This window comes from Amborella trichopoda, chromosome 1 (assembly GCF_054954075.1).
Source record: "Amborella trichopoda isolate Santa Cruz 75 chromosome 1, AtrichopodaSantaCruz75HAP2 v2.0, whole genome shotgun sequence".
In the NCBI taxonomy this organism is placed as follows: Eukaryota; Viridiplantae; Streptophyta; class Magnoliopsida; order Amborellales; family Amborellaceae; genus Amborella; species Amborella trichopoda.
In genome coordinates this window covers 40,194,351-40,262,775 of record NC_142336.1, presented here as the reverse complement: position 1 = coordinate 40,262,775, position 68,425 = coordinate 40,194,351, and the positions used below count along the sequence as shown (strand labels likewise).

Below are 68,425 nucleotides of genomic sequence, written 5' to 3'. Positions count from 1 at the left end.
AAGCTTTGCTTTGGGTTACATCAGCTTTGCTTTGGGTCACATCAGCTTTGCTTTGGGTCACATCAGCTTTGCTTTGGATCACATCGGCTTTGCTTTGGGTCACATCAGCTCTGCTTTGGGTCATATCTTTGCTTTATGTCATATCATAAATATTATGGTATCCATATTGGGTTAATACAAGGTATGTTTTTGGGACATTCCATGTCCTGATGGGTCTGGTGTATCAAGTGGTATTTCTATTTCGGGAGTACTTGGTGTGCTGGCAGTTTCTGCCTCTTCTTCAAATATTTTCAGTAGTTGTTTTTCTAGTTCTTCTTTGGTGGCTCTGGGATTTTACTTTTTCATTATGGAAATATATTCTGCTAGACTATTTGGGTTGGAGTATGAATGAGAGCCATATGCTAATGGGATTCTTTTGAGCTGTATATTGTTCTGTTCAATATTATGGTGGACAAAGACGTCCCACCATTTTATGGCAATTTGTTTGCCTAAACATGGCATATATTCAAAATTATTTGTATTATTTGGGGATATCACAAAATTCCATTTAACGATCCATGGTACTTGATACATAGCAATAAAATATAAGTGGTAATTTATAATGGGATCACTCCCATTGAAGTCAATAAAACGGTTTTGAGAGAGTTGCAGAGGTTCAGGAAGTATTTGGGTTAAAGATCCCCATGTTGCAAACCAGTTACGAAACCAATTTGAATGGAGTGTTGTTTATAAGCATTTTAAACTGTAAGAACCAAGTGTGAGAATTATATGGGTTTTGAAGTGTCATTATCTTATGCCAATTCTAACCAAGATCTACCATAATTCTAACCTATCACAATTCTAACCTAAAAGAGACTAGATTTAATAAAGATTCTATACTATCAGTCTTAGATAACCAAAATAGAGACTTAATACTATGATAATAATGAGAGATACAGGGGTAATATCAATAGTAATCCATGTATTATAAGTAGTTTGATATATCTTTATGCTACATACAACACGTATTATCATAACAACTGTAAACTGTTACAAACTTGAATCAAACTGAAGCAAACTTGTTACAGACCGAAGTAAACTTGAAAAAAACAAACTGTTAAAGATTCTCACAAACTGTTACAGACTCTCACTTAACTAAGCAAACTTTGAAAATAACAAATTATTACAAACTCTCACTTAACTAAGCAAACTTGCTACAGACTTAAATTGATCAGCTATAAAAATCAAAGCGACTTATAAAACAAAACTTACAGAGTGCAGATACAGTAACTGCATAATAGTTTCCACTCGTCTAGGTAATAATCTGGTAAGGCTTTGACGTTACAATCACACATAGATAGTTTAAAAGAGAAGAAAAATGGGAAGAGATGAGAAGCGAGGCTGTTTTCTGAGAGGAGAGGTTATATCAAATGTTTCTCTTCCTCCCCTATTTATAGAGAAGTAAGAGATGTAGGTGGGTGCCACGTGGTTGGTCCTGGTTGTAGAGAATCATTCATCCTTATCTTCGGTAATGTTGCTTTAGTTGTAAAAGACCGGTTGATGAGATGGTTGGAGCATCTTTTGAGTAATTGTGGAGACAGGTGGAATTTTTTCTAATGACAGGTGGCTTTGTCGGTGGCTCGAGCATCTTTATTTGGGTCATATCTGAGTCACATCTATTTTGCTTTTGCTTTGGGTCACATTAGCTTTGCTTTAGGCCACATAAGCTTTGCTTTGGGTCACATCAACTTTGCTTTAAGTCACATCAACTTTGCTTTGGGTCACATCAGCTTTGCTTTTGGTCACATCGGCTTTGCTTTGGGTCACCTCAGCTCTGCTTTGGGTCACATCTTTGCTTTATGTCATATCATAAATATTATGGTATCTATATATGGTTAATACAAGGTATGTTTTTGGGACATTCCATATCCTGATGGGTCTGGTGTATCAAGTGGTATTTCTATTTCGGGAGTACTTGGTGTGCTGGCAGTTTCTGCTTCTTCTTCAAATATTTTCAGTAGTTGTTTTTCTAGTTCTTCTTTGGTGGCTCTGGGATTTTACTTTTTCATTATGGTAATATATTCTGCTAGACTATTTGGGTTGGAATATGAATGAGAGCCATATGCTAATGGGATTCTTTTGAGCTGTATATTGTCTTGTTCAATATTATGGTAGACAAAGACGTCCCACCATTTTATGGCAATTTGTTTTCTTAAACATGGCATATATTCAAAATTATTTGTATTATTTGGAATATCACAAAATTCCATTTAACGATCCATGGTACTTGATACATAGCAATAAAATATAAGTGGTGATCTATATTGGAATCACTCCCATTGAAGTCAATAAAACGGTTTTGAGAGAGTTGCAGAGGTTCAGGAAGTATTTGGGTTAAAGATCCCCATGTTGCAAACCAGTTACGAAACCAATTTGGAAATGGAGTGTTTATAGGCATTTTAAACTGTAAGAACCAAGTGTGAGAATTATATGGGTTTTGAAGTGTCAGTATCTTATGCCAAGCATCTATGTAATCAGCATGTCTGTAGTATTTATTTGGGAAATCTAGGGAATATATTCTCTTGGCTTTGGAAGGTTCAGATCCCAAATCTTCAAAAGATAATACTTTCCTTATTTGTAATTTTGAATATGCTACTATTTTTGAATTCTTTTGATTATAATGTACCTAGGAAGTAGACTCTGTTTGTAGTAGAATCATTTCGTACCATTCTCTTATTTTGGTACCTACAGATGGAAAAAGATTATTGCATAAGTAATACTTAGCAACATTATTTGGGTTGTCATTCACATGTCTGGATTCTATGATTGCATCAGCAACAAAATAGGTTTCAAGATATGGAGTTTTGCTGGATAAAGTTGGTTTCTTTGGTGTAGAGGTTTGGAAAACTGGAGTTGGAGGAGAAGCTGAAGGTTGGCTTGAATAAGTTGGATAATTGATATTTGGGAAGTAGGAAATAGGACTATTATTGGGTGATAAAGCATGTTCTATTCTTATTGGTGACTGGGTAATATTTACTGGAATGATATTCAGTGAGGTTTCCATAGGGGCTTTTCCCCTTTGCTCAGGAGTAGAAGTATTATTATTTTTATTCATATTTGCATAAAACAAAGTTAGTGGAAAAGCTGGTGGATTAAAATGATCAGTGTTGCCCTTCCTGCAAAAATTCACGAGTAAGAAAATCAGGAAGATGGTTAGTAGTACCTTTTAAGTGTTCGATAGAAAAATCAAAGGATGATAATATTGCCTGCCATCGAGCAAAGATTTGCTTAGAGACAAGGTTTTGCACATCCTTAGTAAGAATATCTGTAGCGGCTTTACAATCTGTTCTAAAAAGAAAATGTGTATTTAGTATATCACTTTGAAATTTAGTAACACTATGAACTATGGAAAGTATTTCTTTTTTCACGGTAGAATAATTTTGTTGAGTAGAATTCCAAGCTTTCGAAGTATAGCGGACTAGTTGTTCATTAGAGTTTATTCGTTGTTTTAAAATACCTCTTAATCCTAATTCAGAAGCATCACATTCTATTATTTTGAAAGCATTAGGATTAGCTAGATTTAAACAAGGTAATTCTTTAGCTTTAATTTTTATTTTCTTTATAGCTTGAGTATGTTCCTCTGTCCATTTAGGAGGATTCTTTTTAAGCCGTTCGTATAATGGTCTAGCATCTATAGCCAAATTTTCATAAAATTCTACTATATAATTTAAACATCCTAAAAATCTTTGTAATTCGGTTTTGTCTAAAATAATATCAGGAAATTTATCAGCAAATTGAATAGATCTTTTGATTGGTATAATTGTACCATAATGAATATGATGGCCTAAAAATCTTATTTTTGTTTGGAAAAGATTTATCTTTTTAGTAGATACTATTAATCCTGCATATTTGATTGCTTGTACAAAATGTATGAATATGTTTAAAATGTTGTTTTATAGTATCTGAGAAGACTAAAACATCATTAATATATACTATCATAAATTTATAATATAGGTTAAATACTTCATTCATTATTTTTTGAAATTCTAATGCAGCATTTTTTAATCCGAATGGCATTACATTTCATTCATACTGTCCAAATGGAACATTGAATGCATTTTTATATTTATCTTCTTCTTTTATTTGTATTTGCCAATCTTTATTTAAAGGTTTATAATTTATTACTAATCTTGGTACGCCTCTTTCTTTTTCCGCATTTTTATTGACATAAAAAGCAGCACAGCTCCAAGGAGATGCACTTATTCTTATTAGGTTTTTGCTTTGTAATTCATCAATTTTTTTTTTACAAAATTCTAATAAGGTAGTATTCATTTGTACTGGTCTAGCCTTGGTAGGAGTTTTTGATTCATCAAACCCCTTTTCGTAAGGTAATCCTACTATATGTTTCTTTCTTGTCCAAAAAGCATTAGGAAGGTTACTACAAATTTCTGTTTCTATTTGAGTCCGAAGATTATTGATTTTTGTTATTATTTCAGGGTTTTCTAAGTCTTCTTCTATTTGTTTATATTTTATTTCTATTTTAAGGGAACATAGAAACTTTTATTTATTATCCATTTTGTCTTTGACTCTATTGATTTCTTTAAGTTTTGGTTTTCTAAAAATTCAAACTTAATTGTTTGTCCTACTCTAGATGTTTTTATTCCTGTATTATTAATTGTTATGGGATATAGTAAGGTTAGGAATGGAATTTCAAGTATGACTGCCTGACTTAAGTTTTTTACCATAATAAAAGGTGTTGGAAAACAATATCCATTATTACATACCATGGCATTTGATAATTTGTATTTAATAAATAATCTACTACCATCAGCAGTATTAAGTATTTGAGTAGTTTTATCAAAATATTTTGATGGAACTAAACCTTTATTAATACAACTTAAATCTGTACTTGAATCTACTAAAGCTAATGTTTGAAAATTATATTCTTCTTCGATGACAATTTTTACTAATATAAACCATTTTTGAGAAATAATTTTATTTACTAAGTTTACCGATATATTTTCTTCAACTTCTTTGGTTCTGAAGGTTTCTGGTTCTTTATCAATAGGATCTGCTAATTGATCGAATTCGATTTCGTCTGTATCAGTTATAGTTCCTGATATGTCATGCTACAATTCTAATATTTCGTCTGTATCAGTTATGGCTAGGAGAGCCGTTGAGGTCAAAAAGACGTAAGAGATAGCTAGGAACACTCATCTATCAAATAAAGTATTACCCCAAGCTAGTAAAATTCTAAGGATAAAAAATAAAGAAGAGATAGTAATAGATAGTATTGAAAACCAAATACAGAACTAGAATATACCTAAAGTCCCTATAAGTGATATATATAAGAAAGGATCTTTTAACTTCAAAGTAGGTTATGCTATAAAAACCGTAGAACAAACTTTATCAGTAACAAGTACCCAGGAAGATTTTCAATTATTAAGTAATAAAATAATACAATCTCATAATGATAAAAGTTACAATTACCTTCATATAGGTTTAATACAAGTAGCTATTAAACCATTAACCAGGTTAGGACTTAATTGGAATCTATCAAATAAAGCATTACCCCAAACTAGTAATATTCTAAGGATAAAAAATAAAGAAGAGATAGTAATAGATAGTATTGAAAACCAAATACAGAACTGGAATATACCTAAAGTCCCTATAAGTGATATATATAAGAAATGATCGTTTAACTTCAAAGTAGGTTATGCTATAAAAACCGTAGAACAAACTTTATCAGTAACAAGTACCCAGGAAGATTTTCAATTATTAAGTTATAAAATAATACAATCTCATAATGATAAAAGTTACAATTACCTTCATATAGGTTTAATACAAGTAGCTATTAAACCATTAACCAGGTTAGGACTTAATAATTCAATATTAGTATGTTTAAGAGATACTAGACATAATAAGTTTAATGATTCCTTATTAGGCATGATAGAATCTAGTTTATGTAATGGTCCAGTATACTTTAATTGCTTCCCAAATTATTCTATATCATTAAAAGATCCAAATATCCTTAAGGTATTAACCCTAAACCTGAAAACCCAAGGGTTCGATATGATCCCAGGATCTCAGAATTTAGCCATAGTATATAGAATATATTACAAAGTTATGACCACATTATACCCTAATGTTTTACAACATGATACAAGAGGAAAAACAATACTTTTCCAAACCAATATTGAAAAATCTAATACTATTATACCAAAAACCATAGAATGGTCAGAAATTACTCTACCAGAATCATGGTCAATCTACAATGAAAATCATCAGTACCAAGCCCCAAGAATAAATAGTATTCCAGAAAGAATATTAGAAAATCCTAATGGTAAAATAGAAATCCAATTTACCAACAATAGAAGAAATAACAGTAAAGATGATTCTGAAATAAAGTCATCTACAAAACCTATAATAGAATTACCAAGAAGTTCTACCTCTTCTATAAATCCAAACTTAAAAAGTCTATATAGAACAAGAGAAAATATTATCATCCCACAATATAGGTCCATACAAAAATCTGAACAAAAAATAACTGACTCAGAAATGGATTTTCAAGTCTTAACTCTTACAGAAGAAAAAAGACTTAGCAAACAATTTATAGAACATGATTACTTATCTGAAGAAAATAAGGAAATAAGAACTTGGTATAAAAAACATTTTCAACCTAGATTAGTAGAATTATTTCATATAAAATACAATAAGGCATGAAAAAGAGAACGATATAACAAAGGATTTTTTGTCTTGTTAAAAGAAATATGTAGAGAAAGAAAAATACATATTCCTAATTTTGAAATAAATACAATACAAAGTCAATATGCTTCGTATGAAACAACCGACGGAAATACAATGACAAGTATTCACAATCCTGAAAAAAGCATTATTATAAAAGGATCAAAACCAGAATTAAAATTAGAAACAAAGGCTACAATATATAAAATGACCACAGGAGAAATAATACATAAAGCTGAATTAATTCCACATGTAATAGAACAAAATAACTATACAAATTTATATATGCAATCTTTAGGAAGACAAGCATCCAGAATTGAAAATATGTTAAGACCTGTACCTATAAAAGAAACCACAAATGTTTTATTTAAACCACCTCCATCACTTGATAAAGAAAAATTTAATTTTGGAGAAGATAATAAAACCCTAATGGATCAATTAATATCAAAATTATCTAAATTAGATATTAAAGAGAAAACTTTAAAAATTCAGGACAAAGAAAAAGAGAAAATTTCTACAGCAATCCCTGAATCATCTACATTAACCTTACAAGAAGAGGCACCCATAATTGCTAACACAATAGAAAATATGGAAGAAGCCTTTACGAAAAATAGTCATGAACAAGATAATAATAATATTCAAAGAATAGTATATGAAAAATCATGGAAACCTTTAACAGCTAGGCCCTATCATCATGGACCTACCCCTGTTGATATACAATTCGAAGAAGATTTGGTAGCCCAGAATATTTCCTATTCAGGAAGATCAATAGTAAATTGGAACATAGATGGATTATCTGAGCAACAAATATTAGACACTATGAAACATATGACCATGTATGCCTCTGCGTGCAAAATGGTAGGCAACCATGATCAAGAGGTCGCCAAAGCCATTGTTTGTGGTTTCACAGGATGGCTTCGAGGTTGGTGGGTTTTCCACTTACCTGAAAATACAAAACAACAAATTTTGAATAATACTCGCCAATGGACTGTTAAAAATGAAAATAATCAAGATGTTTTATATTCCGAAAGTGATGCTGTTAATACTCTCATTTACACCATCACACTTCATTTTGTGGGGAGTACAGCCTTACTTGAAGCCCGATCTAAAGATTTGTTATCTAATTTAAGATGTCCAACCCTATCCCATTATAAATGGTACAAAGATGTTTTCTTTTCTAGACTATTAAGCAGAAAAGATAGCCAGCAGGATCATTGGAAAGAAAAATTTATTGCTGGATTACCATATTTATTTGCAGAAAAGGTAAAAACTGTATTAAAAAATAAAAATGGAGGAATAATACCATATTCTGTTTATACATTAGGAGAATTATCTGCAAAAGTATGTGCAGAAGGATTAGCCTTATGTACCGACATGAAATTAAAGAAACAATTAGATAAACAAAAAATGACTGGTAAAAAAGAATTAGGAGACTTCTGTGAACAATTCGGATATCATATAGAAAAATCTAGAGATAAATTTCATAAAAAGAAAAGATATAAGACAGAAAGAAAAGAAAAGAAATCTTATAAAAAACACAAGGAAGATAAATTCATAAAAAGATTCTCTCCAAAATACAAATACCATAAGGGTAAAAGGAAATTACCTGTATGTTAAAAGTTGGCCATTATAAAAGCCAATGTAAAATAAAAAAGAAAATAGATACTATAATCTTAGAAGAATCCATTAGAAATAAACTATATGATATAATACAAATATATGATGATGATTCTTTTGAATCTTCTACTGATACTACAATGGTAGGACAAATAGAGGATGACGATTATTTCATGTCCTCAACAGAACAATCTGGATCTGAACAGAATATAGAAGAATGTTCCTGTAATATGCTATCCAAAGAAGATACCTTAATATTAGACCTTATAGAAAAAATAAATGATCCAGAGGAAAAGAGAGAAATAATTACCAAATTTATCACATTAACAAAGGAAAAAAATAAACCAATTCCATTACTCAAACCACCAGAGGATTACAATTTTGCTGAAATACTCAAACGAATTAATAAAAAAGATATACTCCAAAGAGAACCCACAATATCTGAATTAAAAAAAGAAGTAAATGAAATAAAAACAGAAACAGGAAATGAAATAAAAACAGAAATAAGACAATTAAAAACTAGAATCAAAATATTAGAATTACAGCATGACATATCAGGAACTATAACTGATACAGACGAAATCGAATTCGATCAATTAGCAGATCCTATTGATAAAGAACCAGAAACCTTCAGAACCAAAGAAGTTGAAGAAAATATATCGGTAAACTTAGTAAATAAAATTATTTCTAAAAAATGGTTTATATTAGTAAAAATTGTCATCGAAGAAGAATATAATTTTCAAACATTAGCTTTAGTAAATTCAGGTGCAGATTTAAATTGTATTAATGAAGGTTTAGTTCCATCAAAATATTTTGATAAAACTACTCAAATACTTAATACTGCTGATGGTAGTAGATTATTTATTAAATACAAATTATCAAATGCCATGGTATGTAATAATGGACACAGTTTTCCAACACCTTTTATTATGGTAAAAAACTTAAGTCAGGCAGTCATACTTGGAATTCCATTCCTAACCTTACTATATCCCATAACAATTAATAATACAGGAATAGAAACATCTAGAGTAGGACAAACAATTAAGTTTGAATTTTTAGAAAAACCAAAACTTAAAGAAATCAATAGAGTCAAAGACAAAATGGATAATAAAGAAAAGTTTCTATGTTCCCTTAAAATAGAAATAAAATATAAACAAATAAAAGAAGACCTAGAAAACCCTGAAATAATAACAAAAATCAATAATGAAATAATAACAAAAATCAATAATCTTCGGACTCAAATAGAAACAGAAATTTGTAGTAACCTTCCTAATGCTTTTTGGACAAGAAAAAAACATATAGTAGGATTACCTAACGAAAAAGGGTTTGATGAATCAAAAATTCCTACCAAGGCTAAACCAGTACAAATGAATACAACCTTCTTAGAATTTTGTAAAAAAGAAATTGATGAATTACAAAGCAAAAATCTAATAAGAATAAGTGCATCTCCTTGGAGCTGTGCTGCTTTTTATGTCAATAAAAATGCGGAAAAAGAAAGAGGCGTACCACGATTAGTAATAAATTATAAACCTTTAAATAAAGTTTTACAATGGATTAGGTATCCAATACCAAATAAAAAAGACTTACTAGATAGACTTGCTACTGCTACAATCTTTTCTAAATTTGATTTAAAATCTGGTTATTGGCAAATACAAATAAAAAAAGAAGATAAATATAAAACTGCATTCAATGTTCCATTTGGACAATATGAATGGAACGTAATGCCATTCGGATTAAAAAATGCTCCATCAGAATTTCAAAAAATAACGAATGAAGTATTTAACCCATATTATAAATTCAGGATAGTATATATTGATGATGTTTTAGTCTTCTCAGATACTATAAAATACATTTTAAACATATTCATACATTTGTACAAGCAATCAAACATGCAGGATTAGTAGTATCTGCTAAAAAGATAAATCTTTTCCAAACAAAAATAAGATTTTTAGGCCATCATATTCATTATGGTACAATTATACCAATCGAAAGATCTATTCAATTTGCTGATAAATTTCCTGATATTATTTTAGACAAAACCGAATTACAAAGATTTTTAGGATGTTTAACTTATATAGTAGACTTTTATGAAAATTTGGCTATAGATGCTAAACCATTATACGAACGGCTTAAAAAGAATCATCTTAAATGGACAGAGGAACATACTCAAGCTATAAAGAAAATAAAAATTAAAGTTAAAGAATTACCTTGTTTAAATCTAGCTAATCCTAATGCTTTTAAAATAATAGAATGTGATGCTTCTGAATTAGGGTTAGGAGGTATTTTAAAACAACGAATAAACTCTAATGAACAACTAGTCCGCTATACTTCGAAAGCTTGGAATTCTACTCAACAAAATTATTCTACCGTGAAAAAAGAAATACTTTCCGTAGTTCATTGTGTTACTAAATTTCAAAGTGATATACTTCATACACATTTTCTTATTAGAACAGATTACAAAGCCGCAATTGATATTCTTACTAAGGATGTGCAAAACCTTATCTCTAAGCAAATCTTTTCTCGATGGCGGGCAATATTATCATCCTTTGATTTTTCTATCGAACACTTAAAAGGTACTACTAACCATCTTCCTGATTTTCTTACTCGTGAATTTTTGCAGGGAGGGCAACACTGATCATTTTGATCCACCAGCTTTATCTTTTCCACTGACTTTGTTTTATGCAAATATGAATAAAAGTAATAATACTTCTACTCCTGAGCAAAGGGGAAAGCCCCTATGGAAACCTCACTGGATATCATTCCAGTAAATATTACCCAGTCACCAATAAGAATAGAACCTGCTTTATCACCCAATAATAGTCTTATTTCCTATTCCCCAAATATCAATTATCCAACTTATTCAAGCCAACCTTCAGCTTCTCCTCCAACTCCAGTTTTCCAAACCTCTACACCAAAGAAACTAACTCTATCCAGCAAAACTCCATATCTTGAAACCTATTTTGTTGCTGATGCAATCATAGAATCCAGACATGTGAATGACAACCCAAATAGTGTTGTTAAATATTACTTATGCAATAATCTTTGTCCATCAGTAGGTACCAAAACAAGAGAATGGTACGAAATGATTATGTTAGAAACAAAGTCTATATCTTTTGTACATTATAATCAAAATAATTAAAAAAATAGTAGCATATTCAAAATTACAAATAAGGAAAGTATTATCTTTTGAAGATTGGGGATCAGACCCTTCCAAAGTCAAGAGAATATATTCCCTAGATTTCCCAAATAAATACTACAGATATGCTGATTACATAGATGCTTGGCATAAGATACTAACACTTCAAAACCCATATAATTCTCACACTTGGTTCTTACAGTTTAAAATGCCTATAAATACTCCATTTCCAAATTGGTTTCGTAACTGGTTTGCAACATGGGGATCTCTAACCCAAATACTTCCTGAACCTCTGCAACTCTCTCAAAACCGGTTTATTGACTTCAATGGGAGTGATCCAAATATAGATTACCACTTATATTTTATTGCTATGTATCAAGTACCATGGATCGTTAAATGGAATTTTGTGATATCTCCAAATAATACAAATAATTTTGAATATATGCCATGTTTAGACAAACAAATTGCCATAAAATGGTGGGTCGTCTTTGTCTACCATAATATTGAACCAGACAATATACAGCTCAAAAGAATCCCATTAGCATATGGCTCTCATTCATACTCCAACCCAAATAGTCTAACCTACCACAATTCTAACCTAATAGAGACTATATTTAATAAAGATTCTATACTATCAGTCTTAGATAACCAAAATAGAGACTTAATACTATGATAATAATGAGAGATACAGGAGTAATATCAATAGTAATCCATGTATTATAAGTAGTTTGATATATCTTTATGCTACATACAACACGTATTATCATAACAACTGTAAACTGTTACAAACTTGAATCAAACTGAAGCAAACTTGTTACAGACCGAAGAAAACTTGAAAATAACAAACTGTTACAGATTCTCACAAACTGTTACAGACTCTCACTTAACTAAGCAAACTTTGAAAATAACAAATTATTACAAACTCTCACTTAACTAAGCAAACTTGTTACAGACTTAAATTCATCAGCTATAAAAATCAAAGTGACTTATAAAACAAAACTTACAGAGTGCAGATACAGTAACTGCATAATAGTTTCCACTCGTCTAGGTAATAATCTGGTAAGGTTTTGACGTTACAATCACACATAGATAGTTTAAAAGAGAAGAAAAATGGGAAGAGATGAGAAGCGAGGCTGTTTTCTGAGAGGAGAGGTTATATCAAATGTTTCTCTTCCTCCCCTATTTATAGAGAAGTAAGAGATGTAGGTGGGTGCCACGTGGTTGGTCCTGGTTGTAGAGGATCATTCATCCTTATCTTCGGGAATGTTGCTTTAGTTGTAAAAGACCGGTTGATGAGATGGTTGGAGCATCTTTTGAGTAATTGTGGAGACAGGTGGCTTTGTCGGTGGCTCGAGCATCTTTATTTGGGTCATATCTGGGTCACATCTATTTTGCTTTTGCTTTGGGTCACATCAGCTTTGCTTTAGGTCACATCAGCTTTGCTTTGGGTCACATCAGCTTTGCTTTAGGTCACATCCGCTTTGCTTTGGGTCACATCAGCTTTGCTTGGGGTCACATCGGCTTTGCTTTGGGTCACATCAGCTCTGCTTTGAGTCACATCTTTGCTTTATGTCATATCATAAATATTATGGTATCCATATTGGGTTAATACAAGGTATGTTTTTGGGACATTCCATGTCCTGATGGGTCTGGTGTATCAAGTGGTATTTCTATTTCGGAAGTACTTGGTGTGCTGGCAGTTTCTGCCTCTTCTTCAAATATTTTCAGTAGTTGTTTTTCTAATTCTTCTTTGGTGGCTCTGGGATTTTACTTTTTCATTATGGTAATATATTCTACTAGACTATTTGGGTTGGAGTATGAATGAGAGCCATATGCTAATGGGATTCTTTTGAGCTGTATATTGTCTGGTTCAATATTATGGTAGACAAAGACGTCCCACCATTTTATGGCAATTTGTTTGTCTAAACATGGCATATATTCAAAATTATTTGTATTATTTGGGGATATCACAAAATTCCATTTAACGATCCATGGTACTTGATACATAGCAATAAAATATAAATGGTAATCTATATCGGGATCACCCACATTGAAGTCAATAAAACGGTTTTGAGAGAGTTGCAGAGGTTTAAGAAGTATTTGGCTTAAAGATCCCCATGTTGCAAATCAGTTACGAAACCAATTTGGAAATGGAGTGTTTATAAGCATTTTAAACTGTAAGAACCAAGTGTGAGAATTATATGGGTTTTGAAGTGTCAGTATCTTATGCCAAGCATCTATGTAATCAACATGTCTGTAGTATTTATTTGGAAAATCTGGGGAATATATTCTCTTGGCTTTGGATGGGTCTGATCCTCAATCTTCAAAAGATAATACTTTCCTTATTTGTAATTTTGAATATACTACTATTTTTTAATTCTTTTGATTATAATGTACCAAGGAAATAGACTCTGTTTCTAGCAGAATCATTTCGTACCATTCTCTTGTTTTGGTACCTACAGCTGGACAAAGATTATTGCATAAGTAATACTTAGCAACACTATTTGGGTTGTCATTCACATGTCTGGATTCTATGATTGCATCAGCAACAAAATAGGTTTCAAGATATGGATTTTTGCTGGATAAAGTTGGTTTCTTTGGTGTAGAGGTTTGGAAAACTGGAGTTGGAGGAGAAGCTGAAGGTTGGCTTGAATAAGTTGGATAATTGATATTTGGGGAATAAGAAATAGGACTATTATTGGGTAATAAAGTAGGTTCTATTCTTATTGGTGACTGGGTAATATTTACTAGAATGATATCCAGTGAAGTTTCCATAGGGGCTTTTCCCCTTTGCTCAGGAGTAGAAGTATTATTATTTTTATTCATATTTGCATAAAACAAAGTTAGTGGAAAAGATAAAGCTGGTGGATCAAAATGATCAGTGTTGCCCTCCCTGCAAAAATTCACGAGTAAGAAAATCAGGAAGATGGTTAGTAGTACCTTTTAAGTGTTCGATAGAAAAATCAAAGGATGATAATATTGCCCACCATCGAGAAAAGATTTGCTTAGAGATAAGGTTTTGCACATCCTTAGTAAGAATATCAATTGCGGCTTTGTAATCTGTTCTAATAAGAAAATGTGTATGAAGTATATCACTTTGAAATTTAGTAACACAATGAACTACGGAAAGTATTTCTTTTTTCACGGTAGAATAATTTTGTTGAGTAGAATTCCAAGCTTTCGAAGTATAGCGGACTAGTTGTTCATTGGAGTTTATTCGTTGTTTTAAAATACCTCCTAACCCTAATTCAGAAGCATCACATTCTATTATTTTAAAAGCATTAGGATTAGCTAGATTTAAACAAGGTAATTCTTTAACTTTAATTTTTATTTTCTTTATAGCTTGAGTATGTTCCTCTGTCCATTTAAGATGATTCTTTTTAAGCCGTTCGTATAATGGTTTAGCATCTATAGCCAAATTTTCATAAAAGTCTACTATATAAGTTAAACATCCTAAAAATCTTTGTAATTCGGTTTTGTCTAAAATAATATCAGGAAATTTATCAGCAAATTGAATAGATCTTTCGATTGGTATAATTGTACCATAATGAATATGATGGCCTAAAAATCTTATTTTTGTTTGGAAAAGATTTATCTTTTTAGCAGATACTACTAATCCTGCATGTTTGATTGCTTGTACAAATGTATGAATATGTTTAAAATGTATTTTATAGTATCTGAGAAGACTAAAACATCATCAATATATACTATCCTGAATTTATAATATGGGTTAAATACTTCATTCGTTATTTTTTGAAATTCTGATGGAGCATTTTTTAATCCGAATGGCATTACGTTCCATTCATATTGTCCAAATGGAACATTGAATGCAGTTTTATATTTATCTTCTTTTTTTATTTGTATTTGCCAATAACCAGATTTTAAATCAAATTTAGAAAAGATTGTAGCAGTAGCAAGTCTATCTAGTAAGTTTTTTTTATTTGGTATTGGATACCTAATCCATTGTAAAACTTTATTTAAAGGTTTATAATTTATTACTAATCGTGGTACGCCTCTTTCTTTTTCCGCATTTTTATTGACATAAAAAGCAGCACAGCTCCAAGGAGATGCACTTATTCTTATTAGATTTTTGCTTTGTAATTCATCAATTTCTTTTTTACAAAATTCTAAGAAGGTTGTATTCATTTGTACTGGTCTAGCCTTGGTAGGAATTTTTGATTCATCAAACCCTTTTTCGTTAGGTAATCCTACTATATGTTTTTTTCTTGTCCAAAAAGCATTAGGAAGGTTACTACAAATTTCTGTTTCTATTTGAGTCTGAAGATTATTGATTTTTGTTATTATTTCAGGGTTTTCTAAGTCTTCTTCTATTTGTTTATATTTTATTTCTATTTTAAGGGAACATAGAAACTTTTCTTTATTATCTATTTTGTCTTTGACTCTATTGATTTCTTTAAGTTTTGGTTTTTCTAAAAATTCAAACTTAATTGTTTGTCCTACTCTAGATGTTTTTATTCCTGTATTATTAATTGTTATGGGATATAGTACAGTTAGGAATAGAATTCCAAGTATGACTGCCTGACTTATGTTTTTTACCATAATAAAAAGTGTTGGAAAACAATGTCCATTATTACATACCATGGCATTTGATAATTTGTATTTAATAAATAATCTACTACCATCAGCAGTATTAAGTATTTGAGTAGTTTTATCAAAATATTTTGATGGAACTAAACCTTCATTAATACAATTTAAATCTGCACTTGAATCAACTAAAGCTAATGTTTGAAAATTATATTCTTCTTCGATGACAATTTTTACTAATATAAACCATTTTTGAGAAATAATTTTATTTACTAAGTTTACCGATATATTTTCTTCAACTGCTTTGGTTCTGAAGGTTTCTGGTTCTTTATCACTATATATATATATATATATATGGTAAAGTCTTCCCAATGCCTATAGGCGAAAATAAACAATGATTTCGCCTACCCTCATCACCATCCAAAGTTTTCGTACGGCCACGATTGTCTGGTAGTTTTCCATTTTCCATTTTTTTTCCCACAAATCGAAAGTGGAGCGTGTGTACATTTTAGTGAGGCATACCTAATAAAAATATAAAAAAATAATTCATGAAAACAAAATTGACCAAAATACCCCCAAAAGCTTTCAGGGGCATTTTGGTCAATATTTTTCAAGTAAAATGATTTTTTGATATTTTTCTAGATTTACCTATTTTTTATAAATACACGCTCCAAATTTCAATTCTTTTCGATTTGTAGAAAAACAATGAAAAATGAAACACTACTGGACAATCGTGATCGTACACTGAACTTTAGACGGTGATGAGGGTAGGCGAAATAACTGTTCATTTTTTCCTATAAGAATTTTGTAGTATCTTCATATGTATATATATATATATATATATATATATATATATATATATATATATATATATATATATATATATATATATATATATATATATATATATATATATATATATATATATATATATATATATATATATATATATATATATTGTGCGCTTTGTATAGAGCCTAGGCTCTAAACAATCAAATTAGAGCCTAACCGTGTTTAGAAATATGGTTTCAATATTGGAAATCATTGTGATAGCCTTTAAATATATTTTTATATTTATTTATAAATTTTAAAGCTACAAAAATAGTGTAGATTGACTGATATATGAAAACTTGAAAAACTAGAAAATTGACGGTTCAAAAATGCATTACAAAATACATTATTTTCAAAACTTCAAATCCATTTTTTTCTCATGTCCATGAATCCTGATGTCAAGATGATCAATTTGAACATATTTGGGCATCAAAACAACCTCTTCGAGTGAAATTTTTGACGAAAGATCAAATTTAATTGTTTACTCCCATATATATATATATATATATATATATATATATATATATATATATATATATATATATATATATAGGGCAAGCTTTCTAGAAGTTTTATCCTCCCCCTTATCCAACCGTCCTTTTTTTTTTAGAGGGCTAAGATTGCCCCAATCACAATGTCACGTCTCTATAGTATTTTATTTTTAATTTTTTTCTATAAACTATTTTGACACCAACTTTTGGACGTCTATTCCTTTATTAAACTCGCACTAACGAAAACAATAAAAATAATATTTTCAATAAAATAAAATGACCAAAATACCCCTAAAATTTTCAAGGGGTATTTTTATCATTATTTTTTATTGGAAAAATATGTTTTATAAGTGCGCCCCATTGAGAAGATGGCACATACCAAATTTCATATTCAGAAAACTTGTATTAAAAAAATAAAATTAAAATACTTTGAGACGTCGGATCTAAGATCAAACGATGAGGGGCTCTCTTGATAAAAAATGAACAGCTAGATGGTTGGGGGAGGATAAAACTTCTATGTTGTAGGGGGACATAGAAATCTTTCCCATATATATATATATATATATATATATATATATATATATATTTGTAAAATACTCATACAAATATGAATACATCTCAAGGTAACAATCACGGTAAACAAAAAATGGACTTGGTACCCTGTCCCATATCTGGGCCTCTTATGCCCAATTCCTCTTTACCAATAACATTTATGTCACCCATGCGGTCAACAAATGTATTAGAATATTTCATCCAGACTCCTCCTCAAAGTCCAATACAAACTCCTAGTCCTGCATTTACTCCAGCTGCTTATCCAAATAGACAAACTCCCTCCGCTTTTAAGTTAGTTTATGTTGAAACCGCATTTCTGGCTGATATACCCATATGCGACAAGCATATAAACATTGACCCAAATAAATTAGCTCTCTTATATCTCACTAATCACTTGAACCCTACCAATGGCGCCAAAACTCGTGAATGGTACGAGGCTGTACTCATGGAAACTGGTTCAGTATCCATCGTACATTTCTATCGAGGTAATACTAAGCTATATGCATATTCTAAGCTACAAATTAAAAAATTATTAACTTATGAAGATTGGGGTAATAACCCTATGCAAGGCAAAAAGTTAGCCAATCCTGAATTCCAATACAAATATTATAAGTATGCTGAGTATATTGAGGCCTGGCATAAGGTCTTTGCATATCAAAATCCAAATAATACTTATTCTTGGTATGTCCAGTTTAAATTCCCTATCTTGGAACGGTTCCCTAGCTGGTTCCGACATTGGTTCCTGATATGGGGGTCACATACTCAAATATTACCAGATAAATTTCAAGCCTTTCAAGAAAAATTTGTCATTCATAATACATGCACTCCCCAAGATGCTTATCACCTATATTTTATGGCTATCTATCAAATCCCATGGATTCTAAAATGGGATTACACTATTTCTGAAAATAATACCAATAATTTTGAATATGTCCCTCGCCTTGGTAAAATCATCAAAATCAATGGTGGGATATTTATAGTACTAAACCCTCCTCTTTGACACTCAAACGCATACCTCCTCAATTCGATATACTGCAACCTCAAGAAAATAATACTATCAGTCTTCCCACTTTTTTGAGTATCTCAAAAAGATGAGACTGTCACATCCAAATGCTACATTAGAAGAACTGGAAGAACAACTTCTTCATAATTTCGCAGAACCAAATCCAGGACCAACCACTTCAGAATAAACTATACAGTCAGGCAACCCGCTTCTCGAAGATTTCAGTCAAAGACCCGATGAGTAACCCGGCCCGGTAGTTTTTGCAGTTGATATAACCCCTAAAAAGTTGATACGACTCCACTACAAACATCGATATGACCCAACAAGCATAAAGCCATCCACTATAAAGTTGATATGACCCTCCACAGTGAAGATGCTCTGTTTCCTCCGATGTGACTAATTTCGAGTCACATCAAGGCCATACCTTTGCAGACGTGGCCTCTCCTGATTCCCCGATTCCCGCACATACAACTGCCATCTCGCACAAAAGATTCGCCATCACCATCACCAATGTACGGCCACCTCCTGCGTCCTCCATGTGTCCGCTTTCACCATCCATGTGACTCCACTCAGTTTCCTTCTCCATTACGGCATCCCTTCTCAGCCACTCAGCTTCCTTCTTCATTACGGCATCCTTCTCAGCCACTCAGCTTCCTTCGCCATTACGACATCCTTCCTCAGCCATACAGTTTCCTTCGACACGAAGGCATCCAACTTCGTCATGTGCATATGAAAACCTCCTCCCTTCTCCCAGGAAAGACAGACTTCGCAAGGACTACAAAGAAAGCATCTGAAGCAAGCTCAGCATATGGACTCATAGCTTCATACTTTCTCTTTTGCCTCTCTATTCTACTTTGCTTTCTTCTATTTTCTGTAGACTGTAGGTTTATTCTCTTCAGCTGTCTGTACATCAAGTCGGTACCCTCTTACTACTTTAAATGTGTGATTGTAATATTTCCTCTCTACCTTCTTACTATCCCTCCGAGTGGAAACACTTTGCCAGTTTATGTATATGTAAACAGTAAGTTATGCTGTTTCTTTCTTAATCTATGATGCAGTTGAAATTTGTATTTACTTTTAAAATTCGCAATCTTACTCATATTTCGTGGATTGTTCTTGATATATCTTGAATTTCTGCTTTAATTCTCATATGTGCTTTTCTGTATTATGTTACACTTCTCCAAAAACTAATAGCTTATAATTCTGTTATCTTTGCCTATTTTGGATAAAATTCGTAGGATAAGATTGGGTAGATCTTGCGCTGAAATTGGTATCAGAGCCACACCCTTATTAAGAGTATTAATAGTTGTCACTAGTTACTATATCTAAAGAAACTTACTAAATTAATCCATTAGAGAAAGTTGGTCCGAGCATTGAGGTTAGAGACTCTCAGACACCCAGTCTAAAGACCGTTAAGGCCAGGAGAGCCGCTGAGGTCGAAGAAGACATAAGAGGTAGTCACAGAGGACTGTCCAGATAACACTCAACCGCAACCTAATAATGAAAAAATTTATTAAGAATCTATAAGATAAAGCAATTAGTTCAACTAGTAGTACTCTAAGAATTAAAAATAAAGAAGAAATTATCATAAATGATATAGAAGCCCAAATTCAAAATTGGAACATACCAAAGGTTCCAATATCTGATGTTTATAAAAAAGGTACTTTTGATCTTAAAATGGGATATGCTATCAAAACAGTAGAACATACTTTATCTGTTACAAGTAATCAAGAAGATTTCCAATTATTATCTAATAAAATATTACAAGTCCATAAAACAAAAAATTATAAATATCTCCATATAGGTTTAATACAAATTGCAGTTAAACCTTTAACTCGTTTATGACTTAATAATTCTATTCTGGTATGTCTACGTGACACTAGACATAATAGATTTTCAGACTCATTACTTGGAATGGTTGAATTTAGCCTATGTAGCGGACCGATATATTTTAATTGTTTTCCTAATTATTCTGTATCACTTACAGATCCAAATATCTTAAATGTTTTAAGTTTAAACTTGAAAACTCAAGGATTTGACATGATGTTAGGTTCCCAAAATATAGCCATTGTCTATCGCATTTATTACAAAGTAATGAATACGTTATGAACTAATGTACTTCAAGTAGACACCCGAGGACAAACTATATTTTTCCAAACCAATATAGAAAAATCCAATACCATCAGACCAAAAAAAATATCCTGGTCAAACATTATCTTACCAGAATCATGGTCTATTCATAATGAAAACCAACCATCCCAAACATCTATACAAAATATTCTAGATAAAATTATAGAACATACAGACGGAAATATTGATATCCAATTTACTAATAATAGAACTACTATTCCTACTGCCACAATAGGTTCTATATCTGTTCCTCAATTTTCTCCCAAAATTGAACCTTCAAGACAATCTGTTACCACATATACCCATAATCCACATTGAAGGACTCCTCCATTCACAAGTAGTACTCCTCGGAGACTACAAATTGATGGATTAAGAAGAACACCATATAATATTATTATTCCACAATATAAACAGGCTCAACAAGAACCTGAAGAATCTGATTTCCTTCAAGTCTTACAACTTGAAGAACAATTCAATAATCAATATATCGAAAATGAATATTTATCTATTGAAAATACAGATATAAGAGAATGGTATCTTGATACGTTTGAACCAAAATTAATATCTTTATTTCATAAAAAATATAACATATTCCGAAAACAAGGAAACAAAAGTACTTGTTTCTTCACATGGTTAAAAGACATTTTACACCAATACTCTATTCCTATACCAGAATTTCATCTTCAAACACTTGAATCTCAATATACTGTATTTAATACAACAGAGGGAAAACCAATTACTTCAATCCATAATCCTGAAAAAAGCCTCAAAATTAAGGGAGCATCATCAAAAACTCCCACAGAAATTGACAATGAGGACGAAGAATCAACCTCTCAAAACCAAATGGTCCTTTATGAAAGTGTAGCTACTCCTTATAAATTAAACAATGCAAATATGTCCCGTATTGAATTACTTCCCCATTTAATTGAACAAAACAATTATACAAACCTTTATCTTCAAACTCTTGGAAAACAAACGGTTAGAATCGAGAATTTGTTAACTCCCACACGACAAAATGAACCAAAGAAAATTCTCTTTAAACCTCCCCCTGAAATAAATAAAGACAAATTCTTTATAGGAGATGATAATAAAACTCTCATGGATCAGTTAATATCCAAATTATCTAAATTAGAACTCAAAGAACCCAAGAGAACAATTATTGAAACAAGCTCTGGAGCTAATTCGGAAGACAGAGGAAAAGCTAAAATTCCCGTCCATGATAATATGGCTCTTCAAAAAGAAGACCCTGAACCTCAAATTAAAAATACTCTGTCAAATATGCAAAAGGCATTCACAGAACATAGTATTTCTTCAGACAATATTTATCGAATCAATTATAGTAAAAACTGGCAGCCTATAAATGCTAGACCATATTACAAGAGACCAACCCCGGTTGACATACAATTAGAAGAAGATTTAGTTAGTCATACATCCACCTACACTGGTCGAACCATCAGTAATTGGAGTATTGATGGAATTTCAGATCACCAAATACTAGATACTATGCGACATATGACAATGTACGCATCAGCATGTAAGATGGCTGGAAGCCATGACCAGGAAATAGCAAAAGCCATCGTGTCTGGATTTACTGGTTGGCTTAGAGGATGGTTGGATTTCCACCTCAATGATCAAACAAACAACAGATTTTGACAAATACCCGAAATTGGACAGCAAAGAATGAACACAACCAAGATGTGTTATACACTGAAAGTGATGCTGTTAATACTCTAATATATACCATCGCCCTACATTTTATAGGCAATATTGCTATCTTAGCAGCAAGATCTGCAGATCTTTTATCAAACCTTAGATGTCCTACATTATCTCATTATAAATGGTATAAAGATGTTTTTTTTTCTCGTTTACTTATACGAAAAGATAGCTATTTAGATCATTGGAAAGAAAAATTCGTAGCCGGCTTACCCTATTTATTTGCCGAAAATGTGAAAGAACGCTTAAAAGGTAAGCATGGTGGTACAATCATCTATTCTCAATACACCTTAGGAGAATTATCGGCAGAAATCTGTGCTGAAGGATTAGCCTTATGCACAGACATGAAATTAAAGAAACAAATCGATAAACAAATGTAAGTGGTAAAAAAGAATTAGGAGATTTCTGTGAACAGTTTGGTTATCACATTGATAAAAATGAACCCCATGATATACATAAATTCCATAAACGCAAACATAAATTTAAATCTAAACAAAAGCAAGATAAACCTCCAAATGTTTCTAAAAAGAAAAAGGAATTTACAAAAAGATTTACTTCTAATAAATCATTCCAAAGAAAGGATAAAAAATTACCTGTCTGTTATAAATGTGGAAAAGTTGGCCATTACAAAAGCAAATGTAAAGTCAAAAAGAAAATTGCTGCTGTAATCTTAGATGAACAAATAAGAAATAAAATATATGATATTATCCAAATCTACGATTCTCTATCTATTTCAGATTCAGATACTACTTCATCTAGTAGTAATACATCTTTTCTTGGTAATATCCATGATGAAGACCTTTATTGGTCAAATACATCCAGTAGTTTCGAAAATGATGATGACATATGTAAATGTCATATTCCTACTTCTAATATTCATACTTTGACAAAAGAAGATAATCTCATATTAGATCTAATAGAGAAAATTTCTGACCCTGATGAAAAACGAGAAGTAATTACTCAGTTTATTAATCTTGCTAAAACAAAATCAAAACCTGTTCCATTAATCAAACCTCCAGATGAATATAATTTTTCTGATATAATGAAACGTATAAGTCAGCATGAAGCCTATCAAAAAGAACCAATAATTGCTGATCTTAAGCAAGAAGTAAATATTGTAAAAACAGAAGTTGCTCAATTAAAAAATCGGATACAAATTCTAAAACTCCAAAATGAAACCCCAGGAATAGATACTGATACCGATTCTATTGAATTTGATCACCTAATCAGAACATCTCATCCACAACATAGAGAAACATCAATAAGTAAATCTGTAAATGTTTCGAATAAAGTCATTTCACAAAAATGGTTTATCTTAGTAATGATAGTCATAAGTGATGAATATGAATTTCAATCTTTAGCATTAGTAGATTCAGGGGCAGATCTCAACTGCCTCAATGAAGGACTAGTTCCTACAAAATATTTTGATAAAACAACCCACATGTTGAATACTGCTGATGGAAGCAGATTGTTTATCAAATACAAACTGTCAAATGCAAAAATCTGCAATGAAGGCCACTGCTTCCCAACTACTTTCATAATGGTCAAAGGACTCAGTCAAGCTGTAATCCTTGGAGTACCTTTTCTCACTCTTTTATATCCAATGAAAATTACTCAATCAGGAATTGAAACAAGTGTTCATGACACTCATATTAAATTCGATTTTCTTGATAAACCAAAAATCAAAGAGATCAATACAGTTAAAAATCATATCAAACAAAAAGAGGATTTTCTAGGATCATTACAACTTGAAATCAAACATAAGGTTGTTACGGAAAAACTCCAAACTAAAGATATGATACAAAAAATACAACAACTTAGAAGTATTATTGAACAAGAAATATGTTATGAATTACCAACTGCTTTCTGGAATAGAAAACAACATATTGTCGGATTACCATATGAACCCGATTTTAATGAAACAAAAATCCCAACGAAAGCTCGTCCTATTCAAATGAATACTGAATTACTTCAAACATGTCATATGGAGATCAAAGATCTCCTTCAAAAGAAACTTATCCGTCCAAGCCTATCTCCACCACTACCTGAGCAAGATAGTATTCCTTACGGTTTACAGTTATTTTTGCAAAATACTCATACAAATATGAATACATCTCAAGGTAACAATCATGGTAAACAAAAAATGGACTTGGTACCCTGTTCCATATCTGGGCCTCTTATGCCCAGTTCTTCTTTACCAATAACACCTATGTCACCCATGCGGTCGACAAATATACCAGAATATTTCATCTAGACTCCTCCTCAAAGTTCAATACAAACTCCTAGTCCTGCATTTACTCCAGCTGCTTACCCAAATAGATAAACTCCCTCCGCTTTTAAGTCATTTTATGTTGAAACCGCATTTCTGACTGATATACCCATATGCGACAAGCATATAAACATTGACCCAAATAAATTAGCTCCCTTATATCTCACTAATCACTTAAACCCTACCAATGGCGCCAAAACTCGTAAATGGTACGAGGCTGTACTCATGGAAACTGGTTCAGTATCCATCGTACATTTCTATCGAGGTAATACTAAGCTATATGCATATTCTAAGCTACAAATTAAAAAATTATTATCTTATGAAGATTGGGGTAATAACCCTATGCAAGGCAAAAAGTTAGCCAATCCTGAATTCCAATACAAATATTATAAGTATGCTGAGTATATTGAGGCCTGGCATTAGGTCTTTGCATATCAAAATCCAAATAATACTCATTCTTGGTATGTCCAGTTTAAATTCTCTATCTTGAAACGGTTCCCTAGCTAGTTCCGACATTGGTTCCTAATATGGGGATCACATACTCAAATATTACCAGATGAATTTCAAGCCTTTCAAGAAAAATTTGTCATTACATGCACTCTCCAAGATGATTATCACCTATACTTTATGGCTATCTATCAAATCTCATGGATTCTAAAATGGGATTACACTCCTTTTGAAAATAATACCAATAATTTTGAATATGTCCCTCGCCTTGGTAAAACCATCAAAATCAAATGGTGAGATATTTACAGTACTAAACCCTCCTCTTTGACACTCAAACGCATACCTCCTCAATTCGATATACTGCAACCTCAAGAAAATAATATTGTCAGTCTTCCCACCTTTTCTGCGTATCTCAAAAAGATGAGACTGTCACATCCAAATGCTACATTAGTAGAACTGGAAGAACAACTTCTTCATATTTTCGCAGCACCAAATTCAGGACCAACCACTTCAGAAGAAACTATACCGTCAGGCAACCCGCTTCTCGAAGATTTCAGTCAAAGACCCGATGAGTAGCCCGGCCCGGTAGTTTCTGCAGTTGATATAACCCTTAAAAAGTTGATATGACTCCACTATAAACATCGATATGACCCAACAAGCATAAAGCCATCCACTATAAAAGTTGATATGACCCTCCACAGTGAAGATGCTCCGTTTCCTCCGATGTGACTAATTTCGAGTCACATCAAGGCCATACCTTTGCATACGTGGCCTCTCCTGATTCCCCGATGCCCGCACATACAACTGCCATCTCGCACAAAAGATTCGCCATCACCATCACCAATGTACGGCCACCTCCTGCGTCCTCCATGTGTCCGCTTTCACCATCCATGTGACTCCACTCAGTTTCCTTCTCCATTACGGCATCCCTTCTCAGCCACTCAGCTTCCTTCTTCATTACGGCATCCTTCTCAGCCACTCAGCTTCCTTCGCCATTACGACATCCTTCCTCAGCCACACAGTTTCCTTCGACACGAAGGTGTCCAACTTCGTCATGTGCCTATGAAAACGTCATCCCTTCTCCTAGGAAAGACAGACTTCGCAAGGACTACAAAGAAAGCAGCTGAAGCAAGCTCAGCATATGGACTCATAGTTTCATACTTTCTCCTTTGCCTCTCTCTTCTACTTTGCTTTCTTCTATTTTCTGTAGACAGTAAGTTTATTCTCTTCAGCCGTCTGTACATCAAGTCGGTACCCTCTTACTACTTTAAATGTGTGATTGTAATATTTCCTCTCTACCTTCTTACTATCCCTCCGAGTGGAAACACTTTGCCAGTTTATGTATATGTAAACAGTAAGTTATGCTGTTTCTTTCTTAATCTATGATGCAGTTGAAATTTGTATTTACTTTTAAAATTCGCAATCTTACTCATACTTCGTGGATTGTTCTTGATATATCTTGGAATTCTGCTTTAATTCTCATATGTGCTCCATGGAACTGCTCTGTTTTTTATGTCAATAAAAACGCTGAACAAGAACAAGGAGTCCCACGATTAGTCATCAACTATAAACCTCTCAATAAGGTCTTACAATGGATAAGATATCCTATTCCCAACAAAAAAGATTTATTGGACCGATTAGTACATGCTGTTATCTTTTCAAAATTTGATTTAAAATCAGGATTCTGGCAGATTCAGATAAAAGAAGAAGACAAATATAAAACTGCTTTTAATGTACCATTCGTATATATATATATATATATATATATATATATATATATATATATATATATGGGAAAAGATGGGATTAGCCCACTAGCTCATATGAACATATAAGCCTAACGATCATGATTGAATCTGGGCTGATCTGACGATCACAGATGTCTAGTAGTATTAGAATTTTAGATTTCTTTCTACAAATCCAAATCACTTGAAATTTTAGACGTGTGTTTATCAAAACTAGGTGAATCTTCGAAAAATATTTTACATGGAATAAATTGATCAAAATACCCTCGAAAAGCTTCGGGGGATATTTTTATCATTGTTTTTACGAATAATGTTTTTTATATTTTTATTAGGTGCGTCTTGATGAGAAGAACACACACATAAAATTTCAAGTGATTTGGATTTGTAGAAAAAATATTAAATTTCAAGCACTACCAGACATCCGTGATCGTCAGATCGGCCCAGATTCAATCTGGGCCATTGGGCTCATATGTTCATATGAGCTAGTGGGCTAGCCCCAGCTTTATATATATATATATATATATATATATATATATGATATTCTAAACTTCACAATCTTCAAATTACAAAGGTTCAAGATAGAGAGAGTTGTGAAGGATGGATTTATAAATTTTATTGTCTATTTTTTAAAAAAAGTTACTTTTGTAGAGTAAATTTGTAAATATTACTACATGACAAAGGGTATTTTTGACATCTCTATAAAGGGTGAAATTGAAATTTTAACTAAAAGACAAGGGCACTGTATAAATAAAGTGAACACTAACTTCCAAAATACCATGATACTTTTGTGAAAATTTCAAATTTTTCATTGCATAATAGTAAAGTTACCTATTTAAATAATTTTTCAATAAAAAAGCAATGATTGTTTTAATAAATAAACTCATTACAACCCCTTCTAAGTTAAAGCGTTGTATTTTGAGGGGTTGTTAACTCTAGATAAACCATATATATATATATATATATATATATATATATATATATATATATATATATATATATATATATATATATATATATATATATATATATATATATATATATATATATATATATATATATATATATATATATATATATATATGTGTGTGTGTGTGTGTGTGTGTGAAAAGCTGGGATTAGCCCACTAGCTCATATGAACATATGAACTCAATGACCCAGATTGAATCTGGGGCAATCTAACGATCAAGAATGTCCGGTAGTGTTAAATTTTATTCATTTTTCTATAAATCCAAATCACTTGAAATTTTAGGTCTGTGTTTATCAAAAATAAGTAAATCTTCAAAAAAATCAAAAAAATATTTTACATGAAATAAATTGACCAAAATACTCCGGAAAAGATTCGGGGGGTATTTTGATCATTTTATTTTTCATGAATAATTTTTTTTATATTTTTAGGTGTACCTTGATGAGAAGAACACGCACCTAAAATTACAAGTGATTTGGATATATAGAAAGTAAAATAAAATTCTAGCACTACTGAACATCTGTGATGGTCAGATCGGCTCCGATTCAATCTGGACCGTTGGGCTCATATGAGCTAGTGTGTATATATATAGAGGAAGAAATAGCACGTGAGCTTCATAAAGTCATTCCATTCTAATTGTAGCATTGTTTCATTTAGATTTGATTTCAACAAAGGGAAATAAATTTAGTTCTTGGCAACAAATATAGAAGTCTATTGACTTTTTCACCTGCAATACACATGAATTTCCAGTGAGATTCTCTCTTATTTAGTTTTCCCCATGTGTGAATCACATGAATTGTCCTCCCTTTAAATGCCCACAATCCCAACTATATAGACACCAACCCAATTTAGAGGCCCACCATCACCACAGATCAAGAGTTCAGATACATTTCTCTTTCATTAGCGACGAAAGGGAAGGTAGAAGAGATAAAAATGGCTTCCACTTTTGTTTCTGGTTTATGTTCCTTTCTTTGTTTTATGCTTTTAGTTTGTGCCATCAAAGGGGTGCCTTCCTGTAACAAGGTGATGGAAAACATTGGGCCTTGTGTTAATTACCTGGTTATTAAGAATGGCACTGGAACCCCTTCAACTGATTGCTGTACTGGAGTGAAGAATTTGAAGGGGATGGCTAACACTACTGAGAATAGGCGAGCCATTTGCAATTGCTTGGAGAATGAGGCTGCAAAAATTCCGCAGATCGACCCTCAGGCTGTCAAAATGCTGCCCGAAAAATGCAGAGTCACTCTGGGCTTTCCAATTAGTCTCAACACCACTTGTTCCTCGTAAGATCTCTCTGTCTCTATCTCTCAAGCGCACACACTCTCAAACCAATCTGAAGCTTTTTTCTTGCACTCAATTCCCTTTGGGAAATTAGGAGATTCCTCGATATCGGTTTCATGAATCATAAACATTTCTCCTATGTTCCTTTTAGTGTAGTTACAAAAATATCAAACCATTTCATCATTTTCTCTAGCCCAAGTCACTTCACTCGCAAAATAACCAATTATACAAAGAAAAAGACCAATTGCATGTGTTTTATATGTGGGTAGCGCCACCCAAATTGTTTACCATTTAAATTCCATAATTTTTTGGGTTTTTTATGCCATCTGACATTCTATCCTTTGATGAGCAGGATCCAGTGAGGTGGTCGTGATTTCATTGTACGCTTGGTCGCCATAATCTAATCTAAATAAATGTTGGAATGATCTCCTAAGTTGTAATAAATATATGTCCCTCGAAAGTGGTCATATAATAATAACAGCGACATAGCTTTATTGCTTTATCTGCAGTCACACTTGTATAACTATTTGACATTTGAAACTTAATATGATGTCATTTTGGAATAAGGCTCTGATGATAATGAAGAAATACGAGAACATGATCAACTCATATTCCTTATAATGTCTTTCCTTATACTTTTTTTTGTGGACTCGTTTGTTACCTCAATATTCAAGATTTTGGATATCGGAATAAAGGCCTTTCACATATTTGAGTTATATATTATCCTAGTATATATATTCTTTTGCGTTTATTTGATTGTCTATTACGAAGAGAGAGAATATTTTTCCATTACGAAGAGAGATATATTCATCAATATTCCATTGATTGTCCATACAAAATTTTAGAGAAACATAATTGGGAGGAGGTTAAAAGGCCCCCAAGGATTCATGAACCTTTCACTACGGCCTCTGCTTTCACATCAATATTGCCTCTCCTCGCCTGAAAAATCAACATTACGTCTCACCTTCCTAGAAAAAATTTTCCGGCAACCAATGCGCCGGATTTCCAAAGCAAAAAACGACCAAGAAATGAATCTCACAAAATTCAAGTCTCACTTGAAGAGACATGATTTAGTTGGATTCAGAAAAGGGTGAGGTTAGTATAGAGCCGACGCTCTAAACAATCAAAGTAAAGCGCACTTTAATAAAATAGCGTCATGAAATGTTATTTTAATTTTGAAAATCTTTATGATAGCCTTAAAATATATTTTCATCTTTAATAACAAACTTTAAATTTAAATAGCAGTGTAGATTTAGTAGATCTATAAAAACTTGAAAATCTTGAAAATTGATGGACCAAAAATGCGTTACAAGATGCATTATTTCCAAAACTTGAAATCTATTTTTTTCTCATGTCCATACATGTTAATGTCGAGATGATTAATTTGAGGATATTTGAGTATCAAAATAACCTCTTTTAGTGAAATTTTTGAGGTGGGCTCTAATTTGATTGTTTAGAGCCTCGACTCTAATATAAACTTCTTCCTTCACATCATATAAATTATGTAGATTCTAAAAGCATTCTTTTGTTCCATCAAACATGTCACAAACCTTTTTAATATCTTTTAAAATTAAGATTATTATAGATTTTGTAATATCATGAAATATTAGGATATCGGGGTTGTCAAACAAAACCTAAATTCACCCTTCAGGAATTAAACAATCATTGTTAAATATTGATAACATTTTTTTTATTTTTGGTACATACAGATTTCAATTCAAAACGATTTTTCTAGTGAGGAAAGTCTATGAGTTGAAAGAGGTCCCGTCCCTCATGCTCCCTTCTCTACACCCCTCCTCTCCTTGCCCCCTCCTTCGTCCAACCTCGATTCCTCTCTGCCTACCTTCATCCCTCTGCCCCATTATTCGTAAAATTGAATCCGAATGGTTAACTGGATATGAGTCTAGAAGCGGTTTAATTGGCTTAACTTATAAACCGATCGATTCAATTGTTCTATCAAGACAAATCCCGGGCGATCAAAAAAGTGTTGAAAAAATAAAAAATATACAAAAAAAAATTTTACTAAAATATGAAAAGCATATAAAGAATGATTAAAACAAAACACATTCAAATGAAGTTGAAAATTAATGAAAAATAGATTTTAACGAATCGATTTTTGAATTAAAGTGAGTGTTAATGACAAAATTAATTTTTAATCTTTACCTTAATATAAATAATATTAAAAAATACATTACAAACCAAATTCCTTATTTTTGGGAATTCATACACATTTTTTTAAATTTTTTTTTTTAAATATTAGTCAATCACCAATACCGCCCAAAACTGACTGGTTCCAATCTAACTGGACGGTTAGTGGTTAGATCTCCCAGTTTTTCTAATAATTCTCTGCCCTTCTCCCGCCTTCCCCTTCATGTCTTATCCTAGTTCCATTCGGCAATCTCCGCCGAATGAGAACTGAAGATCAACCCTGTTCTGGTGACAACACTGAACATAACACTAATTCAAGTCGAAGCACTTCTCCTCCTTCTCAAAACACCGTTAATTGTTCTTCTCTCTAATGCTCTCGTCTCTTCCACTAACCTATTTCTGTATTTTTCTTCTCTCTCCCCTCCAACTGTTTATATTGTAGTTCGAGAACCCAACTTGTGGGTTGCCGTCTTTGTCTTTATAACCATTTGATGTAATACATTCTACTATTTATATAAAGTTAACTATTTCCTCAAAAAAAAAAAAAAAAAATTTACTCCTTTTACACAATGGTGTAAATGGATGAGATACTTGGATAAAATCTTTTGCCTTAACGCAAATGTGTCATGTAAAACAAGGGTGCGGTTTGTATAAGGTTGAAACCTTAAACAATCAAATTAAGGTTGGTGGACCTCCAAAATTTTCTATAAATGTAATTTTGGTGTTAAAATTTTTTAGGATGGTTCGAGAATCTATTTCCATCTCTAATTACAAAAATTTAAACTTCTTCTTTTCAAGGTTGCAACCTTATATGAGCTTTTTCCGTAAAACAATGAATACAAGTAAAGAAAATAAATTTTCCAGTTCACAAAGTAATAAATTACTAGATCATGAACACCTTTGTCATTTTTAGCAAGAAAAACATAAAAAAAAATAAAAAAATAATGAAGGATAAAAATAGTGATTGTAATAGTGATAATAATATCAAAAGCATACATCATGATCACCGATTCAAACCTTGATAGTGATAATAGCAAGCTGTAAACAAAATTCTTATATAGTTGCCTGTTTACTAGCAATCTCAACTAAATCTGTCCATTTCTAACCATAACCATGGCACACGACCAATCCTTTTTTACTTTTATCCTATGATTATCAAACCTACAAAAGTATTCAATGATTTAATCACAACAACCATTTTCTATTGTATCAGTTCATTTCAAAACTCAGCCATGGCCTTTTCTACTCTTCATTTTATTCAGAATTTTATCCCACAATTATTGAACCCAAAAGAGCCTCATCAGAGGCTCTTCACAACTGCAGAATTACAGTCCACTTGCAGGAGCTCAGATGAAATGAGACAAGTAGCCAGCATGGATTACATGTCTCGTCTCAAACCATATGATCCCAAGTCAACCACTAATACCTCACTGTAATGTAAGTGAACGCTCGACTCCTCCAAACAATCAATGGTTAAACAATCCATTGCTGTCAATTGGTCATTAGACCAGACAAGGAACAAAGGTTAGCCAATACCAGATATATTTAGCACGATAAAACAATGATGTTCGAGAATGAAGTTTATGCCGTCATCTCTTTGTCACCTAAATTTTCCACATTTAGTTTCCATGCTCATTTCTAGGAACTCGCCTATGTAACCTGCTTCACCAATCCAATTATCTCAGACCAAGTTCAGGTCCATTTAATAAGGGCCTGAATTTAAAAAATTTTAAACTTCTCAAAAAGTTGAGGCCCATTCAATAAGGGTCACCTTTCAGCTCGTCTAGTGTGTCTGCCACTCAATTTTCCAAACTACTATGAACCTTGTTATACTATATTCCATATTACAATCATATTAAGTGATTTGGCTTGATATGTTTGTCGATCTAGCTTAGATAACTCAGCCGATTCAGTTTATATATATATATATATATATATATATATATATAGAAGAGACCATATAGGGAAAAGATGGGGAGCGCGATGTCGCGTATAGGCCTCTCGTACACAAACAGTCACGATATTGCCAATTGAATCTGATGGTCCGCGTTATGTTGTCTGAAATTTAAACCCTTTCCTCTCTCTCACTCAATCGTGAATGTCTCCCTCCCCCCCTCTCTCTCTCTCTCTCTCTCTCTCTCTCTCTCTCTCTCTCTCTCTCTCTCTCTCTCTCTCTCTCTCTCTCTCTCTCTCTCTCTCTCTCTCTCTCTCTCTCTCTCTCTCTCTCTCTCTCTGAGCACTCACTCTCTCTTTCTACTGCAGATCAACCCTCTCCATCTCTCTCTAAGCACTCCCTCTCTCTTTATTGTGGATCATCCCTTTCTCTTATATATATCGCGAATGTCTCCCTCCCTCTCTGTCTACTACGGAGGAGCAACCGGGCAACAAAGATGCCCGCATCTGACATAACCTCCATGGGTCTAGAGAAAGATGCACCCTGCAGCACAAGACACATTAGCTAAAGCAATTTCAATCTCACTCCTGCTGTTGTTATTGGGTCTTTGAGGATGATTTCCCCCATTTTGAATATAAAGCATATTGCAGTAAATGAAAATGTGGTCATACACATTTTTTTTTTTTTTTAGAGTTAATGAAATGCCATTGTTTCAGTGGATTTTGATTTGAAACGTATTTCCTCCAAACTTTTGATTTCTTCTCTGCATTCATTGTCTCAATGGATTTTGATTTTTGCATTATCATAAATACCTACATTGGAAACTGAATTGTGTATATGAAATGCCAACATTGGATTTTTTGTCACATTTGGGGGTTTTGGGTTTTCAGTCATTGAATGTATTACACAAAACCACAATCATAGAGATTACGTATAAATTAATATATCACATAATTTTTTGCCACATTTGGGGGTTTTTGGTTTTCAGTTATTGAATGTATTACACAAATAAAAATACTATGATCATAGGAATTATGTACAAATTAATAAGTATGCGAATTTTTTGCCACATTTGGAGGTTTTGGTTTTTCAATCATTAAATATGTTACACAGAGCAACAAAAGTAGGATCATAAAAATTCTGTACAAATTAATATATCACATAATTTTTTCTCACATTTGGGGGGGTTTTGGTTTTTCAGTGATTGAATGTGTTACACAGAAAAATAAAACTATGATCATAAAAATTCTATAGAAATTAATATATGACAAAAGTCTGGTAGCCTGGTATATATGTTATGTTTTGGTAATTCAATTATACAAAAGTTCGCCATTCAGGCACTTGGGTATTTGAATGCTTCTACTGATGTATGCATGCTTTACTATCCACATGCTATTGCAAGAAAATTGTGATATGTCAAATGTCAGTTGCCTTATTATCTATGTGCCATTGTAAGCACATTTTGATATGTTAAATGGTATACGCCTTTTTTGTATATTGAGATGTTGACCATGTGTATATAACTATGTTGAGTTATTTTAAGAGTTAAGTTCACATTAATAAGGTTTGTCACCCATGTTGGCTGCAATTGCTTCGAATGTGGTTGATCTTTATAATAGAAGCAATAAAATTTGAATAGTTAACAAATGGGCTATCTGGTCTACTAGGAGTGTTGTTATGTCTATATAAAGGTTTGAATACATATATTTATATAGTTTGCCTTTTTATGTAGGGTCAATTGAAAAACTTATATAAATCACACCGTTTCAAACTGTATTATCTCCCACTTTCGCAATTGTTGACAACATGGGTGACACCAATGAGCTCATGGAGCAGGTTCCTTATCTTGCAACTCCTCCTAGAAATTTCACAGAAATGCAAGATGGAGAACCTGACTCCTCAACCAAACGCTTAGAAATAAATATACCTTGTGTAGGAATGGAGTTTTCTTCATAGGAAGATACAATTGACTGCTATAAGGCTTATGCATTGGCCAAAGGTTTTGGTATCCGTAAAGGCACTACCCATAATAATAAAAGTGAAAGGATTCACAGGGAAATTATTTATTCTAAGGAAGGATTTTGCAAAGTGAAAGATCAGGTCAGTGGAAAGGAATTTCCTGAATCAAAGTGTGGATGTAAGGCTAAGCTGAGAGTCAGTAGAAAAGCAGACAAGTGGGTCGTGACTAGGTTTATTGGTGATCACAATCACGATCTAGTTAGTCCAAGGAAAGCTCGTCTAATTTGCAGCCACCGAACTTTGTCTAGTGCCACAATGTTGATGATAAATTCAATGAGTTCGGCAATGGTTAAGCTAAGACAATTTCATGACATATTCATAGAGCAAGCTGGAGGGATCGAGAATGTCCTACGTACACAAAATGATACCGAAAATGAAATTGCTAGTGCCAAAAGAAAACTAAGATGAGAAGATGGTAGTCTAATAATGCAATGGCTCTATAAAATGAAAGAATCAAATCCATCTTTTTTTTATAGATTGAAATTAGATGAAAATGATCACATTCTCAGCATCTTATCACATTCTCAGCATCTTATGGGTAGATGCGACATGTAAAGTTTCATATCAAAGCTTCTCTGATGTGGTTACATTTGACACCACAAACAAAACAAATACTTTTAGTATGTCCTTTGCACCTATACTTGGTATAAATCACCATTTCAATACAAACTTCTTTGGATTTGCACTCATATTTGATGAGAAGATAGAATCATATGTTTGGGTATTTCTCATTTCAGGCAAAACTTTTAAAAACTAAGATCTTGATAGCTGAAAGAAGACTATTCAAGTGCTATTGCTGAAACTGGTTACATATTGAAATCTGATGAGAGTAAATTGGTTACATACTATCTAGTCATATCAAATACTTTTCAACAAAAGTAATACAAATATAAACCCATTCGCTACACACAAGAAAACTAAAAATTGTTGCATACGCCCTAAAGTATCAATAATTTGTTGTTGAATGACCATCAGTTCAAGCTTGACCATAATATGCTCTTGCGATTCTTGTGAGTGATTGTTCTGGTGTATATCACGACGCCTCAAGTTTATAGTATAATTCATCCCTTCCATATATTCATCGTACAATTGGAAAAAAGTACAATTTATACACCGATAGTATATTCTTCCAGGGTTAGATCGGGAGCTTGATGTACTTAATTTGTATTGTAAGTTGCACCATGGACAAGTTCGCCATTGATATCCTCAGCACTTGGGGAAACTGATGACATGTTGTATAGTTCAAAGGTCTACACCTGCATCCCAATTTCATAAAAAGGAAACAAAGGAAATGAATTTCTCTTGTATAGCATAATCAACTACTGAAGTAACCAATATAAGAAAAAAACTCACACAAAGAGCTTTTCTTTCAAATATTAACCACAGATCACATGAAACACCGAGACCAAACCAGTGAATTATTGCAGGTTAAACAAATAAGTTTATTCAAATCAGATATGCTTGGAAGGAAAAAATAGGGGCGGGGGGAGGGAGGGGGGGGGGGACAACCTGGAATATTAAATGTATCTAAATGTAACCTTGAAAAACAAAAAAACACCACAACCTGTAGTATTAACAATGCAGCCAACTCAGATAGAAACTTTCACAGAGATTAAGTATCTCAAAAATCCCCCAACATTTTACAAAGGTCAAGGCTCGTACCATAAAAAACCCCCAAAGTAAGCACCATTCATATAAGGACAAAACCAGGTTGATACCATAAAAAAACCCCAAACTAAGCATCATTCATCTAAGAACAAAATCAGGCATATTAGTATGGAACTACTCGGAGTGTACTCGAAATACAACTCCTGCATGCATATTATTGACACCATGTTCTATGAGATTTTCCCATCTTTTTTAGTATAAATGTGTGACAACTTTTTTTTTTGGTATAAATGAACTCATATATTCGCCAAATAATTTGTCAAAAAAAAAAAATTTTATTTATAAACAAAATTATGAAAATTTGAAATACTCCAAATGAAATTTAACCATCCAACTGTGTGTTAGGGCTAGTACACAAAATAGGGAAACCTAGCTTTTGTAAAATTTCCAAAATAAAAAGGTCTTTCTCCAGTGATTATGTCTAAATATACTGGTAAAACATAACATAGTGATATAAATGAGAATTGAGTCAATCTGAAAATCACCACCAAATTCATTGAAGCATGGATTTTGAAAATTTGCAAGCAATAGATGATCACTTGAGATGTTCTATTCATCTAGTGAAATAACAAATATAGATTTGTGTAAACTAAACCATAAGCAAACCCTAAAAATAATTAATCTGGAAATCAAACAAGTATCAAAATCCACTGAGACAATCGATGCAAACAAGAAAGCAAAAGTTTCGGGGAAATACGTTTCAAATCAAAATCCACTGAAACAATGGCATTTCATTAAAAAAAAAATTGTATGACCACATTTTCATTGACTGCAATATGCTTCATATTCAAAATGGATGAAGGAGCTTAAAAAAACAAAAAACAAATTATAAAAGGATGAAGTAGCAAGTGTATCCATACTTGAAATGGCGTCAAAAGTGGTAATCAACCTCAAAGACCCAATAATAACATCAGGAAAGAGATTGAAAGAGGGCAAAAAATGGGAAAATCAACCTAAAAGACCCAATAATAATAGTAGGAGAGAGATTGAAATAGAGCGGAGAAGGGGGAAATCAACCTCAAAGACCCAATAATAATAATAGCATAGAGATTGAAAGAGGGCTGAGAAGGGGGAAATCAACCTCATAGACCTAATAATAACAACAGGAGGGTGGAAAAACTTTTAAGCTCTTGTTTCTTTCTCGCATCTTCGAGAAATTGAAATTGCCTTAGCTAATGCATCTTGTGTTGCATGGTGCATCTTCCTCCAGACTCATGGAGGTCATGTTAGATGTGGTTTCTGCAGCCCGGTTGCTCCTCCACAATAGAGAGAGAGAGGGAGGGAGACATTCGCAATATATATGAAAAAAAGAGATGAACAGTAGAGAGAGAGTGCTTAGCGAGAGATGGAAAGGGTTGATCTACGGTGGAGAGAGAGAGAGGGACTGCTTAGACAGAGAGAGAGGGAGAGAGACATTTGTGACTGAGTGAGAGAGAGGGAAGGGTTTAAATTTCAGACAACGAAACGCGAACCGTTAGATTCCATTGGCAATATCGTGACCATTTGCATACGAGAGGCTATACGCGACGTCGTGTTCCCCATATTTTCCCATATATATATATATATATATATATATATATATATATATATATATATATATATATATATATATATATATATGTGTGTGTGTGTGTGTATAAGGGTGCGGTTTGTATAGAGAAAGGAGGCTTTAAACGATCAAATTAGAGCCCACCTTTAAATAGTGTCGAAAAATATGGTTTTAATACTGGAAAGTTTTGTGATAGCCTTAAATTATATTTTCATATTTAGTTGTAAAATTTAAAGTTTAAAAAATAGTGTAGATTGAGCAGATATATGAAAACTTGAAAATATTTAAAATTGATGGTCCAAAAATGCGTTACAAGATGTACTACTTATACAACTTGAAATCCATTTTTTTCTCATGTCCATGCATCTTGATATGGAGATGATCAATTTCATGATATTTGGGCATCAAAACAACCTCTTCTAGTGAAAGTTTTGAGATAGGTTCTAATTTGATTGTTTAGAGCCTAAGCTCTATATCAAGGACATCCATAAGGATGTGGTTCATGAGAGGATACGGTTACTCAATAATGCAAATAATAGACACTCAACCTCATGCCACCCAAATGTAACATATGGAGGGTGAAGTGATTACTAAGGCCCAAAAGAGTTACAATTCAGGAGAAGAAACTGAAGCTCAAGGAATCAAGAAAGGTTGGGTCCCAACCTTTCGACGATTACGTTTAATCTTTACTAAAATCAAACAATGTGGTCCTTAAATATCTACTTCTTAATACGTCTTTAATTCTAGTTCTCATTGGAAATTGTAAATTTACACATGGTAGTCTTAATTTCTTGCACAATTCAAAAAAAGTTGGGAACAAAATCACCAAAAGATTGGGAGTTAGATCCCCATAAGGTTGGGATCAAGTATTCCTAAAATATCCGTAGGATGGAAGGTGCTCCTTATCATACGATCATATAGTGTTTCGCAATCCCCCCCTTGCGATCCCTAAATCGCTTCTGATCCCGCTCCCAGTTCTAATAACTATGTTTTGGTTCACTTGAAAGATTAACATGAAAAATCACCAAAAGGTCGGGAGCTAGATCCCCATAAGGTTGGATCAAGTATCCCTAAAATATCCATAGGATGGAAGGCGCTCCTTACCATATGATCATATAGTGTTTCTCAATCCCCCGATCCCTAAATCACTTCTGATCCTGCTCCCGGTTATGATAACTGTGTTTTGGTTCACTTGAAAGATTAACCTGGGCATCTCTATGTGCTCATAAAACACTCAACAGGATCAATTCCTTCTGTAAAAAATAATCACATCTGCCTATATTTGTACTCTATTGTTTTTTTCATTTTTTTTTTTTTTAGTTTTTCATAGATGCTTCAACATCGAATCAGCCCAACAACATTTAATAAATGGTCTGCTAAATGCTGCCCTAATTTGGGGATCAACACATTTAAGAATTAAATATTATTACAATAAAAATTGAAGCTTCTGCACAAAAAGCTAAATTCTCTTTGTTGTATAAACCCAATCGCATCAAGGGTTTTATGACTCATGAGTAAAGGTGCATAGTGGTAACGTTCATCTAGGGCGGCTGGGCTTGCCTCCCAGTGGTCATTAGATAGGCTAAAGTCACTGAGAACAAAAATATTGCCTTTTGGTTTTCACAAGTTATAATGATGCATAATAAAATGTCGACTTTTTACAAACTAAAGCACAAGAATGATGCATGCTACACATTAACACCATAGCAAATCACAACAAAAAAAAAATAAAAAAGGAAAAAAAAAGAAAAGAAAGCTCTAATCATTTCATTTTCATCACATCTTAAATTATACTCAACATGCAAAAAGTTCCATGTGTATCCTCTAAGGAAAAAATTTATATAAGGTTGCAACATTAAAATATAGAACTACAGATGCACCTCAAAAATCCATCAAAAAAAGTTGTTTTAATGTTGAAAAACCCTATGATTGATCATCTCGACGTTGAGATGTATGACTATAAAAACTAAAAATATTTTCAATCTCAAAAATAGTGCATCTTACAACATATTATCTATACCGTCCATTTTCAAGATTTTCATACGTTTATTGATCCACTTCATTTTAACCATTTTTAAAATTTTAAATTTTATAATTAGATATAAAAATAGATTTTGAGATAATCCTAATAACATTTTACATCAAAATTATATATTATGATAAAATTTGAAGTTGCACCTTAGTTGGATTGTTTAAGGTTGCAACCTAATAAAAACCACACCCATCATCTAAATCTAGAAGCTAAAGAAATCCTGTAAACGATGGAGTCATACATGTAAATGGAAAAAGAATCCGTTACATGTTTTCCTAAAGCAATCAATATAAACAAGTGGCATGAGCTATTGTTTCAGAAGAAGCTTCTAGAACCCTAGTCCACTACAAAAATTATGCAGAAAGCATAAAATTTAGATTGTAATTTTGTTAAAAAAAATACATTTTAGATCATATTTCACAAATAAGAAAAACTAAATCAACTGCACATTTCTGTCAAGTTTGCTCACAAAATGCCTCAGGGCATAAGGCCCCTGTTTCACATCAGGAGCTACATCTCAAATGAACCAGATATATAGCAATTCAAGGAGCTATAAAGTTTCCCATCCACTATCAAACGTAACAACCATGCATTGTTCTTACATGTGGCGAGTGTGGGCCACTGGACAAGCATTAAAGAGAGTTTGCGAAAGTTGTGCTATGGGTTACCAATAAAAATAAAATAAAATAAATGGGTTTGAAAAGTGAAATGGAAACTTTTAACAGTTTAACCGGTTAACTCATCCGGTTTCAAATAAAAATTCTAAAAAGGGTAGTGTTTTCATGTAACGGTTGTATCATAGTATAATGTAATAATATTCAAAAATTATGTTAAGGCTATTTATTTAATCCAAAATTTGAAATATACACAATTTTCATTCTAATGAATAATCACAAAAAAGAAAAATTTGAAAACGAAACTTAGAAAGTATTTTTAAGCCCAATTACCATAGGTCATCCATTTTGATAAAATGCTTAGATCTAGGCCTTAGAAGGAAATTTTTTTTTTTTTCAATTTGTTTTGATGGCTTTATTATCATTAGATGAACAATGTTAAAAAGCGAAAAAAATGATTTTGAGTTTATGAAGGCTAAGATCTTGAAATTCACCAAATGAATGGTCTAGATTCGTTGTTAGAAGGGACTTATTTTGACCATATCTAGGGTTCAAATTGAATTTTTTTTTTTGGAGGGGATTGATTATTGAGATGAAAAGAGTGTGTGAAAAAATTTGGGTCATACAAATACCACAAACATATTTTCTAGAAGTGTTGTTGCATTATACTATTATGCAACCGTTGCATGAAATCGCCTGTTAAACAAATATAGTAAATACAAAAATTAAAATCATTAAAAATTAATTAAACTGCTTCTCTGACAGAATGGTCGGTTTGTTAGAGAACCAGAACATACTAGTTTGTACTAGCTGATTTAAAGGGGGGACACAACTGGATCTGATATATTACAGGATCCAAAACGGTCAGGACGATTCCCAATTCGGATCGGACGATTTCGATTCGGATTTGGAACCCCAAATTTGAATCCTATCTGGATCCAAGTAAGGGTCCAAGATTTTGTTTTAAAATTCAAATCTAGATCCAAATACTAATTCGGGTTGGATTCGAAAATAGGTGGATCTAATCTGGATCCGACCCATTTTTTAAATATATATTATTTTATACAAACATACATATTATAATTTATATATTTATTGATTTATAATATATATATATATATATATATATATATATATATATATATATATATAATTATTTTAACTTCTGTAATTATATTTTTATTGTATGATATACAAAATTAGAATTGATCTCGATCCATATTCGGATATAATTTTCTATATAGTTTCAAATTCGGATCCATATTCGAATATTCTGGATCCAATCGGATATAGATCCGAATCCAAATTCAATGTATACTTTTTAAATTCGAATATGCATCTGGTTAGATCTAGACTGCATCCAAAAAATAATTGTCGGCCCTATTGGGCACAAAGATGCCGTGACCCAGTAGACGTCTTGGGTCACTTTCTAAAATGGGTTTGTATACAAGGAGACAATTTATCTTTGGTATAGGGAGGTCACAATTACTTACAACCATCCAATGTGAAATCTTATAGCTTGGGTGTGTAACAAAGTTTGAAAAAATTTCTTTTGAACGTTGAGCTTGGTCAATGAAATGAATACAGCCACCCAATTTCACATCCTATGGTCAAGATTAATTGTGACCATCTTGTACCAAAAGTAAACAGTCTCATTATATACTATCCCTTCTAAAATATGGGGAGATGTTCTAAGTTTGTTGTGAGAAGTAGCAACAAAATAGTTCGCCAAGGACCATCAAGGTTCATCGTGATTCATGGGCTCGCCAAAAATTGTAGCCATGTCTTCTTCTTCTTTTCTTTTTTTTATTTTTTTCTTTTGAGCAATGCCATGGGGAAGTAATACCCTATTCGTTTTTTCAAATAGATTAAGAGTTAGCTTTTTGAATGTGTTAGTGAAGTAGTGTTAGTGGTGGAAATGAAAACTACAACATAATGACTAAGGCGTGGGATGCTACTACCACGACCCCAGCCCCTTTCCCGAGCCGGTTGTCTTCTTCCTCATCACATGTGGCAACTCATGTTTCCTCAGGTGGCATTGCTGCCATGTGTCATGGTGAGGGTGACACTGCAACTTTGAAGCCTATTTTCATAACCCCATTTTTATAACTTTAAATGCTCGCCGCAAGAGATTATTTGGTGAGTAGGCTAACTCACACTATTCTTGTGTAGTCTCCCAATAAATTTTTTTTCAGAGGTGTATTTCGATCTAAATTTTAGAGTTCAATAATCCCAACCATGACAATAATCTACATTTGAATTCTTTTTTTTTTCAAAATTATAAAAGCTATCTTTTGAACTCCTTTCTTTACCATCCATTTTAAATTTTAGTGGATGGAGCATTTTTTTGCATCCATCTTAGAGATGGATGTTAGATAGACAAGGAACCGCACGGTAGGCTGACTCACCAAACCATGTCCTTCAAAGATTAATATATTGAAATCTACAACGAGTTTTATGGAATCGATTTCGAATCAAGTTTCGTGATTTATCTGCAATTGAAAAACAAAAGATGTAATTGTGATTTTAGAAGATATTTGAAAGTTGCATTTAAAACTCGTGTTAACATGATTATATCTTGGATTTCTCACAAGTTGAGGGCATCCCAACTTGTGCCCCCAAATACCACATAGATTTTTAACAAAAATAGTAAGATTGTATATTGTGAGACTATTTATGTTTTGTAAAGGTCACAATTATTTTTAGCCATTAGATATGAAAAATTTTGATTTGGACTTTGTGCCTAAACAATTACATGTTTTTAACCATCCAATATCAAATCGAACTGTCTAATGATTGTGACCTCCCTGTATCAAAAGTAAATGATCGCTCTCCCTTTCTCTAGTCTAGACCTAAGCTCTCTCGGCATAACCATATCAAAGAGTATTATAAAGTTATCAAAGAAAATCGACTTTGACCAAGTGGCGATCTTACCAAAACCATGTCTTAAAAGAATCCCAGAAATATCGATGCTACCGAGAGTGAACCTTGGACTCTACTCACTCAAACATGGGTTTAGCGACTTGATAAAAGTTACCAAGAACATTATTAAAGTATAAATATAAAAATAAGAAAAAATAATAGAAAAATCCCTTTATTTTCAATATTTAAATGTCATTCTATATATTTTACATTTTACACTTAAGTCCCACTTTTTTATACTGAATATTATAATGTAATTTTATAATTTTTCTATATATTTGTTAAACTAAAATTTTGTCCATCCATGCATCTCGCCATAATAAATTTGCAAAATATTTTAAAAAATGTAATTAAGTTAAATAAAAATAAAAACACCCGTACAAATTTCAAAGTTTAGGGGTATTTTGATTATTTTATTTATTGTAAAATATTTTTTGGTACTTTTTGTTACAAAATGTGAGATTGTGATATGTATCAACTCCCCAGTTTTGAGCTCAATCTGATGTATAAATGGGAAACTAAACTTAAATGTACCATACGCATAGAGACTTGAGCATAAAATATAAAATATACTGATAAAACGGAATTTTTTTTTTAATTTCTCTAAAATAAAGAATTGATATCTTAATTAATTTACCCAAAAGATAACCAGATCTTGATAAAGATAACCAGATCTTGATATTTCAAAAGCCCAAAACAATAAATAATTTGGTAACTAACACGAACGAGTCAACTTGTGATCCCCCAAGAGGGACACCAATTAATTGAGGTTTGATTATATAGAAGAAATCAATACTAGAGACATATACAAAATGGAATTTATGATTCACATCGAAAGATATTGTCTGATAATGTGGCGGACCCTGAGGGCATGGAACTTTCTACAAGACTTCTTGGGAAAAAAATGCTTAGATGATTCAAAACCAAGCTACATTACAAATTTCCATCATTTCTTAGTAGCAAGTTATTCACATTTGCAAAAGTAAACCAAGCATTGTTCCCTCTCTTATCATTGTTTAAACCTCAAGAACTAACTCTTGACCTGCCAATTCAATTATGTTCAGCCACTTGCCTTGTACCAAAGGTATATATATATATATATATATGGAAGAGACTACAAAACACTTATAGGAAAAAATGAACAATGATTTCGATTACCCTTATCTCCTTTCAAAGTTCATCACATGATCACGATTGTCATGTAGTATTTCATTTTTTTTTTTTTTCTACAAATCGGAATTACTTAAAATTTGGAACGTGTGTTCATAAAAAATTAGGCGAATCTACGAAAAATATCAAAAAAATATTTTACATGAAAATGTTGACCAAAATACCCCCGAAAATTTTAGAGGTTATTTTGGTTAATTTAGTTTCACGAATTATTATTATTTATATGTTTTTTAGGTGCACTTCACTAAGATGTACACATGCTCCAAATTTCAGGGCATTCCAATTTGTAGAAAAAAAATGAAAAATGAAACACTACATAGTCTTGATTGAGTACTGGGCTGAGTCCCAAGTGAAGCCTGAGTTCTAAAACATGGATTACGAATCAATTGCTGCTAGAGAAAAGGAGAATAATACAAGTTACTTAAAATGATACAAATGACTGCAACATTTGGGACTGACAGGAGCAGGCAGTGCAAAACTTTTTGGGAACCATAAAATATGACCTTGTTATTTCACAATATTACAAAGTAGATAGAATTCAGGGACTACCAACTTTCACACAGTACAAAGGGATCCTCACATATAGTAGTAGCAAGAGTCTCCCAACCATTTAGTTCTTCAGAGTCTCCAGTAAAGTCCATGAATAAACCAAGGAAGGTCATCAAATAGGTTAAAGGTGCATAGAATCCAAAGTCCCTAAGCTTGATGCTTGAAGTGAGCCTTAAAGTCTTAACACCCTCTATACAAGTCCTCTAGAGGAGCTTGAGATAATTCGAGCGCACAGATATATCCATGTTAGTCACCCAAACAAAGAAAATCAAGCTGTTATTCTCTACACTCTTGTCGCATTCTCCACGAACTATATAATCGACAACAACTATATCCTTCTGGAATCACTGGCCCAAAATGAAGTTGCATGTCTTTGTTTGGGTGACTCATGTGGATGTGTCCATGCACTTGAATTATCTCAAGTTCCTCTAGAGACACAATAAAGTCTATGTACAACCTATTTGAAATCATATTCTGGACTCTGGCCGTCGATTATTGAAGCAGCTAACAAGACAACATGGGTCAAGCTCTGATAGCATTCACTACAACATTGATAATGATGCAGAATCAAAACAAGAAGCTCCTTTGGAGAGGCTTATTTTCAGGGAATAATATTGTCGCCGAAAGTTTTGGAGAAAGAATGGTTGTCAATTCTGGTGATTAGACTAAAATTGGCAGCTGAGGCCAAATTTACAAGTTCAAGCCTTCTTCTAGGGTCAGAGTAGCGTTATATGCGATTTGTCACTTGTTAGCCAAACGATGTGACAACCCACTAGTTCCATGAAACAAGCCTATTCTTGAAACCATGCATATTAATGCATCCAAACAGTGTGGTAGTACTTCGACTAGGGCTTGCCTTCTATTCAAGGCTCTGTTATGGGCAGTTCTGGTACTACATATTCTAGAAGACATAACTTTTTGTATATTTATCCAATTCCTGCCAATGACTTGTTTCGAATGTCTGTAAGAGCTCTAGCAGATTTTGCTAGCCGGATTTGCCCAAAAAATTCCACTAAAGGTCTCAAATCCATATCTTTGAGTGCCAGTTTCAAGGGTAGTGATGTCTCTTTGTCAAGAGTTATTTGTCTTTGAGTCAAGTATCAAATTGTCATTTCTTTTCAGGGTTTCTTTCTTTCGTTTAAGGTTTAGATTTATGGTTAGAATAGACAGTCCAAATAAGATCTAGGTTAGTGTTTGGTTCCTAAACATATAGTTGTCGAAATATCTAAGAAGTGTTTTTGAGTTCCTAAACATTATAAATCTTGGTCCCTAAAACACATAGTTATCAAAATATGTAAGAAGTGTTTTCGAGTTCCTAAAGATTATAGATCTTGGTCCTTATCAATGGCTATTCATTGAAGCTTGGCTCGTAAGTTTACCCTTTCTAATCAATGCACATCTTTGTTATCGTCTTTTCCTTCCATACTGTCTGCTGCATCAGAGAAAGCAATCATGGTGCTCACACCAATAAAAATGGAGCTTCTAGGATCTCATATTCGCCTGCATTCACATTAGTGGACATAGATGTGGTGGAAAATAACACTACCTTACAACATATAGTATAGTTGCTTTATTTTCTGAACAGAGAATGATTATTTTATAGAACAATGTATTGCCAAACTGAAAGGACAAAATATAAACAAAATCAAGAAGAAGAAAGGGAAAATTCTAGGGGATGAACATATGAAAGTGGCACAAAAATGTATGATCCTTATACTCTCCATCTCCTGCACTTGAGAAAAGGTCATTAAATCTGCAACTAAAGTGAGCTGAAAAAGGATTGATTGTTTCTTTCTCCTTGAAGAAAATGCAAATTAGTTGTAGCAACACCACTGTGAGTTAGGAACTCACTCGAGACTGCTTTAAAGGATTGATTGTTCCTAACACCACTGTGAGTTAGGAACACCACTGTGAGTTAGGAACTCACTCGAGACCGCAAGTAAGTGAGCTGACAAAAGATTGATTGTTTCTTTCTCCTTCAAAAAAATGCAAATTAGCTATAGCAACACCACTGAGTTAGGAACGCACTCGAGACTGCTTTAACTCATCACCGAACCACGTGAAAGTCTGGCAGGTGCCTCGTTATTAAGCATATCTAGACCGGAAAAGGCCGTCAAGATTCCATCTCAAGGCCTCTTGAGAATAGATTTGACCTAAAATCCAAGAAAACTCTGGATCTGATATCATTATATCCTATCTTACATAAACTTTCATAAATAACAATACACAGCCCTGCGATTTCTCCCTCCACAGAGGTGTCTAGATGGCTGCTATGAAAATTGTACCCTGAAGCATTGAGCATAGCATTCTCAAATGTTGCACTATTAACTTGTAGGCCACAACTACTTTCTTCCCCTCTTATTTACTTTGTAAGATCATTGTCAAATCTTAGAATCCACTCTATAGTGCCCCTTAACAGAGGAACTTAAAATCAGTATGTGGAGTAACCAATAAGCACTAATCCAACATACCTTGTAAGAGCCAAATATTTCCATCCATATGCAGGACCAATGGACCAAAGTACTACATTCGACAAATCCAGTCTAGTACGATGCCATTTCATCAGCACAAAGCTTCAGTGACATCTTGCTTGATTCGAAGTTCATGAATAAGTCCATCCTGTGTACCAATGTCCCTTGAAATTCTATTATCCAAAACACGGCATCTCATCTTCAAGGCCTCAATCAAATTACCTTCTTTGCAGATGAGCGTGGATCGGCAATTCAGCACATCTAGATGGTTCATTCTCTATAATGTAATGAAATATACATTGGCCAACTAAACATCACCATAAATTCAAACGTTACTGATGAAGCAATTTACAGGGTACAAAATTTTTATAAGTTACCTCCACAATTGGGAATGAATCATAGGGACAAGAACCCACTGACAAGGTGGCCTGGTATCTTAATATCACTCCAAGGGCATCTTAAGATCATTCTTGTTTGCTTAGGGCAAAAGTGGAAGTCATCTCGGCAGACCTGTTGTTTCTGGTTCAAATTGTCTATGTTTTACTAATATACATAGCTTTTTTGTTTCTCTTTTCAATTAAATATTTAATTCTTGAACAATAACTTAGAAATAGTGAAGTGAGGAAACTTCCATGCTTGGCAACAACACAGTTTGAAGGGACTGACAAACGTTAGCACCATCCACTGGCGGCACCCCATGATGTTTTCCCTTCCTTTACTAAAGTCTCCCATCTGAACCCATCCCTGCCTCTTATTCCACTTGTTTCCCTTGCTTTCATGGCCCAATCTGGAGCATATCTGACAGGAGAGATTTAGGGGGATGCTCATAGAGAATCTGCTGCCCCTACTCCAAGTCACCTACGTAAACATGCTCCTCATGCATAAAAAACATGTTACATCAACAAAGTAAAAGTAACTAGGGCAAAAGAATAAACAAGAGAGAAAAAGGATTGTATATACAAGGAGAGGATAAGCTTTAGATGATGTTACAGTCCATTCCTATGAATGCATATGTTAAGGGAATAGAATACCATAAGTGAGAGAGAGAGATCCATGCAATGAGAAGGTAAGAGTGAGTTGATGATTCATTCATTTCAGGTAAAACCGATTCCACTGTACATCCTTATTCCAGTAGGTAACAAAATCCCCAGAGACTATGGAGCTTCTTCTGAGAAAAAAAATGGGGTGCATATAATAATCAAAGAAAAGGAGAAAAAGAAAGAATAATTTTGGATACATATTTACCCTCTGGTAAACAAGAAATACATTTACAATTCAAGCAGGCCACCCAACCAGAGCTTTTCTAGTGAGAAGCCAACGGGCACTATATGGCCTTTACAGAGGCTCTTGAACCATGCCCGAAAGCCCATGCCAGCATGAACACAGCCACTTTTAATCCCGAAATATTCCTCGTAATGTAACTTGGTGAAGTGGCTGCTGAGCACTAGCTGGATCCAGGCCCTGAATGAAATTCCTTCAAAACAAAATCCCATTAATTCTTGGCCAAAGATTCATAAGAGGGAAAAAATGAGCCCAAGTAAACATAACTGCTCTGGCCAGTTGGGTCATGTATCTTCGACAAAGACCCGATATATGAAATCCCTGAAACGCCTGGAATATTGCCTAGGGTCAACTGCTGATATGGAGGTGGGGTCATACTGGATTGATTTATATGCATGTTCCAGCTTCTTACTGATATCATAGTCTTGGAGTATGTCTATGATGCCAAAGAAAATGATCACATCACATAGCTCTCCTGTTGGTTCGCCAATCAGCTGGTCACAGTCGCTTCTCCTAACAGTGTGCTCCACCCGTGCCGGCAAGTTAATACCAAGCCTCGTCGATGACCTCCTAAAATCCACACAAATCAAACCAAATCCATTTTAGGATTCCTTCCTCCGCTTTTAATTTTTAGATTGTATTAATCAGTTAAAACACATTAAATCCATTTCTAGATTGCTATGCAATGAGAGAATAGATTATGCAATTTGGGATGTACTTATTGGGGTCAAGAAGAAACTGATCCATTTCTCTTGTTTCTGGCCTTGAAAGCCGATAAACTGTTGCTTCCATCAATAGATCGAGATCCCCTACTGTCAAAACATGTGTTTTGCGTCAGGAGGCAGAATGAGCAAATACACAGATTCAACAAGTGAGAAGTAGTTCTTATTTGACTTATGAAGAAATGAACAATGTTTAAACCGAAAACTCACATGAAGAAGTTCTTTGTCCGGATAGTCTTCCATTGCTGTCTAAGAAATGAAGACCAACCAACAGACTGTAATCCATAATTCTCTCAGTTTCTAGAAACTCACAATCCCGATCTACTTGCCTGTTATAATAAGGTTCCGTGAATGAAAGAAAATTAGGCCACCAATCCACAACTCCACCACCATCAGAATTTCATGAAAGAAACTGGAAACCAATTGAATAAAAAGTGAAGCCATTGAAGAAATTAACAAAATACTTTCACATTTATTCAATTTTCCTATGATACTTTGAACTTTCCCATTGTTTATAGGTTGACAGAAATCCTAGAATCAGCATCTGGGATTAGGAAGCAGCAATTCACCTGCGAAGTTCTTGAAACCAGGACTTTTGCAATCTGAATACGAAGTTGAGGTCAAGGTCTTTCAGAGTGGTGGTCTCATCAATCTCTGCTTCAGGCTTATCAGTTATACGACCATGAGAAGAACCTTTGAGATCAAAACGCCGGTGTATATGGTATTCCGAACAGAAAAGGTTGCCCATAATTATGAATCGGACCTAATCAAGGCATAACAAAACTTATTGTATTTTCTCATAGGCAATAACAATAAAAGATACAAGTTTTGTCAAAATCTTTAAAGTTTAACTACTAAAATTACAAACTTTCTATTTGTGGAGAGAGTTCATGAACCTTAGTTTCTTTCTAGTACCTTTTGACCCCCCGCTGCTTTGACACAGTGAAGGCCAAAGAACTTGGTAACCAGGGTATTCTCATAGGCACGTACATGATTATAATAGCTCGGGAGCATTCTAAGAAGAACCTGAACCAAAAGGAGGAACACCGCATAGAATCAGAATTTCAGAACATCGAATCGATTAGCACAATAACGAGTAATTTCAAACTTATCAGAAAAGGAAAAGAACCAATTGTTACAGTAAGTCAGATGGCTCACTTTTACTTCCGATTTTTTCATTGTCTTGATCATGTAACGGTCATCATGTGTCAAGTAGAAAAAGCTTCCACTTTTCCCAGGAGAAGACAGCTCTCGAAGGGCATCATTCCCGCATAAGGATAACATATAGTCGGCGGCATCAATTTTGAACAGCCTTCGAAGATACCTACATGCAAAGCAGAAGCATTCATATAGGTATTCAGACCTTCATAGTTTCGATTGATACCCAATGACAGAGTTTCCTAGATTGCAACATACGGTACACCAAGATTGCATCGACCATTCCTTGTTCACTGATGAATGTTTATAGATTAAATATGCAGCAGGGTCCCCAAGGTTAATCAACACCCATCCATCAGGGAGAACAGAGAAGGTGGATATATCTTGAAGTATCATATACCATTTTACATTTGGATCGTGGTATAAATGTGGTTCGCAACAATGACATCTAATTTTATGCTTTTGGAAGAACTCAAAGGCCAAACCTGAATACTAATGGGCAATAGTCCTTCCATCTAAACTCAATAGACTGGTGGGGCGGAGTATGCTTTGATCCTTCAGGAGGGAACCGTGTCCATATTCTTTCTTTAGGGTCAAAGTCAGATGCACGAAGATCACGTGATTGGGCTGGAGCAGGTTTGCCAACTGAATGCCTGCAATGAGGCATCAAACATTGTTTAGTTTAAACTATGAACTTATATTCAGAGACCATAGCTTAGATTGAATAGCTAAATTGCACTTTTACAACAGTAGTAGAAAAGAAGTAACTGCAGTCAGCAATCAGGAAAAAAAAAGAATCTATCGACCATGTAAAATCTCACTCGTTGCGTTTCCATTAACAAATCTCAAAGAATCACAATGATAAAGTAAACATTTCATAAAGTACATGAAAAGAACCATATGTCCAATGCTTTTCACATGATCAATTAGAACAAGAAATCGCAACCTTAAAAACCATATGGGGCAAATGTTTTAGATCACACCTGGTCATGAACATAGAGAAACCTAGAATGTTAGCTCCTTTCCTTACTGAAATGAAAATGGTGGCAAAGGATTTTGTGGTTCACAACAACTAAAGTCAAAACAGCCCAAAGAGAAGAACCAAGCATGTTCCTCAATGTCCATTCTACATTTCTCGTGCAATGCACCAGTGTACTCAAAAGAGGTCCAAACAACTTCTAGAGGCCAAAATCATTAACTACTCCATTGTTTATTCGTTCCGGGATAAGATCGAAATAATTAGGTCACTATCTGGGTAAATAACCTTCCAACTTGTGAAATCTTTATGACCAAGAGCATGACAGAGAGAGGTAAGAATAATTTCCTGTGATTACAATTTTAAACACACACACACACTACACTAGTTCTGTACTTTCATTTGATTCTTTATCTGCTATGCATTCAGAAAGCCCTAGTGCTGTATCCCATTCCCGACCAGATTTGATTCTTCGAGCCTAGATTTTTAGCAAGTGCAATGTGAACCCACTGTAAGATAAAAAATTCTTGCATATTTCATCTCCTTTATGCACTAGTCCATCAAGGATGAAGAAGAGCAGCCATTGAGACAAAATCTCTTTCAAGTTCCACTTGAATGGTTATAAACACAAAGAAGACAGGTTATGGCACAAAGTGATAAAGCCATAAACAATTCTGATCTGAAGATTGCACCCAACAAAACAAGGAAGTAACATGAAAGCTCTCAGAAGTCGGAAATCATAAGAGTTTTCCTTTTGTCACAGTGCTGCCCCAGTCTAACCCAAAGGTTTACAATCAACAAAACAAGGAGGCAGATCTTTTTATTTTCATAAGTTGAGAGATTTACATTCATATCCAGTTCCAAGCTGAAACAAAATCTTATACATAGAGGAAAAAATGAAGCTGTCTTTAATTTTCAGAATATGAGAGGTATTCTTCTCAATTCTATCCCTATCTAAAACTAAAGCCTACCATCTAAACAGTGATGAAACAAGTTTTAAATTTTCAGAAATTGAGGAGTTTTCTTGTAAATTCTATCCCAATTACCAAAATCTTACCCAACAAAGCAAATTGGAAATATTCCCTCTTCAGATCCTATGAAGAAAAGCAGAAGACGCATTCAGAAACCAAAGAACTAACAGTATAAAGTCATACCGAGCAAAGAAGTATAATCTGTTAAAATCTTAAAAATCAAAGAGCATTTTAACTATTATCCAAGGAAGAAAACCAAATTCTTGAAACACATAAAATACAGAAAATGAAGAGGGTAGAATCAGGGGATCGATATTAGTGGTCATGTTTTTAACCACTCCCACCCGAAACATTAGTACAAATTCTAGCAGAAGACAAGTTTTTATATCCCACCCTTGAATATTGAAAAATGGTTTAAGTGGCAAGTGGCACTCCCCCAAAATCAGCTCGAGCTACAGAGGAAAGTTGACAGGTGAGAATGTTCAGACAAAAATATCTAATTATCAAAGAAGAATAACAATTTTATGAAAAATAAAATAAAATCTGTCAGGTCAATATCGGATTAGCAAACATGATCACACACACAAAAATTATATTAATAGTCCAATAACCTCATGAATACAGTCAGAGGTGGAAACAATCTGATGGTTTGAGAACCATGAGAGAGAGACCAATAACTTTCTAAATAAAGTCATAGATACAGAGGATTATCTGATGAGTGGAAGGCATGGAAAACAAGACAGTGAAGGCACACTCACGTGATCCCCAGCTGCAAATTAAGCATGAGCTCGTAATTTTTATGTCCTTTCTTAATCGTCTCCCCCTGCCTCTTCGCCTCCTTAACCAGAGGCGCCACCATCCTCGACTGCCTACTACTCGGATGGCTAACATTATTGTTGTTATTATAATTACCATTATTCAGCATTGCTAAATCATCATTTCCGCCACCACCACCACCACTGCCACTGCTCCTGTCAACTACCTCACACGTAATATCCCCCTCAGTCTCCCATATACAAAACCTATCGAATCCCTTCTCTCTCCTTATCCCATCCACTGACCCCCTCCTCCTCCCCATCCCTGTAACTGGCGGTTTGCCGCTGCTGTCGGCCACCCTCGAAGACCGCCACACTGCCTGCTTATGCATGAATTCGGCCTCGGCCCCCGTCCAGCTCATCATCTTCTGGGACGGCAATATCGACACCGTCTCCCCAGGCGAAACCTTACAATCCATCATCTCCGTCAGAATGGTATCCTGCTGATCCCAACCCCCGCCGCCCCCAGCCGATCCGCGGGATGGGTAATACGTCCCGCTCTGCTCCCTCGGGTCACGACTCCACGTCCCCACATAGCAGCTCCCATCCGCCCATGTGAACACGCCATGGCCTTTGGGTTCCCCTTCCTCCCATTCTCCATCGAATCGATTCCCATTTGCCCAGAGCAAGTATCCTCTGCCGTGCATTACCCCTCCCTTCCACTCCCCGACATACTCGTTCCCGTTCCGCCACACATATCTGCCCTTCCCTTCCTGAACGCCGTGCCGCCAGGAGCCCTCGTGGTAGTCGCCATTGGCATAGCTCTTGAAGCCATGGCCGTGCTTCAGATTCATGGACCACCGCCCATGGTAAGTGTCCCCACTCGCCCCTGTGTATGTGCCGTCCCCATCCATGAAGCCGTTCTTGAACTCCCCCTCGTACGTGGCCCCCGACGGCCACGAGAACTTGCCTTTGCCGGTGGTCCTCCCGCGACACCAGTCGCCTTCGTACATGCACCCATCCGTCCAGAGGTACTTGCCGGACCCGTGGGGCAGGCCCTCCGACCACAGCCCCGTGTAGAAGTCCCCGTTCGCAAGCACCTTCTCGGCCCACGCAAGTGGAGGAGGAGGAGGAGGAGCACCACTCTCACATTCCTCATGATCGATGTTTCCGCCGCCCAACATACAAAGGATCCCTCCAATTGCTTGCTCTTGCTCGAGCTTTTGCTGTTGGGATCTTCGCACCTTCGATTCCCACGAAGAAGCCACCACCGCAACCTTGTCGTCTTCGTCTTTCTCCTTCTCCTCCTCTCTGTTGTCGTCGTCTTCCTCGTCGTCCTGCGGCTGTTTCAGCATTGTCTGGGCTCGCCTCGCCTCGAGCACGCAAGTGAGGTGGTGGCCAGGGCCTTGCTGCCCCGAGAGACCCGGTCACACGCCACTCGCGCCCACCCCACCACCTCTCTTTCTCAATACCTTGGGCCTCGCAAATCGAGGAATGGTGCCCTCGGGTTTGTCGGGAGAGGGGCCTCTCTGACCCGTTAAATGCGAGTTGGGGGTTCTACACTTGACATTACATGGGGTGGCCGTCCGGTCATTAAGGAGACCATTTTGCCTGTTTAGGGCTCTTTGAGAGTGGGGTTATAAGCGAAATGTTTCTATGTGGGACACAACAACACGTTCATACTACAATGTTACACCACTGTTTTTTTTTATTGCTTTTTTTTTATAAAGCATTTTTTGGATGAAATTTTGGGGTCCCACTTCTTTTTTTCATACTACAATGTTACACCACCCTTTTCTTTTTTTCTTTTTTTTTTTTTTTTTTTTGCATAACATTTTTGGATGAAATTTGAGATCCCATCATAAAATCAAGGTGAACTTAGAAAAAATAAAAAAATATATATTTTTTGTAAAAATAGAAGATCAAAATGCCCCTACAAATTTCAGGGGTACTTAGGTAATATTTGTCATCTAAATTATTTTTATTATTATTTTTAGAGAAAATTACATGCATATCCGTTATACTTTGCGTTATTACGGATGTACCAAATAGTTTCTGTTATTACATGTCAGCCCGTTTTTTATCTTTTATAACGTAATTTTTTTAAAAAGACGACTTTACCTTCCTTAAGGTTCTAGAATTTCGTAGTCACATTTTCGGATGTTTAACATCCGAAAATGTGACATTGAACATCTGAAAATGTTTGACATTTTCGGATGTTGGCAATGCAAGCTTTCTAAAATGTGACATTGTTTAACAACCGAAAATAAATTGAATTCGGATGTTAAACATCCGAAAAACCCGTCAATTCGATTGTTCAACACACAAAAAAACGATAAAGTCATCTTTTTTAAAAATTTGCATTATGTAATGTAAAAAATGGACCGACATGTAATAACGAAAACTTTTCGGTACATCCGTAATAACGTAAAAATAACATATATATGTACAATTTTACTTTATTTTTATCATAGGCACTCCTATAGATCTATGCATGCCTCAATTTTGGCTTCAAAATCATTTATAGAATAATAATAATAATAATAATAATAATAATAATAATAATAATAATAATAATGATAATAATAATGATAATAATAATGATAATAATAATGATAATAATAATAATAATAATAATAATAATAATAATAATAATAATAAACTATAAACTGTCTAATCACGATGTAACAGTCAAGAGCTAATTTGTGACATTGTGACTCAAACCATCAACTCAAAAGTGACGGCTGAGACCAAAGGTCACATACATATATAAAAAGTTTGTCTAGAGTTAACAACCCCTCAAAATACAAATGTTCAAGTTAGAAGGGGTTGTGATAAGTGTATTTATCAAAACAATTGCATTTTGAAAGTTAGTGTCCTAGAACTTTATTTGTAGAGTGTCATTGTACTTTAGTTAAAATTTCAACTTTATCCTTTATGGTTGTCTTGTAGTAATATTTACAAAATTGCCTTACAAAAGTAATTTTTTAAAAAAATAGCCCATAAAATTAATAAATCCACCCTTCACAACTCTCTCTATTTTGAACCTTTGTAATTTGAAGGGTTGTGAAGTTTAGATTATCCTATATATATATATATATATATATATAAGGGCAAAGATCTAATGCAACGGTTGTATTGTAGTATAATGCAACGACACTTCTATAAAACTATGTTTGTGGTATTTGTATGACCCCAAAATTTTTACACACACTCTCTTCATCTCAATAATCAATCCCAAAAAAAAAAAAAAGTTAAATTTGAACCCTAAATATGGTCAAAATGAGTCCCCTCCAAAAATGAATCTAGACCATTCATTTTGTGAATTTCAAGATCTTAGTCTTTATAAACTCAAAAGAATTTTTTTATTTTTTAACATTGTTCATTTAATGATAATAAAGCTATTCAAAAAAATTGTAAATGAAAAAATCCTTTTAAGGCCTAAATCTAAGCATTTCACCAAATGAACGGTCTATGTTAAGTGGGCTAACTAAACCAACATTTTTTTTAGGTTGTGTTTTCAATTTTTCTTTTTTTTGTGATTGTTCATTAGAATAAAAAAGGTATATATTTCAAATTTTGGATCAAACAAATGGCTATAAGATAGTTTTTTAAAGTTATTGTGTCATATTACTATACAACGGTAGCATGAAATCATTGGCTTATATATATATGAAAAGATGGGATTAGCCTACTAGCTCATATAAACATATGAGCCCAACGGTCCAAATTGAATCTTAGGCCAATTTGACGATCACGGATGTTTGGTAGTACTGAAATTTTAGTTTTTTTTTTTTCTATAGATCCAAATCACTTGAAATTTTAGATGTGTGTTCATAAAAAATAGGTGAATCTTCTAAAAATATCAAAAAAATATTTTACATAAAATAAATTGACCAAAATACCCCCCAAATATTTTACAGGGTATTTTGGTCTTTTTTATGGAATATTATTTTTATATATTTTTTATTAGGTGCAACTTGATAAGAAGAACACACACCTAAAATTTCAAATGATTTGGATATTTAAAAAAAAATAAAAATTCAAACATTACTGGACATCGGTGATCGTCAAATCGGCCCAAATTCAATCTGGGTCGTTGGGCTCATATGTTCATATAAGCTATCCCATATATATATATATATATATATATATATATATATATATATATATATATATATATATATATATATATATATAGCAGTGATTTCATGCAACAGTTGTATTATAGTATAATTTAACGACACTTCTAAAAAACCATATTTGTGGTATTTGTATGACCTAAAATTTTACACAAACTCTCTGTTCATCTCAATAATCAATTCAAAAAAAAGGAAAAAGTTCAATTTAAACCCTAGATATGGTTAAAATTGGTCCCCTCCAAAAATGAATATAGACCATTCATTTGGTGAATTTCAAGATCTTAGCCTTTATAAACTCAAAACCATGTTTTTATTTTTTAACATTGTTCATCTAATGATGATAAATCCATCCAAAAAAATTGGAAATGATAAAATCTTTCTAAGGCTTAGATCTAAACATCTCACCAAAATGAATGACCTATGTTAATTGGGCTAACAAATACTTTCTAAGTTGTGTTTTCATATTTTTCTCTTTTGTGATTGTTCATGAGAATGAAAAGAGTATATATTTCAAAATTTGGATCAAACAAATGGCCATACCATGGTTTTTGAATGAAATCATTGCTTATATATATATATATATATATATGAATGGGTTTTGCCAGCTCATGGGTTGACAATTATGGTGTCAGCCAACGGCCCAGATTGAATCTGGACCGATCTGACGGTCACAATCTTATTTTATATTTGAATTTTTATTGTTTTTCTATATATTCAAATCACTTGAAATTTTAAGCATTCACTTTTTTCATTAAGGCACACCTAATAAAAATATAAAAATAATAATTCGTAAAATATAAATTCACCAAAATACTCTCAAACCTTTTCGAGAGTATTTTGGTCAATTTTTATTTTGTGAATTTTTATTTTTATATATTTGTTAGATTCTCATATTTTTGCATAATAGACACTCAAAATTTCAAGTGATTTGAATTTATATAAAAAAATTGTATTACGAAATGATGTTGTAACCATTGGATGGAGCCCAGATTGTAGGCTGATACTGTAGCTGTCAGCCCGTAGGCTGATATATATATATATATAATGATCTCAAAAGATCACCATTAAATTTGACACATATTTCTAGAAAAATCAAATCTCATACTCGTATAATAACTTTTTTAGAAATCTGTGCTAAATTTAATGATATTCCTTTAAAGTTCTACACACATAGATGCGAGTGGGTCTTGCATGATCATTACTTTTATATATATATATAGGTCACATAGCTTTTCCCAATGGAAACACCATTGCCTATTTCTCGGGGCTTTTTGAGAGATGGATTATAAACGTCCAACCAACTGTGGCAAATGGCCCGACCTTTATGTTGTTTTTGTCCCCATGACACCGGCCCAAGCCGAGCCTTGTTTGTGCCTATACGGGTAAAAAATAACTAAAGAAAAAAAAAAAACAAAAAAATAGGCCCCGTGTCTGGCCGAACTGGGCCCGTATTAGTACTAATTTTGCCCCTCCAGCCAACTTGGCTGGCCGGGCCATGCGAGGCCTCCCGGTCCATTGCTAGCCCTAAGTGAGACCCGCCACTAGATTGGAGACATATCACAAGTACGAACAAGTTATGTGCGTCCGTGCGAGCAAGTTAGTGGTGGCCACTACAAATACGAAAGAGAGAGAAGGTTCGGAGAGTATTACGCATTCACTTTTGGAAAAGTAATGATGTTCCTGCAGTACCATCCGTTGTCAGCTTTGGAGGCTGTAGGTTTATTAACAGAGTAGACACGTGATACGTCCCTCACTAATTTATGTTCCCCGTATGCCATACACTCCACAGTGTGCATAGCAAGTGAAACGGGTTGGGGTTGGGGTTGGGGTTGGGGTTGGGGTTGCGGTGGCAGCACCCACATCCCAATCACCATGTCGGGTTTTTATTCTCTTCATTAATACCATTTCATTAATATCTTAAAAAGATAACTCTTTATCTATTTGATAAAAACGGGTAATGGCATGCATATATCACTAAATTATTAAAAAAAATAAAAATAAAACATTAATAGAAAAGAGGTTGGATGGTGGTGGTAGCACCTCGCTACTTAGTTACTACATTGTGATTTTCAATCCCTACTTAGTTACTACATTGTGATTTTCAATCCGGCTGATATGACACCTTAAAAAAAAGCAAACTTCCTAACCTATATGAAAAACCTTGATAACTTGTCTTTTTTTGTTGAATTACCTAAAAAAAAAACTAACCTCCTAACCTATATGAAAAACACAACACAAGTAGCCCGTCTTCTTTATTGAACTACAAAAAAAAAAAAAATTATCTTGTTTTTTCTTTTAGATCTGCAATTGTCTGACCAATTAACCAGCAATTTCTAGGAGACTTGAGGTGCAAGAAGCATTTTCTCGTAAGGCCTAGGCCTTATGCTACCATTTACCTCTGACCGCCATTCATAAATAAATGTGAACCTCTTCCACCGTCCTTTCTCAAAATGGGTGGTAGCAGTAGTACGGATTCAATGCTCATGGTGTGTGTACAATGAAGGGTTTTTTTATGACATGACTCTCCATAAGAAAGAACAGAGTGTGCATGGTGTGCCTGTGTTATTACTTAAAAGTACACACGTGAATGAACACTGCAATCTTCTCTTTTCTTTGTTTGATGTGGCACAAGAGAAGGTGATTTTAATTTTAATTTTTTTTTTTTTAATATTAAGGTGATTTTAAATGTTTGCTATCAAATTTTGATAGAAGGGTGAGGTTTGTATAAGCTGAGGCCCTGAACAAAAACAATCCTGCATATTCAAGTAGTGTTGGAATATGTTGTTTCAGCATATAAATCTTTTTGATGGCCTTAAAATTTATTTCATCTTGAATTATAAAATTTTAAAATTAAAAAACAGTATAGATCGAACAGATTTATGAATACTTAAAAAATTGACGGTCTAGATAATACATCACAAGATGCACTATTTTCAAAACTTGAAATCTATTTTTTCTAGAGGTTGAGGTGTGATTAAATTGAGTATTTTTAAGGTGTGCCTTAATTTGATTGTTTAGAGCCTTAACCTTTCATTGATGCAAATAAGGCAGGATGGTTAGGTTAGAAAGAGTGTGCAAGTGGTTGTGGGGTTCCCCTTGTTCTGTTTTTGGTTTTTGCGTTGCTTTTTATTAGGGTTTGGGTTTGAAACGGGTGTGATGTTTAACACAATTTACCCTTTCTCTTCTTTTGATGCAGGGTTTGGACCCCTTTCCCTTCACTTGGATCCGGCTTTGGAGACCAACTTTTTACTTGAGTAATTGAATGGGCACTTCAAAAGAAACGTTATTTCATTTTGTTTGGCACTAACGCTTAAATATAGAAATGTTTAGTGTTTCCAAAAATGGATGGTTGACCTAGATTGTCTATATGGAAAATTGGTGTAGATTCGCTGTCTGGATCGGTGATCTGACTGAATGAATTAGCAAATAGAACTGCCCATTTTCTAGTGGGAACTAGCTAGTTCTCAATTTATAATGGAAACAGATCGGTCCTTTGTGGATGGAGAAATAGACACGATTTCCTTATTTTAGTGTGTGATATATACAGAAAATGTTCTCATTGTTTATATGAAAAGACCGATGGATCACCCTCTCGGCCCCTAGAGAGGGACAATTTGACAAACCGCAATGAAAATGTTTATATAAGGTTGCAACCTGGAATTAAAGATCAACCAAAACAAAACATTGAAAAGGATTGTTTTAATGTTTAAACTCTTTCTAATTAATCATCTCGATGTCAAGATGTATAAATGTAAAAAGACAAAAAGATTTTTAGTCCCAGAGATAGTGCATCTTGTAAAACATTATCTAGGCCATCCATTTTCAAGATTTTTATAGGTTTATAGATCTACTTGATTTTAACCATTTTTGGAGTTTAAAATATTATAATTAGAGATAAAAATATATTTTCAGATAATTCTAAGATATTTTATACCAAATTTACATATTATGATAAGATTTAGAGGTGCGCCTTACTTGGATTGTTTAAGGTTGCAAACTTATTCAAACCACACCTTTTATATAATGGGAAAAGTTTCTATGCTTCCCGTACAACATAGAAGTTCTATCCTCTCCCTACCATCTAGCCGTCCAATTTTGATAAAGAGAGCCACTCATCGTTTGATCTTAGATCCAACGTCTCAAAGTATTTTATTTTTAGTTTTTTTTTTATACACATTGTATGAATATGAAATTCGGTACGTGCCATCTTCTCATTGGGGCACACCTATAAAAAATAGTAAAAATAATTTTTTGATAAAATATAATGACCAAAATACCCCTTGAAAATTTCAGAGGTATTTTGGTCATTTTATTTTATTGCAAATATGTTCTTTTATATTTTTTGCTAGCGTGAGTTTAATAGAGGATTGAACGTCCAAAATTTTGTGTCAAAATAGTTTATAGTAAAAAAATTTAAAATAAAGTAGTGTAGAGACGTGACATTGTGATTGGGGCAATCTTAGTCCTCTATGCTGTAGGGGAAGCTCAGAAAGCTTGCCCTTATATAATTACCCATGACATTAAAACATTGAGATTCTTTTTAGTTTCATAGAATAACAATAAAATAGGTCAACAAGGGTGGGATCTTTAAATTTTTCCTTAACCTTTTCTAAGTTCGGGTAAAAGTGATGGGCTACGTTAGGTATGCAGCCAGTGTAAAACTTTACCGCATCTTATTATAAATCATGAACCTATGTATTTTACTCAGGATATGACATTTGATACAAAAGAATAGAAGAACATGATTGATAAAATACGCGCACAAGTAGGCACCCGTCATCTAAACATGTCAAATACGCGCACAAGTAGGCACCCGTCATCTAAACATGATCAAGAGAGACTAAAACCACCCCTAATGGGATTATACCTTCCATTCTTAATAGAAAAACAAAGTAAATTAGTCCAACACTGATCCACACTTTACGCTTGTTTCATTGCTTTCCATTCCACCAATACCAATATCTTCCTATCATTGAACCCCACAAAATAAGACAACTGAAAAACAAACAACTAAGAACACGTGGAAAATACAAATTTGAAGAAATCACAGAAATTAGGGGAAATTTTGGAAATTATGTTCCTACAATTTTATAGTATTTAAAAAATATAATTATTTTTCATGTTTTATGCGCATGTTCCATTTTGAGATTTTTTTTTTTTCTATAAAAAAAAAAACACGTAGAACTCCTAATCTCAAACCAAGTTACTTATATTTTCTATGAGTGATAGACCTGATCACTTGTAGTATTTTGTTCTTTTTGTGTGACAGACTGTTTCCAAAACGAGTTACGTGTGGTTTCTTAGTTAAAGACCAGCTCAAGTTCGAATCCATGTAAAACTCAGAAAAATAGAGTCTTTTGTAAAGAAGTGTATAGTGTGTTCCATAAAAGTAAATTGTAGACTTGATCCCTTAAATAAAATACAATACTTATTTAGATCAAAAGTCTAAAATTTTTATTTTTGGAAAAAAATCATTTGGAATTCTAAAATGGATCCAAATTCTTTTAAAAAAAATACGTTTACGTCAGGGAGTGAGTGTACAGTGTGCACATTGTAGAACCTTACTTTGGCTAAAGGAATTCCTAGCTGGCTGAACCCTAAAACTATAGGATTGCTACTTAGTCACCTTTAGTAAACTACCTTGGGCCTAAGGGCTACCCTTTTGTCCTTCAAAAATGCCATGTTGCTACCCAAAATCACACTAGGGAGCATACTAGGCTAGATAGATCATAGTGCAACATAACCCATACCCGTGTTCAATAACCAACGTACTAGAAATGTCATAGAAGCCCCATCATTAGGGAAGCATAATTAAATGAATCTAAACCCACTTAAACTACCCTCCAGCCTTCCTAATTCGCCTAAACCCTTAGGAGAAACCATCCATATTATGTTAAAACCATTCCTAATTAGGAGTCTACCCTAACATAGGACTCAAGTGCTCCACTTTGCCCTATCGACATTTTGTCCCTTCAAGTGCTAGGAACACTAGGTCTCAACCCCAACATAGGACACTTTCAAAATACATAAAACCTCAAGTGAACTAAAAGCCTCTGCAAATCTGGCCCATTGCATGCCTTAAGCAAACCCAAGATTGTCCTAAGCACCTGGACTCCCTAGTCTCTAAAGCATAAATCCATTCTACTCAATCCAAGCTTTGAATCAAGTGTCTCTAACTCAAGCTTTCTCATAGATTTAAGGAAAAGGCCATTCCACTCAAGCATATACCCATTCAGTTTCGGCGAAGCTCTAGCTAGTGCAACTAGCTGACCATAGAAGGAAGGCCATAAGGTTAACCTTTTGTGGTCCATAATTTGATGGACCCCCCTTCTATAACCTCTTCTCAATTTGATTTAGTTCGGTGTAAATTGAGTTCACAGATTTGTAAATAGTTTGACACCCACTGTGGAGGCCCATTGAGCTAGATTTGTATCAAAAGTAATCCAAAAACAACCAAAAGGCTCACTTCTAGGGTTGATTTTATACCCAAGGTCAAGTACAACCTTGTGAGAAAATTAGAGAAAGAGGAGTTCGGAAGACTATGACATGAGAATGACGTAAGAAGTGAAATAACTCGAGTCGCTAGTAACTCATGTCGCATTGCACAACTCTTTTTCTAAGGATCTTTCTCAAGTGTGTTTGTCTTGCCCAGGAATGTTACATTGGCCAATGTATTTCATTATTCCACTTTTGGTTGCTTTGTAAATAATGGAGATTTTTTATTTTTTAGACAAATTCTCAAAGAAAATTTATATATTTAGGGCGTGTTTGTTTCGCTGAAAGATTTTCTTATTTCTTCATTGCCCCCCCCCCCCCCCCCCCCCCCCAACCAACTACACCTTGCTAGATTCCATGTTGGCTTGAAGCACACTCACATGTGGCGAGTTGGGCATAGTACATAGTACTTACACACTCTTTTGTTTGGTTTGTGTTGGTGGACTCACTTGTTTAACCCAATGGACATCACATCAAATCACTATTTGCCTCATGTATCAATAAATATGACTATAACTTCAAATATGATAAAAGGAACAAGAGAAACCAATAAACAAAGGGAAGAAATTTGCCCTTGGATCCATAGAGTGGAAAAAGGATTTCGCATACATTAATGAGTTTGGGAAGAGTTCCATAGACTTTCAACATCAAACCAATATACATATTTGAACATTCTTGATTTAGGCCTTGAAACATATTTCGGATCTTAGTAAAAGTGTACTAATAATGGAAAACATCAGCACTCATGGGCATATGATACCTTTTATAGCAGGATATAATGCATGGATGTTGTCTTTTTCAATTTGGGCTTCAAGTGAGTCTTGGTATTAAGTCTTTTCTCTCTATCCAGATGGTTGTCATGCACAGCAGGTCAAGGGCAATATCATGTGCTTCTGGCCTTACTTAGAGCATGGAAAAATTATCTGACAATGGAGTGTCACATTCCCCTTTGATTCTTGTAGGATCAGTCCCCTTTCCCATTCAATAAATGAGATGTTCATAGGGGTTTCTTGATGATAAACATGGGCAGATTTTTTGCTTATCTAATATTAATTGGTTGAAACCACCTCTCTCTCAGAAGATCATGAGAGGATAAGCTTAATTTGAATTTAAATCCAAACATATAGTTTGACTTTAAAACAAAACTAACTCAAGTTCCCATGAGGATACCCTATTCCAAATTTGAACTCAAATCAACTTGAGTTGTATCAATATCTAATTCAAATTTGTGCAGATGAGGACTCCTAGTTGCAGATGATGTGACTTTCTGAGGGTGAATCCTTTTGAGATAAAATTTTGCAAGTTGATAAAGAACTCAGAGATGGATCTAGTGGTCCAAATTTCACCACAAACGACTAAGCAATGAGTATGATATGCCTCATGAAATTTGATCCATTTCTAATGTTGATTTTGATAGCAAATTAGCCCATTACAAGGCCATCCACTTTCATCTCAGGGATTATAGACCCTGAAAGTTTGATATTCTAATAGATACCTTATGAATAATACCTCCAAAATATTATGTGAGAGAACACTCAAAAATTGAAAGCTATTGGTATTATAATTAGTACCTTATTTTGTTTTGCTTCTTCTAGGTAAATATAAAATTAGGGATAAAATTAGACATGGGATCTCTTCTTGCTCTCTTTCCTCTTCATAGTTTTGCTACCTCATCACTATTGTTTTCCATGAGTTCATCATGTGCATTTGATTTTTTATCTCGTTCATCACTCATTAGTATAGTACTTTCATTCATAAGTTACCATTATGATTTGGTTCTCAGAAAATTCGGCATCTCTTGATTCAACTATTGTATTTAAATGTAGTTCCATAAATTGATATGCTTTGCTATTTTGTGCATACCCCATAAACGCAACTAGAGGTTCGAGGTCCTTGTACAGGCTTGTCATCTCTACACTTTGAGAATGTTTAAAGATAGTTCTTATTGAAGAATATTTCATATGGGGTTATACCCATTTCAACACTCTATCAATAATAAACATGCTAAAAGTAGGGTTTCGCCCCATAGATTCAAAGGTAAATCAAAATGTTTAACAATGAGTTGATCATTTCCACCAAGCTACCATTCTTTTTCTCACTTGCGTGATTTTCATAAATACTTGTAAATTCATTTGATACATACTCTCCACCTATATCACTCCTTAAGATTTTATTTTCTTATAAAGTTGATTTTCATCTCCTGCTTTGTAAAACAAGCACATTTTGAAAGCTTCATATTTGTAATTAAGCAAAATTTAATTATAGAAATCATCTGTGAATGTGGTTAAATATCATTTTCTTCATCTTGAGAATATATTATTTAAACAATAAATAACACTATTTACAGGGCCTGATAATTGGTATTCCTTTGTATCGAAGAGAATAGCCTTCTTATTTTACTTGTACGTATGCCTTTGATTTTTCATTTGATAAATAATCATATTCAAAGAATGCGCCTAGATTTCACAAAAGCAAAATTTAGATGTCCTAATCTAACATGTTGCAAGTTACAAGAAATCACAATACCCAGAGAAAAAGTATATATTCTGTTAGTTAAGTCAAGATTGAAGATCCCCTTACATGAGTACACATTATTTATAAATACATTAATATTGATAAGTATGATCTTACGTCCTAAGCTCCGATTACCTAGGGCTACCTACTACAGGTGGGCTGGTTCTAAGAGGGGGTTGGTTGATCTTATGGCTGCTACCCCTGATAGAGAAACTAGAGCCACTACGCCTGCCAGGCACCTCCTTATTTTACATGATAGAACTCGCCGGGATTCTGGGGTTGCCCCTACTACGGTCATCAGTTTGCTCAATGTGGAGAGCTTAGACATCGGCCCTGACCTTGCCCTGGTTTGACGTCCTGACTATTCAGGGTGCTCCTTGCAGTGTAGAAATGAAGTATAGAAATGATGTCATCTAGCTGAAGATTTAGTTAACCCTCAGTTTGATAGGCACAAAGTCTAACCATGGTTTCTGGTTGGCCAAGCCTATTGGATGAGCCTGACTTTCATAGTCCCAAGGAATGGCAGCATAGTGCCTAGCTGTACGGTTGGTTGACACCTCCTTCCTATACGAGATGAGGCAGTAGACTCGGTATTCGAGTCACTCACCATCATATCTGGGTCGAAGAACATCTCATTAATCTAACCACTCAAAGTGAAGCGAAATACCTAGGTAGACCCTAAACTCCTAGTAGGTCAGGTTAAGGTTGAGGGTTTCCTAGCTAAGGGTAAACTTTTTCAAATGAAGTGAGCATTATGGTGGGCCACCTTTGATCCAAACTACTTATAAGCGGCTATGAGACCAAAGTATTGTGGGGTTCCCTTAGAGGCCGGTATATACAGAAGGTGCGCTCCCCTTGAGGGCTTGCTCTCTCAACTGCCCTTCCTCTAGGACTTAGGTGCCTGTTCAAGAAGCCTTAAGACCGGATA

General features: G+C 33.9%; 2 protein-coding genes across 4 annotated transcripts; one reads left to right on the top strand and one right to left on the bottom strand.

The window, feature by feature from the left end:
• The first annotated feature begins 25,197 nt into the window (after positions 1-25,197).
• On the top strand, positions 25,198-30,056 carry LOC18437516 (non-specific lipid-transfer protein). Its single transcript, XM_088846026.1, has 4 exons — positions 25,198-25,275; positions 25,669-25,764; positions 29,019-29,449; positions 29,800-30,056. The coding sequence occupies exons 1-4, from the start codon at positions 25,198-25,200 to the stop codon at positions 29,807-29,809; spliced, it is 615 nt and encodes a 204-aa protein (XP_088702152.1). The 3' UTR covers positions 29,810-30,056.
• A 19,486-nt stretch (positions 30,057-49,542) lies between these two features.
• LOC18437515 (phosphatidylinositol 4-phosphate 5-kinase 6) lies at positions 49,543-56,070 on the bottom strand. 3 transcript variants are annotated; one of them, XR_016054509.1, is made up of 8 exons: positions 54,350-56,070; positions 52,130-52,297; positions 51,645-51,810; positions 51,383-51,512; positions 51,056-51,249; positions 50,697-50,815; positions 50,483-50,576; positions 49,543-50,334 (listed from the first exon to the last, which is right to left on the bottom strand). XR_016054509.1 is itself a non-coding variant. In XM_020669211.2 (8 exons), the coding sequence occupies exons 1-8, from the start codon at positions 55,699-55,701 to the stop codon at positions 50,049-50,051; spliced, it is 2,490 nt and encodes an 829-aa protein (XP_020524870.1). In that variant the 5' UTR covers positions 55,702-56,070; the 3' UTR covers positions 49,543-50,048. The 3 variants fall into 3 exon arrangements, 1 of the variants encoding a protein (XP_020524870.1); XR_016054505.1 differs by having other exon boundaries at positions 50,697-50,898; positions 51,402-51,512; XM_020669211.2 differs by having other exon boundaries at positions 51,402-51,512.
• Positions 56,071-68,425: the final 12,355 nt, after the last annotated feature.

Bases quoted from the DNA above. Each gene is read 5' to 3' on its own strand.
- LOC18437516 (XM_088846026.1), top strand. From the start codon at position 25,198: ATGGCGCCAAAACTCGTAAATGGTACGAGGCTGTACTCATGGAAACTG. The intron at 25,276-25,668 runs GTAATACTAAGC...CATGGATTCTAA, and splicing joins CATCGTACATTTCTATCGAG to AATGGGATTACACTCCTTTT. The intron at 25,765-29,018 runs GTACTAAACCCT...AACCCAATTTAG, and splicing joins CAAATGGTGAGATATTTACA to AGGCCCACCATCACCACAGA.
- LOC18437515 (XM_020669211.2), bottom strand. From the start codon at position 55,701: ATGCTGAAACAGCCGCAGGACGACGAGGAAGACGACGACAACAGAGAG. The intron at 52,298-54,349 runs GTGAGTGTGCCT...GCCTCATTGCAG, and splicing joins AATTTGCAGCTGGGGATCAC to GCATTCAGTTGGCAAACCTG. The intron at 51,250-51,401 runs GTACTAGAAAGA...TGCCTTGATTAG, and splicing joins AAGCAGCGGGGGGTCAAAAG to GTCCGATTCATAATTATGGG.